The sequence below is a fragment of the Pteronotus mesoamericanus genome, unplaced genomic scaffold (assembly GCF_021234165.1).
Source record: "Pteronotus mesoamericanus isolate MK-2021 breed Mesoamerican mustached bat unplaced genomic scaffold, CSHL_Meso_final scaffold_85, whole genome shotgun sequence".
NCBI lineage: Eukaryota > Metazoa > Chordata > Mammalia > Chiroptera > Mormoopidae > Pteronotus > Pteronotus mesoamericanus.
The window spans coordinates 75,630,145-75,700,303 of NW_026555329.1; the positions used below are offsets into that span (position 1 = coordinate 75,630,145).

General features: G+C 48.6%; 3 protein-coding genes across 3 annotated transcripts; 1 reads left to right on the forward strand and 2 right to left on the reverse strand.

Annotated features, from left to right (window-relative positions):
- Positions 1–4,390: 4,390 nt before the first annotated feature.
- Positions 4,391–25,947, reverse strand: TRPV5 (transient receptor potential cation channel subfamily V member 5). The gene is made up of 15 exons (XM_054564231.1): positions 25,820–25,947; positions 23,580–23,677; positions 23,346–23,468; positions 22,825–22,962; positions 22,446–22,544; positions 22,139–22,314; positions 21,599–21,745; positions 19,503–19,718; positions 10,723–10,809; positions 10,556–10,632; positions 10,173–10,338; positions 9,909–9,975; positions 8,417–8,685; positions 5,425–5,531; positions 4,391–4,691 (listed from the first exon to the last, which is right to left on the reverse strand). The coding sequence occupies exons 1-15, from the start codon at positions 25,945–25,947 to the stop codon at positions 4,391–4,393; spliced, it is 2,199 nt and encodes a 732-aa protein (XP_054420206.1).
- A 4,039-nt stretch (positions 25,948–29,986) lies between these two features.
- Positions 29,987–30,950, forward strand: LLCFC1 (LLLL and CFNLAS motif containing 1). The gene is made up of 2 exons (XM_054564144.1): positions 29,987–30,193; positions 30,772–30,950. Exons 1-2 carry the CDS (start codon positions 30,040–30,042, stop codon positions 30,948–30,950), a joined length of 333 nt encoding a protein of 110 aa, XP_054420119.1. The 5' UTR covers positions 29,987–30,039.
- A 558-nt stretch (positions 30,951–31,508) lies between these two features.
- On the reverse strand, positions 31,509–47,987 carry KEL (Kell metallo-endopeptidase (Kell blood group)). Its single transcript, XM_054564605.1, has 18 exons — positions 47,921–47,987; positions 47,483–47,624; positions 47,017–47,193; positions 45,495–45,619; positions 45,034–45,180; positions 42,092–42,154; positions 41,810–41,998; positions 41,448–41,596; positions 40,220–40,349; positions 35,786–35,896; positions 34,614–34,712; positions 34,291–34,368; positions 33,763–33,863; positions 33,476–33,586; positions 33,267–33,334; positions 32,896–33,065; positions 32,458–32,553; positions 31,509–31,748 (listed from the first exon to the last, which is right to left on the reverse strand). The coding sequence occupies exons 1-18, from the start codon at positions 47,942–47,944 to the stop codon at positions 31,587–31,589; spliced, it is 2,142 nt and encodes a 713-aa protein (XP_054420580.1). The 5' UTR covers positions 47,945–47,987; the 3' UTR covers positions 31,509–31,586.
- Positions 47,988–70,159: the final 22,172 nt, after the last annotated feature.

Sequence of the window (70,159 nt, forward strand, 5' to 3'; positions counted from 1 at the left end):
GAAGCTCAGGGGCCACACACGCTCTGAGCGCCGCCCTGCAGCAGTGGCTACGCTGGCATCTTTGCCTTTCCCGTCCGGGCTGCTGAGGGCAGACTCAGAAGCCTGGAGACTGACTTGACTGCTTCTGCCGGGAAACACTGCGCACCAGTCGGTCTGGTGAGGTCCGTCCCGGAGCTGCGGCTGGGGCTCTTCCCTCCCTGTCTTCTTCCTCATGGTAGTCCACATCTCCTCAGCTTCTTCCTCCTCTTCCCCTTTTCTCTCTCTCTTCCTGGCTCTCTCTCACACACAGATTCATGCACACACACACAGGAAAACTTTCTCAATAATCACATTCGTATTGGCATTTGTCCTTTCCAAAGAGTTCCCTCCCCTATCGTCTGCTCATTTTTAATGATTACAACCCCAGTCAAAGGCAAGTATGTTTTACCCCACGGGGAGCTCTTAGAATTAAAACAGGTCAATTATTCACAGATTCTATTCATGGATATTTGTCACCCACTACCGTGTACAGAAAGTATGCCACGCACAGGCAGCACAATGATGAATGAGATGGACGTCTTTACTAAAGATGGACATTTAAACAACTGACTACAATAAAGTACAGGATGTATAATAAAAATAAAAAGATAGGTGGCCTGGGAACACAGAGCAGGTGGACTCTAGCCCAGCCTGTGTGTCTGGGACACCCTCCACACACACACACACACACACACACACACACACACACACGCACAGTCTGCATGATCATCGAGACCAATGGGATGACTACAGGTTACTAGGCTGGAAGGGCGTCACGGGTGCAGAAAGGTAGGAAGGTCCAGAAACTGTGATGGTCAAGGAGAAGGAGACGATAGTGTCATTGAGCAACTAATAAATACTTCAGCTTGGTGACAGTGCAAGATGGGAGAGGCGTGAGGAGGCTGGAGAGGTTGCAGGGGTCGGCTCATGACAGGGCTTTTAGGGGGCCGCCGTCTGAGGCAGAGGTTGCATCGTACAGAGGCCGTTTGGGCTGCAGTGCCCACGATGGGCTGGGGAAGACCGAGGCCGCAGGCGGAGAGCGCGCTTAGGGGCCTACTGCTGTAACGTAGGCGGGAGATAGCGGTGGCCCGCTTTGGCGTGCCGGCGGGGCTCAGAGAGGCAGAGTCAAAGGCAAGGGGTTGTTTTTACATTGTATGGGCATGGAACAACCTTTAAAATATATTAAATGAAAAAAGCAGGAACTGTTTTTCTAATATACTGTACTATTACGTGTGTTTTTAGGAAGAATGTATGCAAACATATGCTTGGATGTGCATGGAATAATTTTGGAAGGATAAATAACAAACTATATTATAAGGGAATGTCCCCAGGAAGAACGCCAGAAGGGCTAGGACAGGGGTAGGAAAGCACTTTTTTTTGCTCTCTGGACACCTTGTGTGCTCTTACAATTTTGTGATGTATTATTGATCACCATTAGTTACTTTTCAAAGGAGGTGTTTTAGGCGCTAGAACCCAGAGGACTGGAGATTTATTGGAGATGAGAGTTGAGACAGACGTGTAGATGAGGCCTAGGGTTCTGGCTTGGGCAACTTCGCCTATCATTTGCTTGGAAACAGTGGTAGAGGAGCAGGTTGGGTGAGGAAGAAAAGCTGTTCAGTTTGGGACATGTTGGGTTTGAGGCATCTGTAGAATATCCAAGTATAGCTGTCTGCTAGGCAGGCAGCCCAGCTGTTCACGCCTGGAGCTCAGGAGACAGGTCTAACCTGAAGACAAGGGGTCAGATGACCAACGTGTCCGTGCTGATACAGCCTTCAAAGTGGATGGGCCTGCCCTGGTGGTAAGGAAAGCAGAGCCTATGGACCCAAAACGTTGAAGGGATTGGCACAACAGAAGCAGAGTGGCAGAATGTGGCAGTGGGCCTGCCGAGAGGGGGTGGGTGGTTGACTATAATCCGAAAGATGCAACAGAGACTTCAAGCCAGACGGAGACTTTCAGTGGATTTAGCTACAGGTAGGCAGATAACCTTGATGAGGGCAATATCCATAGTATGGAGAGGTAAGGTCCCGTCACAATAGACTGAGGACCCCGTGTGAGGTCAGTGCACAATGGAGTCTTTCCTTAAGAAGTCTGGCCCTACAGAGGGACTGCAGAAGACAAGGCAGTCGTAGCTAAAAGGTGGAGGGTGAGGCAGAGGGTGTCTGCAATGCGTTGGAAGATGGAAAAGAATAGAGCATGGTTGTTTGCTGACTGGCACTAGCAGAGAGGGAGGGGGAGGAGACACAAATGAGAACACTAGAGAAGACAGTGGTAGACACCGATGATAGAAGAGAGAAAGAAAACTGGATCTGGAGACAGATGGGAGTTTAGCTGTCCACAGGAGAGGATGTGCTTCCACGCTCAAAGAAAGTAGGAGGGATCCCGGCGACTGAGCACTTTCAGAACCTGCGCCCGCTGGAACCTGTGTGTGGGAGTGTGTGCCTGCGCGCTCGCGGGACCCCCGCTGTCCCACACTCTTCTGTGCTTTGCGTGCGGAACCGACTGAACCTGGTTATGGGTTCACAAATCCCACATGTCTCTTTGCTCCTGTAGGCCGCAGTCCTCTTCAAGGTTATTAGGGCTTTTTGGTGAGGGCGATGATGGAGCTGGGGTGAGGAGGAAAGGGCTGGAGACAAGAAGGAGGCTGCTCCTGAGCTCTGTTATGGATGCCCCGGGTGCCTAGTTCCTAACTTCCTTCCTCCTGCCCCTCTTCTCTCATTGCCATTCACCCCACCGCTCAGCACGGGGGCAAATGGAGGTGGTGGTGGCAGCAGACATGGCTGGAAGCTACCTCTACACACAAGGACGATTAGCTGCTAACGAGCCACCTGAGAGACAGACCGGGGATGGTCCTATAAAAAAAAAATGATTAGAAAGGCATAATGTCCCACCCATACTTAAAAACACACCAGGATGCAAATGAGATGCAAACACTGTAGGCTCCAAGACTCAAAAAGCAAGGATAAGACAACACAGAAACAACAACAAAATATCAGCACAATTCAAACATGGGCAAAGGACTTCAATAGACAGTTCTAAAAAAAAAATGTTGTACAGATGGCCAATAAACACATACAAAGGTGTTCAGTATCATTAGGCATTAAGGAAATGCAAATCAAAACCACAATACAGTACCAGTTTACATCCGTTAGGATAGCTACTGATGAAATAACAACAAAAACAGAAAGTAACAGGTATTGGTGAAGGTTTGGAGGAAATGGAACGCTCATATATTGCTGAAGGAAATGTAAAATAGCACAGCTACAGTGGAAAAGGATATGGCAGTTTCTCAAAAAATAATAATAATAATAATTAAGCAAAGGTTACCATAAGATCCAGCAATTCCACTTATAGGTATTTATCCAAAGGAACCAAAAACAGGGACTTAGATATTTGTACACCAACATTTGTAACAGTATTACTCACAAGAGACAAAAGGTGGTAACAACTCAAATGTCCAACAATGGATAAACAAAATTCGTATATACATACAATTAATTATAATGAAAAGGAATGAAATTCTTATACATGCTACAACATGGATGAACCTTGAAAGCATTATGCTAAGTGAAATACTTCAGACTCAAGAGAATTAATACTGGATGATTCCACTTTTATGAGGTGCCTAGAGCAGTCAAATTTATAACAGAAAGTAGGATATTGGTGATCAGGGACTGTGGCGAGGAGAGTGGGGAGTTAATGTTTAATGAGCACAAGAGTTTCAACTTGAGATAATGAGAATGTCCTATAGATAAATACTATAGATAAATACTGGTGATAGTTGTACCACAATGTGAATGTGATTAATGCCATAGCATTGTATACCTAAAAATGATTACAATGGTAAATTGTATGTGTATATTACCACAATGACCTTTTAAGAAAATAAAACAAGGATAAAGAGCCACCTTTCCTGCAGTGTTTTAGTTGTGGTTTGGTTGCTAGGCAGGGAGAGAGTCCTCCAGGGCTATGGGAAAAAGGCAACAGCCACAACCTCAGCTCCGTGCCTGGCCCCGCCCACATGAAGCAGGTGGGGCCACACAAACTCTGCCACTGACTACTTCCTAGTACCTGCAGGGGGCAGACTTCGTGAGTCTAGCATCCCTACCTCACGTCTCTCTCTGATGGCCAAGTCCAACTTTGCGTGAAAAGAGACCTTCTTTTCCCAAGATGTGGGACTTCCAGAGGATGCATAGGCCCATAGCCCATCTCCAGAAATGCTTGGGTGAAAGCTGAGACGTGGCCTTCAAAAATTATTCTGTCCACACCCTCTCATGATTAACTGCATGGGAGTTAGATACTGACGTAGGAAAATGTCCCTCTGCCTGTCTCCCACCCGAGGACACCTGGAGCCATGCCAAGAGTAACAGGGGTCCTACTCATAGATAACTATTTCCTCTCCATCCCCCTCTCCAGGGTCCAGTCCAAGATTCAAGTGTCCCAAGGTGTTGCGACGAAGGACTTCCCAGCCCCGGTGGCTGCTGCTGCTGTGGGATGTGGTCCGGGACAGAGAAGGCGTTGGCAGGGTCATGGAGGCTCTGGCTAGAGTCTCACTTTCAAACACGGAGGGATGTTTCTCGGAAAGATGCTCTTGTTCATCCTCCTTGTCTAAGGACTTGAAAGCTTCCACATAGCGGAGCACGCGCAAAGGATTTTGGTCATGGAGACTCTCGATTCTGGGGCGGGAGGAGGGGAAAGCACTCCGTTGAGGTGGGGAGACATGCGCCCCGGGGAAAAACTGAGGCAAATGGGCCGCAGGTAGGAAATTGGATCAAGAGGGAGGGGGAAGGTAGGGAGCTGAGTTGATATAAGAAGAGCATCCAGGGTCAAGTGAAGGAAAGAGCAGTGGAATGGAGGACCAGCTAGGGTAGAGACCAAAGGGGCCTTGCCCATGGGAGTTGAGTGTGAGTATGAAGGTGGAGGAACGTGGAGGCATGTGAAAGAGAAACAAAGCTAATTAAGAGATAACAATGTCACTGACAAGGTGCACTCAGGACACAGATAAGAGGAGAGCCAGGTTGGAGCTAAGAATAGAGTATGAAGGAGGGTAGCCTCAAGGCAAGGATATGCTAGGAATGGGGGTCAGCTGGGAGCAAGGCTAGAACAAGATGGGTAGCCCGTGCCCTCATGCGAGCACAGACACATATATAACACAGAGCCTTTCACATGTTACTGCCCTGATGTACACACAGCCCAGGATCTGCTATTGTCATTCTTTCTATCCCCCCTCGGCGCCAGCCTCCCCCCTCAAACTGGCTCACAGGCTCCCTTTATGGAGTGATGACTTCCCCTGCGGGTCAAATCTGGGATCTTGAGAACGGAGAGGGGGGTGACAAATGTGGAACTAGCCGCCCTTGCTCCCACGGCATCCCACACCTTTTCAGCTCATGCATCTACATCGTCACTCACCGCAGGAACCAGCGGTCTCCCAGACCGTACTTGCACCCGCAGATGCCAGAGCGAGGCCACAGGAAGCGAGGCATCTTTCTCTCCAGCATCACCGTGGTGGCCACGACCTGGAGGGAGGAGGGAGGAGGGAGGTGGAGGAACAGCTCAGAAAGACCCATGTGCTTCAGAGGACACTGGAGGCCACAGAGAAGGGAAACTGTGGACTAAGGATACCAGATGACGGGGCTCATAGGCCTTTATCGTTTCCCTCATCTGTGCCAGGCACCTGGCTATCAGCTTTACTCATCATTCATCATAAAAGGAGAGAGGATATTTTATAAGTGCTTTAAATAAAACAGCGACCCCTATATTACTATTCAGATTTGTGAAAAATGAGTCACTCCAAAGTAGTCTCATTGGCTTTTTCATAGGAAAGTCATAGACCAATTATCTTGATTTAAATAAAATGATTAAATGGAATCTCAATGATCTGGAGGATGAAGTAATGTTGTTGGTGTTCAGGGAATTTGTAGCCAATTAAATACTCACATCCTAAGGAGGAAAAGAATGGGTTAATGACGGTAAACTTGGCAGGGAAATTCTAGTGGCGTGTCACATGTTCTGTACTTTGTCCGGCCCTCATTAATTACTTAGACAAAACGTAGAAGAAAAACTTAATCAAATACGCCAGTGACTCAAAATGGGGGGAGGAGGATATGTAATTTGCAAGGTGACAGCAGCAATATAAAAATGACCTCACCAGACTGGGATGCTGGGCAAAAATTAATAACATAAAATTTAAGGAAACCAAACGTGAGGTTCTTCATTTAACGTTTCAGACTCAAGTCTGAACACGGTGAAGGAGCTTAGCTTAATAAGTTGTGTAACAGAGATGTGGGGCTCTAGTTGATCATAAGCTTAAGAAGGGCCAATTGTATATTTACCGAAAGACCTAACTCAATTTTAGGTGCTATTTATAGTGCAGTGTCCGAAACACGGAAGGGTGGGCCCGCTCTTCACACCGCATTCCTCTAATCATATCAGGACCATTCTAGTTTTGAAAGGACCATGACGTATTAGGGCATGAACAGAGGGTGCATTCAGGATGGACTGGGGCCAGGAAGCTTTATTAATTGAAGGAAGTGCTAATCCTTTAAAAAGCCCAATTCTCCACGCTCTGTTCTTGCACTCTGTCTTCCCAGTGCTCCACACTTCTCTCGACCTTCTCTTTGTTTCTTAGGTGCACCAAGTCCCCTCCAACCTCAGAAATCTCAATCCCTCTCTTCCCTTTCCCTGGGTAGCTCTTCTCCCTCTTTATCATAAAAAGGACATTTATCGTTTCCCCTTGGGCCATCTTTCAGCCCATCTTTCATTTAGAGAGTCACCGCCCCCTACCCTCAGTCCTCCAGGTCGAGTAGACTTGTCTGCTCGCAGCTCTGGTTACTTAGTCCATCTGCCCCCAGACTCCTCTTCCACCACCTGCACCATCATCAAGCCCTTGGCCTTCACCTTCAATTTAAGAATGTGCCTATGACTCAGACTTGGGGCGAGGATATGGGACTTAGGCTGGGTTCTCTAGGGGAAGATGCCCCTTTAAAAGCATGTGCTTCGCAGTGTCAGGAGGTACACAGGGTACATACAACATGCGTGGGGCCCTTGGCATCGTGCTAAGAGCAGCACACCTGCTCTTCACTTCGGGGGTTCAGAGCTCCCCTGAGCTGTCTCACCGCCAGGACATGGCAGGAGAGGCTGCCTCAGAAAAGCTGGACAAGAGAGCAGCACAGGGCAGCGGATACAGCGTGTGAAATGGGGGCCTGGGCTCCAGCCAGGCATGCTCAAAGCTCGTTCAATTCTTAAAACTTTCCACGTATGAGGACCAACAGAGACTCCTCCCACCGCCTTTTCTAAGTCGAGTTGAGCTTGATTTTCTGTTTTGTAGCCAACAGTCCCGACGGATGCAAACCCTAACCTCCGCCCCTCTCCCTCATCTTAACTGGCTAATTCTCACCCACATTTAGGACTCATTTTAAATGTCACTGCCTCAGGAAAGCATTTGCTGAGTGTCCTGTCAGACTCCTCTGTTGTGCCCTGTTCTTAACATCTTCTACTTCTCTATGACACTTCTGCAATGATTGTACAGCTTTCTGAGAAGTCATTTGTTTACTGTCTGTCCTCCCAGCCAGACTGTATGCTCTGTGAGGGCACAGGCTGCACTGGTGTGTCCGCGCTTGTGCCTCCCAGCTCCTGGACGCTTCCCAGCTCACAGCAGCCTCTAAATAATTATTGCTACAAGAACAAGAAGTCTGAGGGATTAAACAATGGCTGTATGCAAATATTTGAATGGTGTTCATTTAGCAGAGTGTGTTCTCCATGATACAAGAAAAAAGACTGGGGCCAAAGAATGAAATTATAGAAAGATAATTTCAGCTCAATATAACATGGGCTTTTCCAATAACCAAAAAAAAAAAAAAAAAAAATTAAAATGTGAAATAAGCTCTCCTCCTCCCAAATCCACATGATAATAAGGTCCTGATCAGCATTTAAAAAGATATTGGGTGACCCTCTGACCAATAAATGACTATACATGAGGTAGAGAGTCAGCCAGAGGGCACTAAGGACATTGCCAACTAGACAATTTTATTAGCTTATGATAGAAAAAACCAGATCACATAGAAAGAGGGACTTACAGAAGCCAGTAGAAGATAAGGTCCAAATGAAGAACTAGAATGTATAAGAACAAAACAGTGTCCAGTTCTCACTGGACTGAACAATGACTGCTGGATCTACTCCTGCCCTGTGACCAATACCCTCCAACCTTGGGTGTTGATCCTACCCATTGCTACCATTCTACCCTCCTTTGTCCCCTCCCTCTAGCCAAATGTACCTCTATTAAGGCGACGGGCCCGCTGGGTTTTCTTTGACTCTCCTAAGAGTCATCCACCATAATATCATCACACTCTGGTTTTTCTCTTCATACCCTGCACCTAAGTAAGACTGACACTAGTAAACTCACCTGGGCTCTCCAGAGCTCATCCCGCTCTTGGGCCACCCGCCAGTGAGTGTCACCCATCATGGCGATGAGGAGGTTGAGCATGAGCAGGGTGGCGATGATGGCGAAGGCAGCATAGGTGATGCTGTACACGAAGGGCAGGTCCACGTCGTAGTTGGCAGGGCCATCAATGATAGTGAGGAAAAGCTCAAAGGTGCTGAACAGTGACGTGGGGTAGTCATGGAATTCCCCCAGCTCTTTTGGGTCCTCCGTCTGGAAGATGATATAGAAGGCTGCTCCATCCAAGAAAGGGGAATAGAGATGAAGAAAAAAGAGAGTTATCCCAATAAGCATTTGTTCTACCTCTAACATGTATCTCCATACACTTACGTGCACACACACAAACTTACACATCCATAAATGTAGATATGTGAATGTATACACATAAGTCACATTTTATCTGCAGACCTGGCTAATCCTGAGATGTCTTATCACTCTGGATAATGTTAATACTCAGTCACTGAGCAAAAATTATACATATATATAATTTTTTACAGTCTTCCCCTTTTATAGCTCGGCTGTTGGCGCAGTTGTTTTGGTCTACTGTTCTGTGAGATCCCCATTCAACAGGGAATCCCTAGGACAGGAAGAGTGGCCTTTATACTGAGTCCTGGTCTTTTAGAGTTAGGGGTCTTCAAATATCATCGAATACACCCCCTTTTCTTATGAATGTACAGTTGCAGACACTGAAGATTAGGGTTGCTGCCCTTTGCTCTTCCTCTTTCTGCCTTTCCCTAAAATTTTCCTTCTAGTCATTTGCCTTCCCTGTCCTACCCCCATCCCTCCCTCTGTCCCCTCCACTCCAACACCCTTCTCCCCATTTCCTCGTTGTGCTCTTCTCTCTCCCCTGGCTTTCTCCCACTGCGCCTCTGCCTTCGGTGAGCCCTCGCTTGCCTCTCTCTTCCCAGTGTCTCTTCACAACTCTCCATCTGCTTTCCTCTCTGTCTTCAAGGTCTCCAAACATTTTTTTTTGTTTTTTTTTGCTACCTTCTTTTGAAAATTCTTTCCCTTTTTCTTTTAATTTTGAACACACATAGCAAAAAAGCACGGTATGTGCTATTGAATGTTTTATGTTTCTTCTTCTAGAGTGTACAGAGAGAAGGCTTAAACACTGCTCTGTCTCTGTTTGCCTACCTCACCTTCTGAAATCCACAAGTGGCCATTCGTTCCTGGCTAATGTCCCTCTCGCTCCAAAGCCCTTTTTCTATGTGTCCTTTAGAGAGCTTGCAGGACGGTTAGGCAACACGAATGCCTTTGACTCAGGAATTCAGACCACGTGGGTCTACCTTCTAGGCCAATCCCAGTGACCCTGACTCTGTGGATGTCAACGTGCTTTCTGACTCACTTTCCATGGCCGGGGTCGGGGGAGCAAATGAGAACGGAGAGCAAGAGTGAGAGTGAACGATCCGGAGGATTGGATCCCAGGATCTAGCAGGGGAGGGAGCAGTGCTCCTACCTGAAGCAAACCCCAGAATAACCACCGCCATCAGCCAGCAGAAACGCAGTAGATCTCCGAAAATCATCTACAGGAAGCAGAGGGGGTGTGGGGGGTGATCCTTTGCTTGTCTGTCTCTCAGCAACTATTGTTAAGAGATCAAGAGGCCCCCATAGGTCCACCAGACCCACTCTGAGCAGCATTTTCCTTTTTGTCCCCCTCCCTTCCTCTGCCTGGGGAAGTCCTATAGCTGAAGCCAGAGGAAACTCAGGGGACAGCGCTGACCTTCTGGATCATGATGCTGAAGGGGCCCAGCATCTGGAATCCTCGGGCGAAGTACATGACGCTGCACCAGCCCAGCACCAGGGCGAAGGCCATGGGCACCACCTCCCCGTGGGTGCTGGTGAGCCTCATCACCATGGTGACCAGCACTAGAGATGCAGAGGTGATGCTGGGGGGAGAGCAGGGCACAGGGAATGAGAGGAGGGCTGGAAATAGTCTGGGTCCCCTCCAGCACAGCCATCACCTGGGGGACACCCACACACTCAGGCTTAGTTTTTATATCTCAAACACACACACAGGGAGGGTCAGCTGAGGGCCAGGTCCCAGAGAGACCTGGAACAAGGCTGGTGAGGGAAGGCGTGGGGCTGGAGGGAAGGGACACTCACATGATGACATGGAATGGCCCCCCAAGGACGGTCTGTCCAAAATAGCGAGAGGCGCCAACCCTGAAGATGTCCGGGATCTAGAAAGGGTAGAACAAAAGGCCATGGAGAAGGCAGTTCGGCCTGGGGCCTCGGTGGGTGGGCTCAGCCTGGACCCCCCCGCACCTCACCTCGAGGAACAGCATGATCACAGCCCCGGTGATGGTCACCAGCTCCCCGACCAGCCGGATCTTATCCTGCTCAGTGACATAGGCCTCCTACGAGGGGAAGCTCCGGGTGAGAAATGCTTTCGGATGGAGTAAGACTCAAATCCTTTTGGGTAAGTGATTTAAACTAAGTCAAGTCTATGCAAGAGGAAGAAAAGCTCAGCTTACCCCCACCACCAACCCTTGATGGTATTTGTCCTTGTGGCCAACTCTGTGACCAGGACATCAGTCTGCGTATCCAAGGCTTAATACATGCTGCTTATGCCAATAACTTGAGCTATCTCCTCACAAGTCACCTTTCATATACACGCTGTTAGCAGTAACTTACGATATATGTACAGAGATCACATTTCAGAGCGTTGGGTTAAGAAAGTTACTGTAACAGGAAGAGGTATTAGTGGCTTGGAAGGGTTTCATCCATGTGGACAGTCCAGCTTTTCCAATCTCATTGTGGTTGCTGGCAGACAAAATAGACAGCAAACATATCACAGAATTCAGTTTCCCGTATGGGGCCAGAACCCACGAGCCCCGGCAAAACTCTAAATCAATCTCCAAACATCCCTGAGCTTCAGGTTTCTCATCTGTAAAATGGAAACTCTGATGTTTCCCTCCCCAGGGTTATTCTGCAGTTGAAATTAGATGATGTATTTGGATGTACTTTATAAACCATGAAGTATAATAGATATATTTATTGTGGCTTTGTTATAACTTGGCAACAGAAAAGGGCAGACACGGTGCTAGAGACATTCTATGGATTTTAGTTCTGAGGAAGGGCCTCCGCCTTATCCTGAGCAGTAGGTGTAGAAAGTATAGCCCTAAGGTCAAGTGGAGAGAAGAGCACGCACCTTCTGGGCATGTTATTGTGCCTCACAGTGCAAGGCTTGGCAACATGATACAGAGGCACCGATAGAAATCTACAATGATGACCCTTAACCTTTTTGAAGTTCTGAGCCCACCTGAGAATATCATAAAGACTACAGCCCCTCCTTCCAGAAAACTGTTCACATGGATGTAATCCCCACATAAAATTGTACAAATAATTTTAGCACATCCAAGTACCCTGCAGGCTTTTGGGAACTTGTGCTCCATGGTCCCGTCTCTGAATAGTACACCCAAGATAGCAGGCGAGGGTCCCGGGGGCGAGTGGGAAAGTTGAAGATCTCAACTGGGGAGGATGTGATTGCTCCCGAGGCGCCAGGGATGCTGAGCATCCTTCCTCTGCTAATAAACTGGGACCTCGGAGCATCCCTACTCGCCGGTCCGTGGAGAGGCAGCTTGTGAAATGGGAAGAGATGCCCTATGGCAAGAGGTGATCTGTGGTATAAAGGAGGCACCCACCAAGGACCCCGTGGCTGCTCAGAATGTGTAGGTCAGCTCGGAAGCAGCCAGGGAGACAGCCCTTAAGAGTAGGGCCAGCGGGCGGTAGAAATGTTTTGCGTCCATCAGGCGGGGCCAGGGAAGACCGGGAGAGGGCCTGGCATCTGTGTACCCGGGGAGCAGTGTGATCTTACAACTCGGGACTAGGCTCAGTTACGTTTTTGCCGTTTAAACAATTGGCGATCTGTAAACATCTCTGGTATATATCTCTGTTGAGAAACTGGTTTATTTTATTTTATCACGTCGCGGGGAGATTTCCCTTTTCCCTTGCTTCCAGGGAAGCTGAGAGTTCTTTTTTCATCCCCAGTGCTAGCTGCTACCATATTTTGCTGTGTATAATGTGCACCGTTTGCCCACATTTTTGAGGGAAAAATAAGGATGCGCATTTTACATGGGTAGTGCCTGAAATACCTTGTATCTGTTCTTGTGTTTTGTAATTATTTGTTACATAAAATTTCTTGTCCCATAATATGTTTAAAACATGATAAAATTCCTTTATAATACAAAAAAACAAGTATCTAAATATAAATAAATAAATAAATGAATGAATGAATGAATGAATAAATGAATGTATTAAAAATTAAAATGAAAGATTTTTTCCCCCTGAAAGTTAGGGCCAAAAATGTGGGTGTGCACGACACGTGGTAATATGTGGTACTTTGAATAGTTTCTCCTCTGTCCTGAAATTCCGTTCACGGGTCTCGTTCTTATTCTTAGTGCCGCCACGGCCTCTGCCTCCAATTGAAAACAGGCCCACTCCTTTTGAGATGAGGTAGTACGCAGTGGGATAAATAAGTATGTTAACTATAGAAACAAAATAACATTAAATATAGAAATAAATAACTGCATCTATGCCATGTATGTGTCCGCACAAAGTTTTTGAATTCATTTTAAAACTTTGTCCCTTGCTTGAGAATGTCTAGAAGACTGCCACCCATCTTCCCTCGGCTCAGCTAAGAGGAAAAGGAACCAAGTGTGCAGAGGTCGGCCAGGCAAGTGGTGGGGGATCCAAGTGTCCTTAAGGGAGACTGAGGTGGGAGAGTGGAATCAGCTCTTCCCTTGGGAGAAGAAAAGGTGAAACCCCAACAAAAGGACAATGTTGGGGACAGTCTCCATCACCGCAACCTCCTTCTGGGGTTTCCCCTCACCAGGACCCTTAGTTTGTTCAACAGATTCCTCTACAGCTAGGAGGTCCCCTGCACGAGATCACCGGTGAGTAGCAGGTATCCAGAGACCTCAAGCTTTGCTTCAGCTCCCCCTGGAATCCACTTGCCCTAAAAAAAAGTTTCCTCCACCCTCCCCCCCGCCCCGCACCAAAGGTCCTCTCCCTTAAACCAGGTGGTAGGGCGCCACAGCCTCCTCCTTCGACCACATTTTCCCAGCTCACCCTTACTTAATCCTCAAGACTTTGGCCCCAGCTCTCCTCCAGGGTCACGTGTCTCTTCTGTGGATTCGTGGTGCCACACTCTGCCCATGGTCCTCACCCAGCACCCTGGAATCATCTGGGTGCTCCTGATCTCACCAGTAATCTCAGAGCTCCCCGAGAGCAGGGACACCTAACTCTGACTTCTTATCCGCAAAGCACAACATAGTAGGTATCCCAACAATAAGAAAGGAAAGGAGGAAGGAAGGACAGGAGAGGCCAAGCCGGCAGGTGCAAGCTGAGCATGATCTGAGAGGGGCAGAAGAACGGTCAAGGGGCAGCACTCAGAAAGTGGGGATGGGGAAAAGGGCGACACCTCGTTGGGCATTTCTGGGATTTTCAGATTCCTAGCTCAAGGCTGCCTAAGCAGGCTTGACTAATGTTACGCTGAGAAAATATTCCACCCCACCTCTTTAAAAACAAATGCCTTCCAGCAATGACCAGAAGTCTTCACATCATCGCATGGCTTGAAATTTCAGGAGCTGCCCACAGCTAAATCCCCCGCAGAGGCTGCCTTCAGTGAGAATCGGCCCAGTGAGATCGCTTTTACTTATCAGCCATCTGGGCTCATGCCTTGAAGCAAATGCCCAGCCGGGGTGGGCATAGCACAACCACATACCACTGCAGGGAAGGGGGGGCAGCGTGGGAAACCTGGGCGGAAGCTGGGAGGGCACCAAAAAATGATCAAACCCCCGTCCAAGACCCACTTTTCCTCCCCAAGATCCCAGTCTTGCAAAGGCATGAAGCTCCCAGGAAGAGTCTTACTGGCTTGTAATGCAAAGTTATTACTCTGATCCTCTACCGTGCAGGGGTTTCTAGCCAGGCTGCCCATCAGAAACAACTGAGAAAGTTTTGTCACAACACCCATGCCTCGGCCAACCCTGGAGGCCCTCATTCAATTAGTTTAGATCAGAGACCTGGCATTATTTTTTAGTTGTAGGTGTTTCTGCTATGTACCCCACGTTGAAGACCACTGGGCCCAAAAGAGAGGAAAATGTCCTCCTTTCCATCTGAAGCTACATTCCAAGGATTTATTTCATGTCTTGTGCTCTGCATTTTCTCAGGAGGATTAACCTGGGAGATTTCTACTCTCTGCAGAGCAGTTCTGACCACAGAAGGGGGATTTATGCTGTAGGCCTAGAGGTTAACCACATCAAAAACTGTCCTTATCATCAAATCTACAAAGTAGCTCAGGCAGCTGGGGTTGGGAGGCTCTTCCGTATGTGACTCCCTGCCCCTGCACCCCAGTGTCCCTCCTCCTGCTGGGGGAAGATTAGGCGTGGCCACATAAATGTAAGTGTGGCAGCCCAGGCTCAGGGCAAAGCCTGGAGACATGTTTCTCATGCAGTAGCTCCCTCAGGAAGAGGGCTGAAATCCAGGGCGTTCCTTTGGAGGGAGAGCTGGCCTGGCTTCATTCTAAGGGGGCAGGTTCTGAGCGAAGCAGACCAGAACCCCAGGCCCAGCACTGCCCTCCCCAGCTGAGTGTTTTTGCCAAAGTATTTACCCCTTCTTGACTTCAGAGAGTCACTGTCTTTAAAATGGTGATAATGATTGTATTTACTTATTAGGATATCTAGGAGGATCAAATGCTATAAAAGTGCTTTGTCATCCAAAATGGGGTCTAGTAAATCACAGCATTGCCCAACAGTGAGTCAGAAATGCAGAACCACCTCGGGTCCCACCCCAGCCTTGCTTCCAGAACCTTCGTGTTCCCAGGATCTCCAGAGCGCCACACAAGCACGCAGTAGGTGTCCCTTTTACCTAGCGGGCTCCCTGCTTCTCCTCATCTCCTTCCCCGTCTTTGATTGGCTCTGACTGTTCACAGGAAGTGGTTAGGACCCCTAAGTAAAGTAGCGTAGAGTTGGCGATCAGTGGCATTTTCCAGTCGCTGGGGCGCTCGGGGTGGCTGAGAGCTTATGGGAAACGATGATGTGTAGACACAACCATCCCCTGACCGTGGCAGGCAGGGAATGATTTAAAATTAATGGAGCCCTGGCCGGGTGGCTCAGTTGGTTGGAGTGCCATCCCGTACACCAAAAGTTTGCAGGTTCAATTCCCGATCAGGGAGCATAATACCTAGGTTACGGGTGTGATCCCCGGTCGGAGTGCGTATGGGAAACAATCGATCAACATTTCTCTCTCACATTGACATTTCCTCTCTCTCCTCTCTCTCCTTTCTCTCACAAATCAATAAACATATCCTTAGGTGAGGATTAAAAAATAAACAAAGCAAATGGAAAACTACCCGCCACATCATTCCAGCCACGGTCCTCCGCTTACTCTCTGCATCCCATTCATGGCAGAGCAGCAATGATTTTACCATCCCTAAGCCCCCTGGCGCCAACCCTTTCTCTTGATTTCCCACTCACAGCCCAAGGACAACCGACCAACCATTGTCTGTTGCTGGCTGACTCCTAACCACCTTTTAACTGACCTCCCTACACTCGCCCTGGCCCCCTCAGATCTGTTCACCCTGAAAACAGAGACATTTTTCTAAAATAAAATCTTGTCAAGGCCCTCTCTTGTTTAAGCGCTTTCCGTCACCTCCTCAGCATGGCCTGCGAGGCCCTGAACGATTTGGGAAGGACCTGCCTGGAGAGCCTCATCCGGAGGCCCGTGCCCCAGCCGGTGGTGCTCCAGCCGGCCTTTCAGTGCTAGAGCTCATTTTTTACCTTTAACTCAGGTCTCAGCTCGGTTATCTTCGTCAGGGAAGGCGTCTCCGGCCTTCTGCAGTGCCCAAGGCCCTGATATAAGCTATCTTCATGCCCTGTTCTTTTTCCTTAGCAAAGGAAAAAATAAGGCAAATTGTAACAATCACTCATTATCATGAAATATCTATTTGTTTACTTCATGTAACCCAGTCTGCAAACTCTCAAAGGGCAGAGAGAGGCCACATGTGTTCTGCTCAGAACACCGAATATCTAACCCCCTAGAATAATATTCAGGCTCCATGAGGCTCTTGGGGATTATTTGTTTAATGAATGAATTAGTGAAATTTGTGGGGTGGGGGAAGGGCAAAGAAGAGATTCAGAAAATTGTCGAGACAAAAAGGAAATTTAATGATGGGAAATCTTCGAGAGACTGAAAGGAAACCTAGTGGTGAGTGATCAACACTCTTGCGGACCAGCACATGGAGAATCTAATGATCAGAGTGATTGACTTAAGAGTGGAAAGGGAGCTGAATCGATCGCAAAGGTGGAAGCTGCTAGTTCTCAGCCTTAGCCAAATATCAGGATCGCTGGAAGAGTTTCTTAAAAATGCCAATGCCAGGGCCTCAGCTTCAGGCACCCTGATTTATCAGGGGGGACATAGCTTACAACTAGTGTCTTTACCAGCTTCCCATGTTTCTAATGTACAGCCTTGGTCAATAACCACTGACCTAGCCAGAGGCAGGGTCTGCTAGGACTAACACCCAAGCCGCCTGACTCCCAGACTTTAAACTCTTTACTCAGCTGGAAGCCTAAGAGAACCAGCACCACAGTGGCCGTGGTTCTGCCTGAACCAAATAGACATGAGATGGAGATAGGAAATTAACTCCAGTTAATTGACAGAGTTCTTGGGAAACTCTAGAAAAGCATAGCTGTTATGGCTAAACAATGAGGCACCTTAGGATGAAGACACCCATTAAGATGTTTTTCTTCCAAAATAGGTAGAGATGAACTCTATCCTCATATACATCTGCGTTTGCATAGTTTGTAGTTTTTTCTTTCATTTCTCCTGTCCTGGGATGGTGCTCTGGGCTTTACTCATGGAGCTTAGTGATGGCTTCCGATCCCATGAGATCCACAGAGGAAACCCTCCAGTGACTGAGAGCCCCATGCATCCAGATTGAGTCATTTAATTGAGTGTTAAAGTATTCATTTATCTAAGAAAATGCTCCGTGGGCTAACTAATCTGTCAACAGTTGCATTAATCAAGTCAATACATTTTTGGGGGAGCATTTTCAAGTAATAAAAAAGCGGGGGGGGGGGGGGAAGAGAGAGAACTTCCTATTAGTTAACTAATCTGGTGCATCATGACAGTGGAATCGTTCAGATCGTGGTGGCAAGCGTGGGAGCCCCCGACCTAATCCAAACGGAGTGACTACTCAGTAAGAGGAACACAAATAGCCCACAAACTCCGGACCAAGTCTGAAGGGGCAATGCCAGAGACTAGGAACCTCTCACTGGTGTGCTTTGCTATCATGGCAGCGTCTGTAACCTTCTCAGTCCCCCTTTCCCACCAAGACAAGACTATTGGAAAGTCAAAAATCTTCTTTGTGGGCCAAAGTGGCTTTTCCTTAAGTAGGAAACAAAGGATAAAAGTGCTAAAGAGGAAAAGGGAGGAATAGGGGAGGGGAAAAAATAAAAAGGATGGGTCGGTGCAGTCAGCTATCATTATGCTTCGCCTAGTCCTGAGGGAAGGGGAGGGGTTTTAATATCCAACTCAGACTATCTGGGTCAAAGGAACGTGTTTGTGCATAATTAGTCCTGCCCCAAAGAGAAGGAGTCACACAGGGAGGAGACTCAGAGATAAATAATTGCTCAGCATCACCCAACTCTTGGGCCGAACGTTATCTACATTCCAGATCCAGAAAACCCCAAGTAAGCTTGACACAAGGGACGTTGGGAAAGAGCGCATCTGCGAAAATCAGGCCAGGGACGTTGGAAAGTCCCGCCATCCTCAATTCGTGCTGGTTTTGTCCCTTTTCCTATTTCTAGTCGCTCGCCCATCCCACGTGGCCATCTTCTAAATGTCCTTGTATCCCCTGTGTGGTCGCCACACCAGGGACAACACTCATGCCCAGTTTGAGGTGCATGGAACACAACCTCCACTGAGCACCCTGCCCGCCTCTAACAAGTCAGCAAATCCTTTTCTGTGGGAGACCGTAGCTCTGGACACACGATCACCTGTCAATGGATTGAGAGGCTGTTGTAGAAGCAGGAGAGAGGGAGTGTCTTGGCCTGCTTCGGGTTGAGTGACCCACTTGGCCCTGCTCCTTCTGACTTTGGTCCACCTTCGTTCCCTGAGCAGCAGGCGGTTTGTGTTCTCTATCTGACCCCACTCCAGGCTGAGCTGCGCCCATGGCTGGCCCATCCTGCACAGAGCATAAATCTCTAATCACTTAGCTCCTACTTGCCCGGCTAAATCCATCTTCCTGTGCCTTTCCCTTTCTGTCCATGTGCCTGCACCCCCTTTCAGCTCTTTTCAGGACAAAAGAAAAATCGTACCGTGGATAATCAACCAGCCCTATGTAGCTATGCTTGTCAAAGGTCTATACTCAGAAGTCCTCCTCAGAATCTACTCATTCTGTTACATGCAAAAGAGGGTCTGCTTCCTTCTTCAGCAGTTCTTACATTTCCTCCACACCTCTGCTAGCACCCTCACCACCCACGTCTCTGAAGGACACCCCAGGAAGCAAGCCCACCAGAGTTAAAAGGACCTCAGAGATCATTTGCCTCGGCCTGCCATGCAACCCAGGCACCCTCCTGCCGTGTGCCGGACAGCTGACACAGGCTTGCCGACGTACACGTATCAATAATACACAGAAGAGAACGCAAGCCAGATGGGCTTTGCTGCTCTCAGAGACCAGAAACGGACTCAGATGTGGACTTGCAGCATGATTTCCCTCCCTTTAAAACAATAAGGTTTCCCTATTCAAGCTCACATTACAAAAAACTGGTTCTCTCTATACATTGAAAGGAATTTCATCAATGTACACTGTTCCTACACCGAACACCCTTTCAAAGTTAACGAGAGAAGCCACAGCTCCCGGGACAAGTGTGCTTTTACCCATAAACCTCTTCTCTGGTGCCCAGATCTCATGTCCAGTTTCTTTGGGTGGTTAGGAGCTGGCAGCTGTTTCAGCCCAGGGAGGGGTGTCTTCCCTGGGTAGTGCCACTTTGGTCTCCAGCACCATGACCCCCCGTTTCCATTCCCTTTCATCACCTCTGCGAAGAGTCACCTGTAGTGGCTTCTGCTCCAGGATGGTGATATCCCGGTCGGACATAGTGCGATTGCCATGGCGGAACTTGAGGGGACGGTAGACGCAGCACGTGGTGAAGCAGACCATATAGAGCACGTACAAGACACCCAGAATACAGAAGTAGGGCCGCCCATATCTCTTCCACTTGAGGCTCACCAGCTGCTTCACGGGGGTCTGTTCTAGGATCTGGCGAGCCTGCCATGGAAGGAGAATGTTGCTTGAGGAAGCCAACATAGTACGTTGTGCTGGGTTTCCCACTGGCTCCCAGACGGGCAGGGCGGTCACCAGCAATAGCATTATTCATTCAGTGAGTCAGTCATCTTTTTTTTCCAGACAACTGGCTAGTTTCTACTATACGCCAGGCCTGGTGCTATTGCTACAGGTAAAGTATTACAGAAGTGAACAAAAGACCCTATAGCATCATAGCATCATGGAGGCTTTGAAAGATGAGCAGCAGATAGTTGAGTGAAAGCAGAGTTGGGAAGATCATTCCATGAAGAAAGTAGCAGTTGCCAAGGCAGGAAGGCATGAGAAACCATTTGCAGGTGCGATGTGGTTGGGGATAAGATACACCCTGTTTGGAGTGATGGACAGGAGTTACAGTGAATGAATTAGACAATGGCCAGATCATCCTACATCATGAATGCTAAGGTGGGGAGTTTGATTTTTTTTTTCTGAACATAGTGGGAAGTAATTCAGGGTTCCAGTAAGAAAGTAGCCAGATTCGCTCTAGAAGTCTCGTGGTCTGGAGAAGAGCAATAGAGGACTCAGGTAGTGGGAGGGGGCAATGATCTAAGCCAGGTGTGTTGGTGCTCTGATGTAACTAGACAGTGAAAGGTCAAAGGTACGAATGAGAGAGGGTGATGGACACCTGAGAAAGTAGAAAAAGGAAATTCAAAGCAACAGTTGGAGAGATTAACCACTGGCAGGAAGAGTGTCTTTTCCATTGAACCTAGAGAAGAGAGACAGTGCCCAGTTTCCAGGTATGGTTGGCAGGACACTAAAGAGGCTCCAGCTATGACGTAGGAGTCTGGGTCTTCTGATGGAATGAAGGGAAAAAGCAGTGAGGGGTATAAAAGGAGCTAGAAAGGAATTTCGAAGGGAGAGAAAACTAGCTGATCAAGATAAGAACAAAACCTATAGGAGAACATTGAGAGCCAGCTGAAACCAGAGACCAAGGATTTGTGGGAAAACAATCTAGCACAGGCACTGGGGCTCTCATTCCTAAGGAATCCTGTTCAAAGTTCATCTGTTTCCAGGTATGTTTTCTAAGGAAGCGCATAGTTTGTTAGCCACTCATCTTTCCTTCCGTTCATTACTACTTACCGTCACCTGAGTTTATGGCCCTAGACGGGTTCCTAGAGAGTTGTCAACAAGCATATAAACAACACAGCTCTATTTTGCCACTATCTTGGAGCTTCCTGGAAGCTCGAGACATTTTCTCTCTTCTACTTCTCTTCAGCACATTTTCCCTTCCCTCGTGTCACTCAACTCAGTCCTGTCTGGATGGTTACTGCTCTTCTCTCTCTGGAGAGATTTTTTCTCATATTCCTGGTGGGTGCCAACTCCTCCTCGAAGCCCCAGCTCAAGTACTCCTGGGACATCGTCTCTGGCCCATCCGGCCTCCATTTTGCTGCCAGCATGCACAGCACAGAGCCTCGGGATGGTATATGTTGTACTCCACGGCAACCCTCAGGGAAGCTGACCAACAGGAACTGTGTTTTGTTTATTTCTGTATTCTCAGTTCCTTGTACAGCAAGTGGGGCACAGAAGGTGCTCAGTATTATGAATGCATGAATGAATGAATGAATGATAGGAAGCAGCCTCTGTTTGGAGAGTTTCTCATCTGAAATGTCAAAGCGAGAAAGGTAAGGGAAAGAGACTAGAGCTAAGCAGAGGGAGAGTGCAGTCAGGAAAAGGTATTGATTGGTTGATTGGACTTTTTTTCCAAAGGCCCCAGGAGTCTCATAGCCACCTGTTGTCAGGTGAGGGAATGTCTGGAGCCCAGGATCTTAGCCAATGGATGGGCTCTGCACGAACACATGGCAGTCCCAGATCCACCATGGCACCCATACCTCCCGCTTCTTGGAAGAGACCACGAGCTCCAGAAAGGACACCTTCTCTCCCCAGCAGTCGATCTCTGTGAGGTCATAGAGAGTGGAAGTCAGTGGCCCGCAGGTCCACTGGATGTGCTTCCGCTTCTGCATGAGGTGTTGGAACATCTGTGAGAACACAGCAGGAAGCCGGAGGGTCAGTGTGCGAGAAGCCGGTCCAGGGACAAAAGTCGTTGAAGAGCCAAGTGCCCACGCCTTGGGACTGACGGACAGTCAGCAGTTGGCAAACCTTTGATTACATGAACCTATGTGTTGTTTTGGGGTTATCTCTCTTTCCCTTAAACCATATAAAGGTCTGAAAGAAGAGAACGGGCAAAGAGAGCGGAACTTGGTGTTCCCTGCAGATCTTCTGAAAGACACGTCTCAGGTCCTACTGAGCCAGGGATTCCCAAGGCTGAGGCTTTTAGAGACAGAGCTGGAGGTAAAGGACCACCACCCTTTTGGGGAGTTTGGGTAAAAAACCATGAGAATAACATCTGGGTTTGGGGGCGTGCTCCTCACCACAGTGTTGCCCTCCACTCCCGCCAGCTTGAAGGGGGTGAGGCCCTGGTGATTGGGCACGAGGTCCAGGGACTGCAGGTGGCCTCCGCGCCCATCGTAGGACAGCAGCAGGTTGTACATCTGGCAGGCAAAGGTCTTGTTGGGCTGGAAGACGAGGATGTGCAACACTGTGTTTCCTGGGGGAGGACACGGGTGTCACGTGGCCACTGGACCCACGTCCCTGATGGTCCCCGCGCCCGCCCCGGGGTGGGCGTGACGGTTGTCCCAGCCCCTCCGCTCCCCTTCGCTCCCTGCTCCCCGTGCTTACCCAGGGAGTCCTGGGCCCGGATGTTCGCTCCATGTTCGATGAGCAGACGCACGATCTCCTCGCTGCCCATGCAGGCGGCGAAGGACAGAGGGTGCTCCCCTGGGGACACACAGGCCTCCGGGGCGTGAGTGCAGGCTCGGGGGTGAATTCTCCCCACATCTCAGGGCTGGGCTTGGGGACGCTTGTCGGCAGAACCCGAGGCAGGGATGGTGCGGGGGCCCTGGGGGACCTGGCTCTGGCCCTAAGCCCTCTAAGGGCCCCCCTCCCCACGGCCCCCCACGCCCAGCCTCCCCAGGCACGGGGCCCTCCTCAGCCCACCCTTCCCTGGCTCTTGCCTACCACTCGCCTCCCTGCCCCCAGCCCTGGCCCTGGCTCTCACCGAAGTAGATGTGGTTGTGCGGGCTGTGGCGGAAAGCTGCACCTGTAGCTCTGGCGGAGACGCTGGCCCCGTGGGCGAGCAGGGCCCTCACCAAGTTCACGTTCTGGTTCAGGATGGCCACGTGCAGTGCAGTCTGACCTGGTTCAGAGGGAGCCCTCAGTCATGGGGTCTGTGCCCAATTCCTTCAGAGGTGCACCACCAACCTGACTTGCAGGATATCCCTGAATAGATTTCTGCCCTTGGCTGAGCAGAGTGGCCTGGCACCAGGGGCAGTAAGTCCCTCCGGCTGTCCACACCGTGGCTGGAGGGGTGGGGGGCATAACCGTAATCACTCCAGTGCTGCTGTAAAAGACACAGAGCCCTGTCCATCCAGGCACATGAAAGGGGTTGAAGGGAAATAACAAATGACTCAAGGAAGCTGTGAAAGCCAAGACCAGAACCTTTGTATTCTCCCCAACCCAGGGGCCCTTACGTGCAGACCCTCCTCTCCCCGTCCCCACTGAACTGGTGTGGCTGCTCACCTACAAAGGGCTCGCACAGGATGGGCTCTAAGGCCAGGTCCGGGGCAGCCTCCATCAGCACCATGGCCGCCTCCAGATTGTCATAGAGGGCCGCCACATGCAGCGCTGTCTCCCCCATGGCTCCTGGAACACAGCAGGACAGGGATGTCAAGCCCTCTCCTGGGCCCCTCTGCAGAAACCCTGGGAGTCATGCACCTTGGGGCCTGTCTCCATCCCATGGAACCCTGAGCCCACCTCTTTGTCGCAAGTCGCAGGTTCTGTCCAGCAGAAGTCTCTTCAGGGCACACAGGTCATTGTCTTTGGCTGCCTGAAGCAGCGGCGATTCTCGAATCCTGGGAGAAGAGGAACACAGCTCAGGCCAGGGCAGAGCTACAGGCGCGGGGGGAAGGCCAAGGGCGGAGGCCTCACGCCGCACGCGGCCTTCCCGTGCCGGGGCTGTGGGGCTCACGGAGTGGGAGGCTCTCAGCGGGCTGCCGCGCCGGGAGGAGGCGGGCCTGGGCTACCTACCGACTGGGCGGGCAGCCCTGGTGGTCTAAAGAGGAAGCCATCAAGTTTGGCTAAATTGGTCTAAGCCATGTAAACGTTGTAGGAACCTGGGTGGCTGGGGCCGGTCAGGAAGGTGGAATTTCTGCCCCCGGTTGACACCCTGACCTGCTGAACTGGCTCTGTCTCACCAAGGGGAGCTTGAGAGATCGGGACTGGGCAGGGGTGGGGAGATGGGTCAGGTGTTGCGGCTGTGGGTGTCTGTCCGTTGCTCAAGTGCTGATTACCCCTCTGGGCTGTTTAGATACGCATCCCTCCTCGGGGGCAGGGAGAGCTTGGGGTGGGCTATAGAGGGTCTCTTCCTTCTGGGTTTCGCCCTCACGTGGAAGGGACTGAACGCCCAGGCTGTCACTGAGAGGTAGCCCAGTCTGGAGCTCCTCGGATACCACAGCTCGGGGTGAGCGGGGACACCTCCCCGGTTCGTCTGTCCTCCCCATGCCTGGGTGAGCCAGACACAAGAGAAGCTGAGCCAACTCTGCTGCGCAAGGAAGTCTTAGGTGACCACGGGGTCCGGCAGGTTGCGGGTCACGAGGGGGAGACAAACTGATGGGTGACCATGGTGTCCCCCAGCCCCAAATTCCTCTTCTGTAGCCAACACGGGAAAAGTGTTTTATTTAAATCAGTCTTTTAAAACCTCCAGGCGGAGCCCATGTCTGCCCCCATTTAGGGAAGCGCTCTCAGGAGGAACCAGCAGAGTGAGGGACGGCCCCTGCCCTGTCTCACTGGGACCCTCAGGCCTAGTGCACCCAGCTCAGGGGGACCAGGGCAGGGCTTCCAGAGCTCAGCCCTGTGTGGAGGGCACTGCGCACAGCCCGGTCGCTGGGCCTCCTGCCCGATGCCCCCTGCAGCGGGGAGGCTAGACCCCAGCACTGTGTCAGGGACCATCCTAGTGCCCTGCACAGCAGGGAGGGCGAGAGGAGGGGCGGGGGAGGCCCAAGGCTCCATCACAGGGCCTGGGGTGGGTGTCGGTGAGCAAGCCGGGGGCCTTTCCGGGACGAGGGCTCAGGCCGTACTCCATTCACAAGGGCCAGTGCAGAATGAAAGTGCCGGAACCCCTCGTTTAAAACAGCACTGAGAATTTCAAGGTAAAGGCAGAAGCGCGTTAAATGGCACGCAGGGCTGTTCCGAGGCCCAGAGGCCCTGCCCTGCTCAGCTCACTCCCTGGCTCTTCGATGGGAGATGAGGCCCCCAAACGCCACGGGGCAGAGGCCACCCCACAGGATGGGTCCCTGTCCTGCCTGCGCCCAGGGCCTGGACCCCAGGGCTAAGGAGCCTGGAAATGACCTGCCCCCAGGTGAATCAGCTCCACCTGAACGGAGCATCCCAGGAGCAGACACGGGCGCTACCGCTGGCTGAGTCCCCAGTCCCCGCACACAGCACCGCACAGCGGCAGGCAGTGGGCTCAATAAAAGGGCCAAGGAACTGAACCGGGGACTTTCCAGTGTCACCTGGGTTTCCCTCCTCAGCTGGTCTGTTCCAGGCAAACAAAGCTCTCCTTTTCCCCACCAATCAGTTTCCTTTGAAACGAATGCTAATTCCTCCTTCTTTCCTCAACCAGCATGGCCTCTAAAACCCAAGGGTCTCACCTGTTCCCCCGCAAGCTGCTCCCCACCAGCCTGCCCCTGCCTGCACCCCCTTCCCCCCACAGACAGTGGCTTCCTCTATCTGGTCCCCCATCCTCCCGTCCCACCTGGCAGGCAGGCGGGTGGGATCCTTGCCTACAAATCCACAGAATCCACATTCAAGGTCTGCACGCCACCCCTCACCACCCCCACCAAGAGGGGCGACGGGGGTTTCGTGACGGTAACGGGTGGACCGGGGGGAAAGGGCACATCCAAGCGCCTGGCACCGACTTCTGGGGATGGGCCCGAGTGGGCGGGGAGGCGTGTGGATCAGCGAGAGGTAGGGTGCCGCATGCCCAGATAGCCTACCTCTTCTGTTGCAGCAGGTGGGCCTCGTCCAGTCGCTGATCCCCGTCTCTCTCCCAGAACAGCCAAGAGGTGAGCAGTTCCTGGAGGTGGGCCCAGGACCCTCTCACCTTGGGTGGAGGAACCCCCATGTCCTCTTCCTCTCAGGCTCTGGCAGGTGATGGGCGTGGTAAAGCACCGGTCCAGAACTCAGCAGGTACTGAGGCAGTGGCAGTGTTTGCTTGGGGTTAAGAGTGAAACTGAGTGTATCCCTGGGTGAGCTGTGTGTGCAGCGTGCGGCTGTGGGGGTGTGTGTGATTGCATGCACGTGCACGGCAACTGGCTGCCCTGCCTGGAGAGAGCAGCTTTACCTGGAGGGGGGAGGAGCTCTTTCCAGAGCAAACCTCTGCAACACGGAGGCTGCCCTAGAGCCAGGAGGAAAGAGGGGAGGGAACTTTGTTCCTGGGAGTGGGCTGGGGCTGAGAACTGGACAGGTAAGGGGTGGGGCGGAGCGATCTGGACAGGGAGCCAGGTGAGAGACCTTGGAAGCTGGGTCCCGCGAACTAGGCGGGCAGGGATGCCGGTGAGTAGGAAGCCAAGTCCTCCAGCTTGGCCACCAGCCCGGCTTGAATCCTGGCTCTCTCAGCTTTAGCACATCAGTTAGGTGAGCTTCCTGTGCCTCAGTTTGCTCATCTGTTCTCTCATGGAAGCGACTGTGAAGCATGATCCCAAGAGCTCAAGGATGTTGGTTCTCCTTCCACAGATGAGCACCCGAGGCGGCTTCTGTGAGCTGTGGTCATGCTCATCCTCAGCCCTGCAGACCTGCCTCACAGAAGGAGTCTGGGCCACCCCTCCTCCGGGAGAAGCCCACGGTGACTCCTCTTCCCTTCCAGCTTCCTGGAGCCTCTTCAGGGAAGACCTGCAGGGGACCCCGCAGTTTCACAGAGGCTGGACAGCTCGAAGTGAGGGCAGGTGGAAGAAGCAGCCCCACATTTCTGTCCCTCCCAGGAATGAGGCAGCAGGAGGGATGGGTAAAACCTCGAGAGCGTTCTGTTATGATACCACAGTCCTTTGTCTCCTCTCGATTGTTTTCAAAGCGTTTTATACCTATGACTGAACTGTGGCCATTCAGTAGCCCTAGTAGGTAGCTGGGACTAGGGGGCATTCTTTCTTTCACAAAGGAGAAGACCAAGCCCAGACAGGGACTGTGATTACCCACAGCCAGCAGCAGCACCAGAGCTGGCTTTCAAGTGGAAACTTAGCTCGGGATCACACGCCAGGCCTTGCTGTTTCTTGGGAAGCTTCTGCCTATACAGATGCGAGGGACTTGGGTGGAGATAGGAGGGTGGGGGACCCTCCTCTGTGGGGGTCCCAGGAACAGGGGAATGCCCCCCTCTGTTGCTGTAAGGAGAGCCTTTTTTTTCTAGCAGCTGAAGGATGGACAAAATAACCTTTAGAGAAGGACAAGAGCTGAAAGGGAAATAAATAAGGCAAGGAAGGGTAGATGCCCAATGCCCGACACAAGGAGAAAGCACGCTCTCACCCCAGGGAGGGGGAGATGCGGGCTGGGGGAAGGGGAGGGAGTCACCTTGTGGGACATTTTTCTGCTTTGCTGGGGGTTAAGCAGTGTGAGGCGGTAATAGGCTCTGAAGCCTTGGGATTTCCAGCCTAAGGAGATGGAGGGAGCGATAAGGTTGAGGTGGGGGTTACAGATGAGCTGATAAGCAGGGGCAGGCACAGCTAAGGAGCACCCTGCCCATAAAGCTAATCTTGGAGGGGGTGGAGCGGGGCAGCCCGGTCAGAGCCGCACAGAGCAGGTGGACAGCGTCCTTGGGTCCCAAAGGGGTGTGGGGTCTTCACCCTCACGTGTGTCCTTCTGTGCTTGCACGTGCTCTCCAGCGGGAGGGGCAGGTACAAGCAGCTCAAAGGGGACCCGGTTGTCCCGCCTGTCCCAGGGGTAGATGGGAGATTTAGAAACTGTGTCCTAATCTTTAAGGAGCTCTCTCTCCTCCCGTCTGGCTCTCCCCTGCCACTCCTTCACCTCTGTCGTATTCTGCGCCACTACCCTACCTGTCCCTCGTCTTCTCACATTCTCCTGCACACATGCTCAGCCTTCTGTGGAAAAGGACCCCGCCCCCCAGCCTCTATGCCTCAGTAGCAGCTTCCTGGCCCCACGATAATGCCTCAAAGTCCAGTGTGACTCAGTAATGTCTCCCAGGCGCCAGCTAGTCAGGAGCAATATGAGGCCCCAGAGTCCCTCGGTAGCAAAGCAGCCAGCCTCTTATTCTGGTGCAATAAGGAGGAGGAACACGCATGATACCTGGGTGTTAATTTATAGGAAATACGCTCCCACCCACGTGCCCACAACCACGTAAGGGGAGGATTTGAATGCTGTACTTGAAAACATTGATAGTGATGTTTGCTGGATGGTGGAACTATTAGTCTTTTTGTTTTTCATTCTTCTTAGGCACTTCTGTAATACAAAAAATTAAAAGGGTTCTTGGTTCCTTCAGGATACGTCCTTTGCAGCACGGGGCATTGGGCAGGCGGGTGGTGGGAAATAGAAGGGCCGGTGGTCCGTAGGACCGGTTCTTTCCACTCCCTCCCGCCCCCACGGGAGGCTCCCCGCCCCCAGCCGCAGCCCCATTTAGGCTCACCGAGCTAGAGATGGCTTCTCTTTCAGCCAGGAACCAAGGGGCTCCTCCCCCCAAATAGCCAGGAGGACATTAAGGATTTTTTTTTCCACCCAAGCATCATTCCCTGGGCCTGCAGGTCAATGAGTTCAAAGTAGGGGTGAGCAGGGTCACCTGCTTCCTTGAATCTTTCCTCCCTGCCCCCCGTGAGTGACCTCCTGTACCACCCCTCCCCACCCATCACCCTGTCACCTGGCTTGAATCACCAGGAAGAATATGAACTAGGCAACACGGGTTACCATCTGTGGGAAGAAATTGCCACGTGCCATCCCCTCTCCCAGAAAGGGTACTTGTTTCTGCGCGCGTCCCTGCCCCTCCGTTTGGCGGTTCCCTCGGGCTGGAATGCTGCGAGCTCGTTGGGACCGATCGAGTGTGTCTAAAATCTCCTCGCACCCTACCTCGTCCCTGTGCCCCTCCTGTGTCTCACGGCCTGGATCTGCTCCTGGTTTTCAGGGCAGGCCTCCATCCTGCCTCCCCAGGCCTACCCCGCCCCATCCTTAACCATCATCTCTGTCCCAAGACGCGGAGGGCAATGAGCCACAGCCAGCGACTGCCAGCAGCTGTGCACTCACTGGTTTCACGGGCAGGGTGGGCAGCGGGCCACTGGGGCCGGTTTCTCGAGATCTGTTACAGGCGGCTCCTTGCCTCTCTGCCACAGTGCATCTTCTCAGAAGACTCTGCCTCCTTCTACCAGGCAAGAAGTTTAGTGAATGAGCCTCTGCCAATGTTTTCTCTGAGTCTGAGAGTACAAGACGATGTAAAATGAGAGAAGAGGCTGTTCCAGTGTATCAGCACAAGAGGACAAAGGCTAGGGTGGAGGAGGAAGGAGAGCATGGGTTCTACTTGGGTCCAGGGCACCCTGCTCTCTGTCTCTGTCTCTCTCCTGATTACACAGTGGGTGGGCCCTTCTCCCACCCTCCTCCTCAGCCCCGCCCCCCCCCTTGTTCCATGGGCCTGAGTTCCATGCACAGCCCAGGACTGGACAGTCCTCATTTCTCTGTGTTGTCTGGGCTTCCTCCTAAGCGAGCCACTTTCCTTCAAGAAAGGCTGCATGGGAGAGTGGGAAGCTGTGGCGTTTGGAATCCACAGAGCTCATCAACAGTCCCGTGCTGCTCCTTGCTGTCTGTGCAATCATGAATGGCTGAGTCATTTGTTTTGTGAACCTCAGCAGCCTCGTCTGTCTAATGGGTGTGATGACACTATTCCTCTGCGAGCTGGCTGCTAGGAGGATGTAATGGACGTGAAAGCAGTTCATGAACTCTGAAGTCATTGGTGTTGCTCTCTCCACAGTGACCCACTGTGATCATCCTCGAAGGCTCTGTTGTCCCCTGCTGGCTACTCTCCACTCTCTCGCCCAGCAATGGAACTCTCTAGGGAGCTGGAATGAATCAGCTCCCAGTTGTGATGTCACAGAGCTTATGAGGTCAAAGTCCTATGGAAGGGAAGGGAAGAAAACAGTGCTGGGAAGGGGTAAGGGCGGGGACAGGGACAGGGGAGGGAGGTGGCGGGAACCTGCTGGGCACTGGGGGGCGGGAAGGCCGCAGGCGGTGGATGGGCAGGCCCATGACTTCCCCGGGCGCCCAGCTCCTCAGGGCAGCCTTTCTGGCAGCCCTCCTGCTGCTGCTGCAGGTGAGGGGGGCGAAGCCTCAAGGAGGGATTCCAGGCCCCAGCGAGAGGAGGCAGACCGAGCAAATACCTTCTGCAGGTACGCAGAAAAGGGGCACTCCCTTTGGAGGCCAGGGACCGGAGCTGTTTGCAGTCCGTCTCAGATTACTTATCAGGCCAGAGTGAAATCTGAGAGAGGTTCGGGTTGTGGGAGAACACCCCGGACCCCTGTGAATGTGGTGTGAGGGTGTCATGGGACAGGCCCTCGAACAAGGCCCCATTCAGGGGTACACCACAGGCCGGTGGAAATTGCAGGGGACTGTCATGCATATGAGCACAGATGCTTTTGTCTGGGAACAGGGTCTCTGGTTTTCATCTTTCTCTAAGATGGTCCCTCACTCCCAAATGATGTACCACCTTGGAGGAGGCAGTGTGAGTTGGAAATGGGATGTGCGTGCTCTTGAGTTGGAGCTGAGGTTGCACACAGACCAGAAGGGACCTCCAGATGCAGCATCGCCTCTTCGGGCAAGGACGAGGATATGGGCAACCGAGTTAAAAGCCCCAGGCCCTAACTATTCCTGTCTTCTAACTTCTTCCCCTTTGTGGTGCAGGACGGGGACAGGGGTCGGGGCAGGCTGGGATCAGTGTTTCAGCCTCTTCCCCTTGCTCCCGTCCCAGATCTGAACCAAGAGCAGTTCAAAGAGTACTTTGTGGCCTCCTCAGTGGGTGAGAGGTGGCAGAAGGTGGATATGGCCCAGCAAGAGGACGACAAGACAGCCGAGGATGCTGCTGTTCGTGAACACCTATTCGACCTGGCCTTGTGCTTTAATCTGGCCAGCATCATGGTTTTTTTATGAGGGACATTGAGGATGGGATGGTTTTCTGGGCCCTGGACGAGGACCTGGATAGCTACCTCAGTTTCATGATAGCTTACTGACCTTCTGTTCCCTGGGCTCTGGGCCACTACTCCCCAGAGAGATGTGCACACAGCTTCCTTCCCTGAGCTCCCCTGCTTTGAGCTCCATCTTTCAGGGCCGAAGACACCAGACCCGCGCCCTCCTCTCTCCCATGCCTCTCCTGGCTTTGTGCAGCACAGCAGAGTAGGGGAGGAAGCAACTACAATAAAAGTGATAGCAATAAAACCCTGAAAAACAATTGGGAGCAGATTTCCGAAACTTAATCAAAGCCTTCCTGTCTCTAATTAGTCTGTGCAATCACCCAACTTCTGGCCCACTGACCTTTAGACCTACCAGTTCACCCATCATGGGTTCTTTCCTTTTCTCGTGCCTGTGGAATTCTGCTTGGAAGTTTCTCCTCTTACCTTTTCTGACTTTTGAGCACAGAGCATAGCAGGCAAGAGTCATTAAGAGACAGGCAGAAACCAACTGCCGGATTTTATTTTTGGAGAGGGGGAGAGGAGACATCGCCCTGATTCCATGAACGGGGCAGGGAGGCATTGATACATCTGTACTGAGGTCTCTTTGGGAGCCCGGTTACCAGAGTTGGCAGCGGCGGGAGGGCTTCAGGGGGGCACCGTGTGGACAGTGGAAATGTCTGGCGAAGGCTGGGGTGTGGCTGAGGGGCCCGTGGACCCGAAGGGTGGGTGGACTGTGAGTGTCCTGGGAATCCTGTGTGCTGAGCTCCCTACACATCACCTGGGAAGGAAGAAAGGTCCACAGTGGGGAAGGAGAATAACGGGGAAGATAAGGGTCAGTACGCAAGACCTGGCGACGAGGTGGTGGCTAGGGAGAGCAGACAAAGACAGGAGCAGGGATGGGAATGACCAAGGGCCACATGGAGAGAAGAGTATTTGCCAGCTGTAGGTGACTTAGCCTGGCACTAGGCGTTCAGGGCAGGACCTGGGCTGTGGCATCAGACCATTTCTCAGTGACTGAGGGGTGGGTCTATTGGAAGGATTCTGTGGGAGGGTATTTAAGCATACTGAGGGCCTGGGGGCAGCATCTGTTGAGAGAGCACATGGTACTTAGGGGGTCACACTAGGTGCGGACCACACCTGGGGGGGGAGGTCTTTGAGGAGAAATGCAGTCTACAGACAGTCTGTTATGGCTCATTTCTAAGGGGTTTGTATTTCCAGAGAAGAAATGTGAGGGGGGAAAAAGTTGAGCTCATCTCAGGAAGGGATTTGGAAGTAGAGTGTTTGTTGTTGTTGTTTGAAGGGGATGCTAAAGTTGGTAGAAGAATTTGTAACAATATGAAAGGATGGGCCCAAGGGGCCACGTGTAAAAGGATGACAATGAGGCATGTGGGGGAAGGTGCCTTAGGAGGAAGGGACGCTTTAAGCCTTACCAAGCGGGTATTCATTGGACACAGAGCAGGCTGTGTTGGGAGAAGGCGGCTGCCTACCTGGGCATAGCTTCGGAAGAAGAGCTGCTGAGGCGTGAGGTCCAGGTTGGGCAGGGTGGTCTCCCCATGGCGCCATACTAGCCTCTTGTTGTATGCCTGGATTTGGGGGTGGGAAAGGGAGTGAGCCTTAGGCTCCAGACCTGTGGCCCTTGAGAAGTCCGATGCCCTGTACGCAATACCCAGAACCCGTTCATGGCTCCCTTCCCCACATTTTGCATTGACACACTGGTCTGAGTCAGGAGAAAATGTACTTGTCAGGAAATCTACAGATACCCTAGAAAAGAGGGCTCTGTTAGATAAGGGGGGTCCCCAGGTTCAGTGGGGATGTGAAGGGCAGAAAGCTTGGCAACCAGGTATGCGTGAGTAGAAGGAAAAGCCAGGGGCAGGGTGTCTGCTCTGATGGAAAAAGGAGACCCTGCCCCTTGGGATCTGAGTCACCTGCAGGGCGAGGGCCAGCGCCCCCACATCGGCTGCATCCTCCAGGAGCGCCTGGGAGCCGTTGAAGGAAGTCCCGCCATGCAAGGGAGAGGCCGCGTAGTGGCTCTCCAGGCACAGCAGCTCCCCCTGGAGGGCCTGCGTGTCACAGGCCGGGCAGCCCCCGGGGAGTACTGTTGGAAATGGGGCCAGGAATGAAAAGGCGAGGCGTGGCGCAGGGGTGAGGACCTGGGGGCACCGCAGACCAGGCAGGCTCCGGGAGCCTTCAAAGGCTCAGGATTGCCCCACCTGGAGCCCTCGCACGCCCTCCCTTTCTCCTCCCCCAGCCCTGGGTTCCCAAAGGCCACGCCTCCCAGTGGCCCACTGTTACCCACAGAGCTGGTCGAAGATGTGCAGCAGCTCACGGGCCATGATACTGCCGGCAGCACCAAAGTTCACGGCCCTAAGGGGACAGGACACGCCTTACCCCAGGAACCCTTCGACAACTTTAACCCCAACCCTCCAACTGCAAGTCCCACCCATCATAACACCTGCCCATCTCTCTCAGGGAGCTTCCTCCCCACCCTCATGGAATGGCCTGTACCTGGGGTAGGCAGGGTGAAAGAGTGGTGGTTGGAGGAGTCCAGCTGGGAAGACCACCACGTGGTCAGATATCGAATAGTAGGCCTTGACCCCCCAGGGGGACACCTGCCACCTGTAGGAAGAGCACATATGAACACCAGCTCCATTATTTATTGCTCAGCCCCAGACTTAGGCAGTCACGCCCGCTACTGTCACTGTTCCCGTCTCCCTGAGCCCTGGCTCACTCTCTAGCTAATCATGGGTGGGCTTCTCTGGAATGCAGTGTCTGTGTCTCCTCTGCTCTCATACCTGTGGTGGGGGAAAGGCTCCAGGGAGCTCTGGGTAATTCTAGCTCGGCGGGACCGGACGCCACTCAGGAAGGACTGCAGGAAGTTGGGTCCGAGGTGCACCTGGGAGGAGGCAAGGGGTGACAAGGGCGCATGCACACCGACAGCCTGCTGGCTCCGTGTGAACCCAGACAGATACACCCTGGCACGTGGACGTCCCCAGTACAGTGGAAACCATCACACCTCCACACCACAAGTGGGCCAGACAGGCCTCACGGTCAGCACACAGATGAACGCGCTCAGGCAGGTCATAAGAATGCATGTGTGTACGTGTAGGCACTCACACTTCGTGACCTGAAAAGGTTCCGTTCTTCTGCTGGCAAGACCTACAGTGTGGCTATTCACCTGTAAAGCCCAGCCAGCACGGGGCCAGGAAGGGGCTCGTTCGGATCACCCAGGGAAAACGGATTGTCTGCCACTCCAGGACGTTGGCTGGGGGTGGGTGAGGAAGTTGAGGACAAAGGCAGAGCTGTCGAGGGCAGGGACCCACCTCACTGTATTCCTGTCTGGCGAGTGCTGGCTTCATGGCCCATTCCGGGGCCCCCATCTCTACCCTCAGCTGGGTGACCTGGGGAGAGACGCGAGGTAGAAAGAACTTAGCTACCCCAAGTCTGTCAGAGGGCATTTCTCCTGCTCACTGCCCGGACCCCGCCTTTTATGTTGTCGCTAGGGCATGCGTGGCGCACGTTGGTGTTCACACTTGCCGTGTACCCTTGCGCCTTTTGCGCTCTCCTCCAGCCGCTGGGATCTCTCCATCCAATACTCAATTCCACCTCCTACACATCCCCACCCTGCCTCTTTTTCCTGGCTCACCCTGTCCTGGGCCTTTTTGCGGGTCTCCTCATCCATCCAGGGAAGGCTTTGGAGGCGTGTGACAAGGGCATCCTTGATGGCAGTGAACAAGTCCATGGCCTGTGGGTGAGAGGGGGCAGGGACAGGATGAGGGTCAGCCTCGGCCTCGGGTCCCGCCCACTGAGCCTCTGGGAAGGGACCGTGGCCCTGAGGAGCTGCCACAGAAGGGGGACAATCTCAGAAAGAGAGAGTAGAAAGTGGTTTTCCTAGGTGGCCAGAACCTCGGGGTTCTGTGGGGACAGAAAGGGAAGGTGGGAGCCAGTCACTCCTGAAAGTCAACAGGGGAGACAATTTCCATGGGGAGATCTCAGCTCGCTGAGGGAGGGTGACCTGGTCCTCACTCTTGGCCAGGTAATCCACTCAGAAAGCGGAGGGAGGATGAGGACCCCCGTTCCATCTCTGCTCTCAGGACCCTTGTCCCCACACCCTCTTCCTTAAGACATGCTTTTCCTCTCTCCGTCTTACTGGGTGCTTCAGCGTCCCAACAAGCTGAAGTCTCCCTGGCTTCACAACCTGACTGTAGAGTTACTGCTTCCCCAGCCATCTAGCATCGTGTACATATCTTTTCTTGGTGGAGGAAAGTCGTGACAATATCAGGAGCCAGAGTCCAAGTTCTGACTCCGCTGTCTGGTAGCCTGGGCCAGTTACTTAGACTCTCTGTGCTTCAGTCCTCTCTTCTATAAAATTAGGGTGATGCTAGGAATTAAAGTAGTGCAAGCAATGTGCTTACAAGTGTACCAGGCACATGGAAAGCATTCAAAAAGTATTCAGCAGTTATTTATTTTCACTTCTTAAGATCATATCTTCCCATCCTCATGTCATTTCATGCATTGTTAAAAGATCATAAACAGGGAGTAGCCTCCCAGGTCATAGAGTTCAGTTTCTCATTTTATGGTTGAGCAAACACAAGGGCAGGAAAGCTGGGTGGCCTGTCCAAGCTAGTGCTTGCTGTGTACCCTGTGTGCCCCAGACCTAAACTGTGCAGACTCTGGGGACATATCATGTCCTTCTTTGGGTTCTCTCTGCATGACTGCCTGACTTCTTCAATACAGAACCATCAAGAAGGGCAAAGTCAACAGAATTAGGAGATGATGGGTTGGTTGGGGAGGGTGCGGGGAAGAGCCCTCACATACAGCACTTTGGGTGCTTGGGCTGAAGGCCTCACGGACAAACAGGGCAGTCAGGACAGGCTCGAAGAAGGCTCCGGTGTCCTCCACGCACTGCATCCATCGAGGGCGGGCAGGCTACGGAGACAAAGCCGGAGTGAGTGGTTTCCGTCAAGGGTCTTTCATGTCTGTTTCCCCAGGTCTGTCTTGCCTAGTTCTCCCCCACCCCCTCCCTCCCCAGCAATTGCTCTCTGTTCTGGGCACTCTGGGTTTGTCTCACTTGACTCGGTTGTCCCTTTGGGGGGCACACATGGGTTCACTGCTGCTCAGCAAGAAAGAGGCTTAGTTTTGCAGGGTTAGTCTCCTGAGCCCAGGTTGGGCAAATCATCCTTGTTTATTGTGTACTGACTTTGAAAGTAAGGCATCTGGGAGGCTTCCTTATGGAGAATGGAAACGCTCCTGGGAAGGAGAGGAGTAGGTGTCAAACTCCTCAGGTCTCTTGGCCACCCCATCCCTACCTGCCACAGGCACCCCACCGGGGGCCCAGCCATGACTCCCCTTCCCATGCTCCTTTGCTTAAAATGCAAATTAGAGAGAGTCCTTCCTCCCTCCCTTCCACCTCCCTCCCCCACTCTCCAAATGATTATCATGGGTCATATGTCTTATAAAGAAGAAAATTATCAGAGTGAAGTTGGGGTGCAGATGCCATCCTGCACTTTGGTAGGAGAAGGGGACTAAAGAAGTGAATTGAGAGAGCCAAGGAACCGCGGCCAGGGCCCGAAGGAACGAGACATCTTCAACCTCAAAAGCGGGGAGACGGTTGGACAAAAACCCAAGAGGCTTCGGGCAGCTGGGTGTTTTTTCATAGCAGGGCAGAAAGAATCAGAAAAAGAGGGATACTGGAGAGGTTTCGGTGGTGGGCTTGGCTGGCTTTGAAGAGTTGGCCAAGAGGCGGGCGCAGAGATGACGAGAGCCAGTTGAGAAAGGCATCCAGGGGCCAGGCTGGGGATAAGAGAGCTGGCCTAGGGGAGGCTGAGCCGGGACTTAGGAAAACCAGCTAATATGCTAATTTGGGTTAAGTGGGATGAAGTCACAAGACTTCATTCCTGTAACTTATTTACTCCCCTTAGATCTCCTCTCAGGAGAGGTGGTTAGGCCAGCACTAAGCTCTCCATTCCTAAGACTGAAGAGAGAGTTCATGGGGCCCCCACAAAAGAGGGCAGAAGGAGAAGGCTGGTAACGTCCCCATAAAGCCTCGCGCCTGCCTGTTAGGATGTCTATCATTTTGCACGTGGCTCCAGATCTGATTGTCCGCACTGTGTGTTCCTGCCCCCTCACCATGAGACCTGTTAAAGACCTTGTGAGGAGAAGGGACGGAGACACTTTCTCTAGTGTATTAGTTCCAACTCTGAAACACAAACGTGATAAAAGAACACAAGCTGAAAGGAAACCTGGGCCTGATAGCAACAACCAGGTCAGGGACAGGCTCTGCTGGCCACCTGCAGGGTCCTTCCCCCACAGGCCTCCCTGACAAGCTTGGCTTTGGGGCAACACCTGGTGCGGCAGCAAACAGCATCTGCCCTTTCTACACCTCCAGGTTCTTGAGTTGTCCCCCCCCACCCCTTCCGCTGGTGCCTGCCCCTTTCTCCAGCTGTCTTCACCTGCTCCACACCTGTCCCCATAGCCTGGGCCACGGCAGGCCTTGAGCTGGTTGCTGGGGAGCATAGATGCTACATCAGACTCGCCCCTGTGCCACTCTGGGAATCATTAAACTATTTTGTAACACTTGGAAAATTATGTGTAATGACTGAGGGCCAACCTAGGATCACTGGGGACAAATAAGGTCAAAGTAATAGCAATCTCTCTGGTTAATGGGTTCACCACACTAGGACATACCACCAACCAGGAGTCACAAACTCAAATAGGGGCCATGAGGTGACATAACTGGGAGAAGCTGACCAACATCAGAAGCACAGGACGTGGAGGGACGAGGAAGTCGGGAGTGAGCTTGCCAGGCCAAACTGAGTTGCAGCAAGTTTTTGCCCTAGAGGAGGCTGGCCCAGCAATACCCAAAGGTCACAACACATTTACAACAACAAAAGACTGAAAATCCAATCATTGGTGTGCTAGCTCCTAGTTTTTTAATCTTGATGATTAATTAAAAGTTTATAAAAAGCTTTCAAGGCCAACAAAACACAGCAATAGGTCAGGCTCATCCTCAAGGACCACCTGAATACTACCTACGCCCAGATAATGCAACATTTACCAAATGTTGATTTTTAACTTAAACCTCAGTATTTCAGACACACCAGCTATAAAAGTGAGACAAATACCTGTGCCAACTTCCTTACAGAGCTGCTTAAAAGGTAAGATAAAACAATATATTGAAAATACTCTGTAAATTCTACACTATTGCCCCACTGACACGATTTTGATTTCAAGAAGATATTTGATAAAACCACAAATTAAATCCCCATGAAATAGATGGAGAAATCTATGTTGGATGATGGTATAATTTGAGTGGATTCTCAGCTGGCTGAACCATAACAAAACATCAAAAATGGAATACTCCAAGATTGCATTAACTTCCCTGAGCAGGACTACAGAAAACTGTAAGATGCCCCCACCTAACACTTCCTCTCTCCTTTTCCTGTTTTATTTCCCCATAATATTAGGATCACAGAAGATACTTTATTTAGTTAGTTTGTTTTCTTTCTTCTTCCACTAGAATATAAGTGTCTGAGGGTAGAGATTGTTGCCTATTTTGTTCACTGCAGTCTATAGTGCCTAAAGAAGTGTCTAGTGTCTAGTAGGTGCTCAATAAATACATGCTGCATACATGAATGGATAACTCTATGGCCAGGCCTTCAATAGCCTGACCCAACACTCTTCCCTCTTCAGGATCTTATCAGTAGTCTACATGAAGATACACTGTAAAACTGCAAATGACCCAAGGTGGAAAAGAAAAGGTAATATAATGGATGATTGAAAAAAAATTAAAATTACCTGAAATATTTGGGACATTGGGATGAATATAAATAATTCACATTTCACAGGTACAAATGTGAAGCCCTACTTTATTTCCCCAAACTCAGCTTTTCAAATTTAATAAGACCTGCCTTAATAACCATTTCTATTGGCTATATATTCAAAATTCATCAGCAAAATATGGTCATGTAATGAGACCTAGCAGTCTCTTTGAATGAGGCCCCTATAAGTAGAAAGCATTCAGAAGAATATGGTTAGAAATCAGTACTTAATAACCATTGCATAAAACCATAAATTCTGGTCAAATTAAGGCCAAAACCTTGGTGGTGTCCCTGACTCCATTCTCCCTCTCGCAGCACACATCTGTCAGGTAACCCTGTCGCTCACTTTCAAAAGTATATTGTTTTAAAACATAAAAGCGATAAACCCTACAGTCCCCCTTTTCATGCAGAGAAAAGACGAAATCCCTGCAGGGACCTACCAGGCCCTGTATGCTCCCCCATTCCCTCTTTGAACTCTTCCTTGCTATCCTATTTGCACTCTCTGTTCCAGTGGCACCGGCTCCCTTCACCATGGAAAATTGTGAAGATTGAACCAGTCCATCTATCTAAAGAAAAATGTCTAGCACATAATACATTCTCAGTAAGTAATGAATAAACGTCAGTCCCTGTGCATACCTCGCCCCTCTCTGAACTCCACAGATGTTTCAGGTTGCCAAAGCAGTGAGCTTCTCCAAGGCAGAGAAATGGTTCATAAATTATTAAGAAAAAACAAACAAAAACAGTGATTTTCAAGACTAAACTGAGGGCCAAGGTCTTCACTGCAGTTGGGTGTCTCTAACGTTCTCCTCCTCCTCCACTTGCATTTGGATGTGTCCGACCCAGGACTTCAATGCTCTGGGTAGAGGAGTGTCTCCATGTCTTATCTACCACAGTAGACTTTAGTTGGTGGAGTGCATTTGCTACACAGCTCCCTCCTCAGGTGTACTGAGATCTGCACCATGAACCCCATTGTGTAGCCCAACAGATGCCTCCGAATGTCAGAGATGGATTCTCAGTGAAGAATTCGAGCACCAAACACTGGAATCATCCAGACAGAGGGAAAAGCCCCTGCTTGCTACATCTGTCTCTTATCCTGCCCAGAAATCACAGAGCTCAGGAGAGCCAGGTAAATAGTTTAAGGATCAAGACAAAGGAAAAGTAGCTCTGGATAATTTTAGAGTCCTATATTTAAACTTCCATACTCAGCAAAAGGCCATAGATATAGCCAGGTGTGTGCCTAAAAGATCTGGTGCCTGGCACCTCTGCTCTCAAGGTAAGCATTGCATGCCCCTCCCGTCTGCTTCCAAGGAAAGCTGAGACACTGAGATGCATCTACGCTCATGCCCCCTTCCTGAGAGCGACAGGCCAAATCATACCCCTCACGACCTCCTTCGGCCCCCAACCTGGGACAACTCCTCCCCTCCCTCCTCACCACAGGCGGCTGTCCTGTCAGCTCCCGCAGTTTCTGGTTCAGCAATCTGCGTGCCTCCTGGAATTTACTGTCTAGCGCTGGAGAAAGGGTCCCCACCAGCCCGAAGATCATGTGGCTCTGCAGAAAGTCGCTGTGGAGGAAAAAGGGACCCACAGTTGCACCTCAGCACCCTGGGATCCCTAAAGCAAAGCCTCCCCTTGCATAAGTCCCTGCGGGCTCTGGCGAGAAGCCCCTTCTCCTCTGTATGTATAAGAGAATAGCTGTTTGATTGAAAAAGTGAAGGAGAGCTTTTTCAGCGGTGTGGGATGGAGACCGATGACAGAAAGAGCTAGGTGAAGAGTCAGACTTCTCAAGTCCCAGGGAGAGAAGGATCTGGGCTAGATGAAGGCTGGACTTCAGAGTTCGCAAGACTGATTCACCTACTTCCACAACCAAGGAACCTCAGCGCATGTTGAGATGTGTCTCCCAAGCACAGCAGAGCTGAGCTCGGGGACCTTTCTCTGCCCTGCTGGCAATTCGATCAGCAGGTTTGATTTGTGCCCTTATGTCAACCTGCTCACGGCCACATGAACACTTGTCTGCTTCCCCTGAGAAGTATCTCTAGATGCTGCCACCACTGAGTTACAATGAAGAAGGGCCCAAGCCCCTGGATGGAAGCCCTTGCGGTGGTGGCCACACAGGTGTCAGGGACGGCGGAGAGCCCCACACAGCGCCTCCCACTCATGTGCCCACCTTCCTTGACTTCCTGTCCTTTCCCACAAGGTCTCCGGTACCCTCTCAACACAGCTGAGAAGTGGCCTCTCCCTCAGGTCCTCCCCCCGGAGCACGCTGGCCTTCACCTCCTCTGTCTACTCATCTCATTGCCTCCTCCGCCGCCCACATGCATCAGCAGCTGACAAGACATACCTGGCCAAGCTGTCCCCGTGACTGGCCCTCCAGCATCTCCTATAGCTCAGAGGCTCTTCACGAGCTGGGTTATACTCCCAGCAAATCCTGTGTCTTGCCAGATACCTGTATCCCTCATTCCATGCATGTTTTCCCTTCCTCACACCCCCAAGCCTCCCAGCCTTTCCCCATTCCCTCTTGGGCTGTCCACCCCACCCCTTCTCTGCTCTATGTGTCCCTGAGTCCCTCCTACCTTCCTGGGAGGCCCTCGCCAGCCCGCACTCCCCAGAGTCATCTGTACCCCTGAGACCTCCGTACCTCCCCAACCCCACCCGGCACCAACCTGTGGCTCAACAGTTGTTTTTCCACCAGTTGTGACATGTTTTTCAAATAATCCAGGTCATGGACCACAATGGTCTGGGAGGGGCTCAGGGACATCTGTGAGAATGTTGCTTGCAGGCAGGACAACCAGTCGATGGCAGGGGCCATTTCCTTAGAAGAGGGACACAAAGGCTACGGGGAACAGGAAAGGAGGAGGGGGGAAAGGAGGAGGGTTTCCCTACCTTCTGGGTTTGAGGGGGAGTGAGGAAGGGGTTGTTAGGGAGAGAAAGGAATTAAGGGAATGAGGAGAAAGAAGACAAGGTCAAGAAACTTTGGGAGAGAGACCCTCACACCTGTGTTCCTCCAGTCCCCGGTTCAAGTCACCTGCAGCTGGTCTATAGTGACAATCTGGAAGAGCTTTTCCTGTGCCCGCTGCTGGCCCAGGGGCCTCAGAAACTGGAACAGCTGGGAGGTAATGGAGATGGACAAGCCGGCGTGCTCTTGCACCTGGCCCGAGTCTCCTCCCAGCAAGGTCCCCAGCTGGTTCAGGTACGTCAGGTACTCCCGCACGATCTGGGGGAGGGGTGACGTCAGTCACAGCCACCAGGGGCCCCCGCCTTTCTCCTAGCACCAGAGGTCAGGCCCTTTGCCCACCATTCATCCTACCTGAGCATAGATCTTCTGTTCCTGCTTTTGCTTGAGGGGAACGTCAAACTCTGGCTGGTCTATCTGGACACAAGAGAGACTGGAGAGAAGTGGGTAATGTGGAGGAAGGAGAGGACAGGCGTGGGGATGTGGGGCCTGGGCCCTGCGAGGTGGCCTCAGGAGGTGGAATAAGGAGGGCACAGAGAAGGAGCAAGAGTCCAAAGAAAGGAAAGGACTGGGGGCAAGGGGCATGGAAGGAAAGAGTCCAGACAAGGAACTGTGAAGAGAACGTGGGCGTTTCAACCGGTTCAGGGGGTGCTCGGCGAGAGAAGCATAGTGATCCATGTCCTGAAGGGAACCATTTCTGTGCTAGGGCCGGCTCGAGGCATAGGGGTGAGATACCCCTCTGGATGCAAAATTGAAGAGGTGCTAGAAACTCCGTATCAAAATAACTAATATCCTAACTGATATTTTTAAAAATCAGAATGAATTCTAAACATTCATGCTGAACAAAACAACAAAGCTTTGTTCACCATGTATTTTTTCCCCAAAACCCTCAGTGTATTTTTGATCTGCTCTTTTGAAAAATTGTAGATGTTTTCAAAGACATCTACAGTAGAGTTTGAATCCATTTTGAAAAAAAATTACCTTTTTCCCAAAAATCCACAATGAATGAAAATTTGATATTTTGGTCATCCTGAATTTTTGCATTGACTTTGATTTTTAAAAACTGTTCATCACAATGGGATTTATCTTGACTACCGCGCTTTGGGTGCCCTCCTGAGTTTGGCGGCCCAGCAGCTCGCTCCCCGGCCTGGCCCCTCCTTAGTGCTGGCACTGCCATGTCCTTGACTCCTTTCTGAAGCTTGTTTCTCCCACACTTTTCCTTTTCCCACTTCAGTCTCGTCTCCCACCTCGAGCTCCAGGCATGTCCCTACCTTGAAAAAACTTTCGCCTGACTCCTTTATCGCGTGTCATGTCCAGACTAAAGAACTAAGTCATCTGTACTCCTGCTTCATCTTCCTCACCCTCCTCGGAACCTGGGTAGGACTCGTGACCATTTCCATAACCGTTCCTGATATTATCTCTAGGAGGTTTCCAGGGTTGTCTTCTCATTCCTTATTCTCTGACCTCAGAAGCCTTAGAATCCGAGATGAGCCATCCCTCCAGAAATTGACTGCTCCCCTGTCCTTTGAGGCTCACCCGTGCTGGTCTGACGCCCCCCTCGCTGCCTATTCTCGCTCTTCTCTGCCCCCACCCCCTCACTGGGCTGTGCCCTCTGCAATCCATTCTCTCTGCCCATCTTCTCCCCAGAGGCCATGTGGTCTCAAGTTGATAGTAACCACCCTTCTCCCGTTCACACCAAGGCAAAACTTGGGTGAGGGATCATTTTCCGATTCCTCTGCCTCCTTTGTGTATATTTGATCTGTCACCAAGTCCTCTGGACCATGACCTCAAGGATAAAACCACCTAAACCTTTGTGCCATCCCTGGCCTTTCCCTTCCATTTCTACCACAAGCATCTTAGTTCAGAACCTCAAAATTGCTCAATTCCTCAGCGCCTCCAGGTTGACCTCCCAAACTGCTGACTCTACTTAAGCTCAGTGCACAAACATTGTATTTGAAAGCTTTTTTTTTTCCTATTACATCAACAGTTATCCCCTCTGTCTTCTTCTTAGGTATGGAATAATTAGCCCAACCTCATACCTTCAGCTTTCCTTTTACCTCCAACTGCATATCCCCTATACCCCCTGTTCACCAGACCTGCGTCCTCACTGACCCCACAGAGGAATCATAGCAGCCTAGGCTCTTCCCTTAGCTCAGGGCTTCCCCCACTGCCTTTTCCATTCCCTTTAGCTTCACCTTTACCTGTGTGAACCAACCACACTTCAGGGCTCAGCTCCCATTCTCCCCTCTCTGAGCCTTTCCTTAACCATTTCAGATCTTAACTGATGCCCAAAGGCCATTAAACTGCTGAGTGCCCCCTTTAGAAATTAAGTCTAGGGCACCTCATACTTCTTGTATATTTATCCCCTTACAAATTTGTGAATTTTTGAGAATGGGGTCATATACATAGCATCACATTGTCTATCATAATACCAATGCCTCCAATGTTTTTATTTATTGACTTGCTCAATCAACACCTGGTCTGGGCCTCTAGCTGCCTGGCCTTGTGCTGAGGAACAAAGGTGAATAAGGATTGGCCTTGTTTCTAAAAGGCTTACAGTCTTCAGTACAGCGTTAAATGCTGAGAGCATGGGAAAGGGAGGATGGAGGGGTTCCCAAAGTCTAGCCAAGGTGTCAGTGAAGACTTCTTGGAAGAGATAACAATGTAAGCCAAAACTTGAAAAATGTGTAAGTTTCCCAGGCTGAGTGTAGGAGATTAGGGAGTAGTGTTGCAGGCAAAGGCAGTCCTATATGCAAAGGACTGAGTTGTTTTTGAGAGTGAGCATGGACTGGAGTTTAAGGGGCAGAAGAGATGTGGCAGGAGATGAGTCTGGAGATAAGTCTGTAGGAATCAGACTGTGTAAAAAAACTTGCAAGTTTTTGCTAAAACAATTAAGAAATAGATCCTGATGACGTGGTGAGTCAGTGAAAGCATGAAAGCATTTACAGAGATAATAGCATAATTAGCTCTTGATTGAGAAAGTCTCTCAGAAGAGAATAAATAAGAAAAGTGTAATATGGGAGACAGGGAACTAGTTAAGAAGCTCAGGGGTATTCAGATAAACAAGGAAAACCAAAACTATTTCTGTCTTCCCACGACTGGCCTTGTTACTCCTTTCCCTGATCTTGTGTAGTATCCCTGACTCTCACATAAGTAATTTGCCCTAAAGATAGGTCTTTCCCCTACATTGCACATTTATCCTGTCTCCTCAACCTGCAAGCTTCCCCAAATAGATGATAGGCTAGAATTCCAGGCAGACCCAGGTCTCCCTGCATTTTTGCCAGGACATCCCTCACCTGGATGATTGGCGTGTGTGGAGGGGTGGGATGAGGTCCCAGATAAGCTCTGAAGAATGGGAAGTGATCATACTGACTCATCAGAAGTCTCAGAGTTCGGTTGAAGTCTAAGGAAGTCCAATTACCAGAGACTGGCCAGCCTCCAAGCTGGGAAGAAGAGAGAGAAGGCTTCAGCATATGGGCCTCCTCTCCGACACCTGTCCCCCATTCCTCAGATAGCTGCTCCTTCCTGACTTCTACTCTGAGTTTTTTGATCACTCCAGAGCATCACCTCTATCCTTCTTTCTCTGGCCTCACCCAAGGTCCTAATACTTCCACAGGGCATTGCCATATCTATCTCCCTCCTAGAACATGGAGATCCCTAGGAAAGAGACCCACCCTCTAGAAAATAAAACGGAAGCCCTGAGCATACATTGGTCCTACGTAACATGTGTTCAGAAAAGTCATGCCCCGTTTCTCACCTCCTCAATCACCTGTCTGAGGGGACCAGCCCCTGCGGCCTCAATGGCGTGTGTGTCCAGGCAGGAGTTGTAGAACTGGAAGGCTTTCTCCTCCCCAGACTCTGGGGGCCAGGACCTGGGGGCCTCTAGAAAAGAAGCATGGTGAAGTGCAGGAGTGGCGCCCCCGCAGAGACAAGCAGAGAAGGTGTGAAGCAGGGAACTTACAGGGAGAGAAGGAAAGCCGTGGGGGGCGGGGCAGGGAGGGAATGGAGAGGTGAGGAAATTTGGGAATATGGAGGACTGTCCAATTTGGACTCTGGATCCCCTAGATGGAAGAGTAAAGACAGGGAAAAGAAAGTGGAGAAGATAATGAGGAAAAGAAAGAGAGGGTGAGAAAGAAAATAAGGAGGAAAAGACAGGGACAAAAAGGAAGAGAGAGGAATAAGTGAGATATGGGTAAAGGAGGAAGGGTAGAAATGGAAGGGAGGATGGAGATGAACAGAGGAATTAGAGAACTTGGAGGGACTGAGGAAAGAAAAGTTCATAAGGAAAGGTTTCGCAAAGTGAGGAAACAGGACGGGCTGCCCTGGTCCAGAATCTCACTCTTTGGTTCCCCCTCAAAATAAACAAACACATGACAACAACCCAAACACACATGCATTGGAATAATCCACCCTCTACCATCCAGCACCTCTTCTTTGGTCCCCCTGATAGCTGTTCATTCCATGGTGGGCGACAGAATTTCTCCTAAACCTATTGTTTCTTTTCATCTCTGTGCCTTAACGGAAAGCATGGCCCCCACCAAGGATGAGACTGCTACTCTTCCTGCATCCCAAGGAGGGCAGAAGGAGGCATTTATTTCCCCAACCTCTAGGGGGCCTCAGTCCCCCCCCCCGCCATTGTTTTCCTCTCAGATCTTTTCTCCACCATCGCTGTGTACAGAAGTCTTCTTTACCCCCAGGGTTTTTAACTTGGCTCTGCTCTTTGAACCCATCTACACATTCCTGTAACACAGCCAGAGAAAGTTCGTTGTGGCCCTGCTCTCCCCGGTCTGCCACTTCCTTCTTTCCACCTTCTTCTCCCATCATCCTTCCCCATTACCCTGCTTCCTCAAGATCAAGAAGGGTTTGAAGGCTAGAGACTGAAAGTGATGGAGAGGGGAATTCACGTGCAAAAGCTCTGGAGGAGATGCTGGTGGGGGAGGTACCAGGCACAGGACAGACATGGAAAAACGTAAGGGAGACAGCAAAGAAGATGGATCTTGGTAACAGGGAGAACGTGGAGAGAGTGGAGTCATCAGGGATAAACGGGGAAGGAAAGAGGAGGATGGGGATGAAGCAAAGATGAAGAGAGGGACCAGAAGTGATGGATGAGAGGTGGTGCCCAAGGCAAAAGTCCAGCGAGAGAGCTGCAAACCTGGGAGCCCACTCGGGACGGTGCAGACCAGCCATCCCACAACCACACAGATGTGGGCATCGTGGCGGCTCCAGGCTCAGAGTCACCCATTTGCACAGAGAATCCTCACCCGGCATTCCGTACATACCCAGTATCCCCCGAAGTCGGCTCTTGTTCTCGTCAGCAAGGGCCTGAGAAGAATTACTGGTTCCTTTGGCCTCTGCACAGGCAAAGCTGAAGAAGTCGGTACAGGGGGGCACACTGGTGTTCCCGGAGGCCAGGTAATAATCCAGGAGATGCCAGCACGCGGTTCTCTCACAGGGGCCTGCAGGGAAAAGCTCAGAGCTGGGAAAGAAGAGCAAGGTGAGGGCTCCCCCGAGGGGCTGGGCAAAGGAACACCTGGTAAGGACCAGGGAGGGACCCTGGTGGGAAGGAAGTGATCTTGCTGGTTTCTCGGGTGGGAGTCAGGGGAAAGGACTCGGGAGGTGGTAGATGGGAGGGTCAGGATGAGTGGTAGATTAAGTCAGGGGGCACGGAGCCTTGGGGTGGTGGAGAGACGGGGCCCAAGACTGAGGGACGGCTGATGGGCTTCGGGGTTCCAGGGTCCTGCTTACGCGGCCCACAGCTCCGGAAGATGTAGAACAAAAGCACAGAAGAACCAAGGAGCAGGCTTAAAAGCAGGACCGCCGTTAGCAACCGCCTGGCCGAGGCCCACCATCTGCTCCGTTCAGTGGGCTGCCCCTCTTCCGGGGGTCTCTGTGTATGCGGGAAGCCAGGGGGTGAGAAACACAAGAGGGAGGGGGTTGGGAAGGAGAGGGTGAAAAGGGAAGCGGAGAGGGGAAAGGGGAGAGAATAAAGAAGTTAGTACCACAAGCCCCTTGTTCAGAGATCATGGTCCTCCCTCTCCCTCAGCGCAGCCCTCTGCGGACCCCCGGGAGACGTACAGACAGGAGACGCTGCCTGTCCTGCGCAAGGGCCAAGCAGGCCGTGAGGCGTGGGATGTTAGAGCTGGTAGGGGTCACAAATCTGCCCAGCACGAGGACGTCACTTACCTCCTGGCTCCAGAGAGTCCCCATTCTACTCTCCCAGCTGGGTCCCCGTGGTTCTCTCTGCACTTGTGCCCACCCTCCGGAGCTGAGAGAACAGGAGGAGAGAAGCCAGATCAGGAATGGGGGTGCATTAAACAGAGTTATATCAGCTCATTTTGGCACCTCCGCCCACACACGGCACCCCACACATATTTTCATCCCAGGGCGGTGTTCCCAGACAGGCTGCAGAATGAACCTGTGCCCTGCGTGAACCACGAAGCCCCTATCACCTCCTGCCCTTCCTTCCTTCTGCTCTCCAAGCCTCTCCACGCCCCCTCCGGTGGGGGGGCAGGGCCTTCTCGTACAGCAGCCACCCCCATTCCTCAGCCCAGGCCTCCGACTCAAAAAAGAAATGGATTTCTCTAGAGGACTTGCCTTCTGTCTGTCTGTCCGTCCGACTATCCTTTTCTCTGGCTCCCCAAATCCTTCCTGGTTTTGTTCTGGGTGCTGAGTCTGAAGACTGGGACCCAAGAAATGTCCTCCCTCCTCCTCCCACGCCAGTTTGTTGGTCCTGGAGAAGGGGCACTTCTGCCGCTCACCACCACCTCCCCCCCATCCCCAAACACACACCATTGGCCTCTGGGTGGAGCCTGGTTATCAGTCCGGAGACACCCTGGCCTCTCCTCCTTTATCTCAGCTTCCCAGGGGAGGCACAGCAGGGAGTCTTCACTCCCCAAGTGATCTTGCCTTTGGGAGGCATCTCTTGCCCTACTCCATGCCTTTGCCAGAGTCTCTTGTCTTTATAATGTTCAGACACAAGTCATGTGCTACTTCCTGATATGTCAAGTTCCCCAAATTAGTCTCTTGAACATCCTTATTTGCCTCAAAGTGAGTGGTAAACATTATTCACAGAGAGGGAAAGGAAAACCCCAGTAACCCCAGACTCTCTTTAAAAAGTCTCCATTCTCCAATGTCTCAGCAACTTCTTAGCCTTTTCTTGTATTCCACTGAGACATGAGACCCACCACAAGTGGAAAAAAAGGTTTGCCATCTCTTATCCTTTACTGTGTGGATGGTCTAATATCATTGTATTGCTCTTAGAAACTCTGAAACACATGCAAATGATGATACCTATCATTGGTTCTTGGCCTACAATATGCAAAACATACATTACTTCTTCAGTCCTACACTAATCTGTCAAAGGAGGTATGGTTATTTTGTTTTACAGATGAGGAAATTGGAGGTACAGATTAAGAGACCTTCCCAAGATTACATGACTAGCAACTGGTAGAACCCAGATTGATATCAACTCCAAGCTGTCTAGACCTAAAGGTCCTGCTCTGCACTAGACCACATGATTTTTATCTGTGAAATACAGAGTCTATTTACTGAATCTATGAGGTGAAGGATGGTAGAGCCAAGACAGGTGCAGAGGGCTGGAGGAGGTTGGAGCGCAGGAACAGTGCAGCCCATTGAGATGTGATGTCTGATTACCCTGTTGCTGGGAAGCAGAAAGGGACAGAAGACCGAAACAGGAAGGTCAACATCTGAAAATAAAGGAAAGAGGAAATTACCACCAAGGATGCAATATTTTCTAAGTAAGGTGCTGTGTGTGTGCGTGCGTGTTTAAATAGAGGTAAGGGAATTAAAGGATTGAATTTGGAGGGGGGAAGGGAAGAAGAGAAGAAATAAAAGGGACAGCTTCCCAGGTTCCTTATTTCAATTCAAAGGAAGCTTGCTCTATTGTGTGCAACACAAGCAATCAGTAGTAAGTATTATTGGTAGCAGGTGCTCTAGCTTAAGAATAAGGGCATCAGGCCAGGCAAAGGTGTGAATCTTCAGACTCCGTGGAGACCAGATAGAGCTAATAGCTATCTATGCAGACTTCCCCAGACTCTAATATTGGATATCATCTTACTGAGTCTAGTGTTCTTACCAACCTGATAGCTTCGTTTCATATCTAGTTCTTGAACTCAACGCATCTTGCTGATGACTTTGTCTAAACTCAGCCTTGATTTTTGAGTTTTTCTACTCATGGTACTGAAAGGATATCTACCTCCTGTAATCCCTGTGTAAAGCTCACCTGGGGTAGTGTTGGAGATTGAGAATAAATGTCTGTGGGTGTGGAGCTAGATTATAGGAACTTACCTGAGTCCTGAGTATGCCAGGAGTTGAAGATCCAAGGTGCGAATTTAAGGCAAAATCCTTAGAGTGTATATAAGCCTAAATCTGTGCAAGCAAGCTCAGGTGCAAGCTCTGAAGGACAAGTGTTAGGCCTAAAAGAGGGGACAGAGCCAACAGTCAGAAGCATAACCAGAAAGAAATTAAGTGGTCATGGTCAATGTTAAAATCACTAGTTTTAAATTTTTTTCTGCAAAACTAGGGTGGCATTATGACCATTTGCATGGGTGGAAATGCTGGTTTAAAGTTCACAGATAAGAAAATGCCACATTGCCATGAAGACTGAGATGCCATGCAATGCTTAAGGGCATATATAACAAGGGCCACCATTTATGTGGCATAAGTATTTGTAGGCATTCCTCACATAGAAGACTGACCCAGTTGGGTTCCTGACATTTCTTTTCTATATAGATTTCTGCTGGTCTCATATAAAGTGCAAATATTTCTGCTGCCACACAGGTGGACCAAGCCCCCTATCTGGAGAGGGTGTGAGGTTTTCAGCAAAGTGGCTGTGATGGTTTGGGTTTCTTATCTAACAACTATTCACTACTCTTCCCCTCCCACTAGGAATAAAACACTTCTCCTGGGCCACTGATGTTGGCGTTGGCCATGTGACTTACTTTGGCCAATGGAACATTACTAACCGTGATGAAAACGAAAACTGAGTGCAAATTACTTGCATGACTTGGCTGACTCTTGTACTAAGGCAATCCATACGGGAAAACATGGCTTGCTTAGCCCCGGCTCCTTCAACCTGAATCCCTGAACAAGCACATACAGCACATTTGTATAAACCTACGTCCTAGATTCAAGCCCATGCAAATGCAACCTGAAACACAATGGAATGCAGCCTATACCACCTGGACAGCAGTCAACATACAGATCTTTGGACATTAGAATGTCTACTTTTGTAACCACTGAGTTTTGAGCAATTTGTTACAAAGCATTATTATGGCAGTAGCTGACTAAGACAGCAGGCTTAACAAGGCCTTATAAAAATTCTTCCTGGGCATATATGCACTGAATTGACACCTGTGTGGACTAGAGTTTCCGGTGTTCAGTGTATTTCCTTGCACTTCTGTGAGATTTGGAAGAAGGGACTGGTAGCATGGAAACATACCAAGAAAAATAACAGACAAGGATCCCTCTTTTGAGATGTGTCAACGTAAACACATTCAGATTTCAGTCTTTGGGCATAACCTTCAAGTTTCTGCCATTTTCAAGTACCAACTCAACTATTATCTTGTAATGTTTGATGGACTTACTAATTTAATTAAACAGCAGTTGCATGGTGTTCTTCTAATCCTTTATCTATAAAGGAAGTGCACATGGTAATAAAAATATTAAAAGTAGTCCTTTACTTGTTACTTAAATTTTTTTCAAAAGCCATAAATTCTTTTTTCTCAAAGGTGATCCCCAACTCTTAAGAGTTGGCTTCCTTTGAAAAAGCAGTTAGAATGTCCCCAATCCTGCCCCAGTGACCTGCTTCTTCCTCCTCTTGTGAAACCCCTCAGCATTGCCTGGGACATCAAGGCTTATCCTGGGGTTTATTGCTGCTCAGGAGGTGGCTTCATAGCTGTTGTCACTGAAATCAAGTGGTCTTTGAAGGGAATTGGCAGCGATGTACATACCTGAGAGTGCCATGATATGTAGACAAATGTCCCAACCTTGATTTTAATACTTTAACCACTGCAGATGGTAGCTGATTAAATGGACAGACAATAAAGACCACTACCTTTAAAGGGTGAAATTGGATGTTAGAGAGGAGACTCATTGGCCCTGGCAGTCATAGAACAGTGGTCAAGCAGTGAAGGATAGTTAAAAGAGTTTAGATCAAAGAAGATTCTGACTAGGAAGAGACTTCTAAAAACAGAATTGTCATGACCAAGAGGCTCAATGGTTAAGAATTCCCAGCTCTGACAATTACTGACTTTATAACTTTGAACAAGTTTATTATACTTTCATCTTTTCTCATTTGTAAAATGGGGAAGATAATAGCTCTTAGAATTACTGTAAAGATTGAATTTGCTAAGCCGTTGGAGAAGGGGACACAGCTTTGGACACAAGATGCACATCTATGGATGTGCTCCGTCCACATACTCTCTGTGCTCTGTGGATCCCATGGAGCGAGTTGGCCATAAGCTGACTTGGAATGTACACGTTGCAAGGCTTCCTGCCAAAAGAGAGGCTGCACAGAAAGAAGAGGCTGGACACACACACACCCTTGTGAGAAAAAATAAAGGCAAAACTAAGAACAGTCTGCCAAAGGAAGGATAATCCAGTCTGGGGGACTTCGGTCAGATGTTTCTAGTGAGAATAACTCTGAAGAGCCCACAAGGGCATCCCATAAGAAAGACAACTTTGGACTTCGGTCTCATCCAGAGGGCTTCAACACCAGATTAAAAGTAAAACTTTTTCCATCCTTACTTCTCACCCTTCTCAAGCATCCAGCTGGAAGGAATCAAAACTGCAGTTGTGAGCTAGAAAGGAGATAGGTAGAGAAAGAGACAAGATTCTGACCACGACCTGCTTTTCCTACTGCAGGCTTCAGGTCCAAGATAAGTGCAAACATGGGAAGGAAAGACATTTTGAAAGAGACCATGGGCCAGAGTTTTGGTGGTAGACTGCCCTTTTTATTACCTGAAAATGAGTGAGGGACTTCTTACTATCCAAAGTCCATGGAGAAAGCTCCAGGACTTGCCCAAGATCTCGCTAAGAAGTGGTAAACAAGGTGATAGAACTGGTTTTGCAGAAGCAGCTGTAAGAAAAACTGAAGACAATTCTGCTTGCACCTGGCTGGATCTCATTCCATTATTACGGCCACATTCACTCCTTGATCAAGGGCAAGGAACTTCCTTGTTTCATCAAGTGGAAAATGAGAGGATAATACTTATGCATTATTTCAATTAAATCTATCTTATGAACACAAATGTCATAAAACATTTAGCACTGGGTGGTCCTAAGGAATGATCGGTAGGTCTTCTGCATTGTATAAAGGATTAATGAACAATTTTCGCATTTGGAGCAACAGAACACCAAACAATAGGGAAGTGGTGTGGTCTTCTGTGAAGCTTTTAAAAAACACACATGCACAAGAACAATGATTGGCTTGTTTGGAAGTGTACCAGTTATTTATTGCCCCATAATAAACAACCCCAACACGGGGGGCCTTAAAAAATAATTTTTTGGCTCTTCATTCTACAGCGTGGCAAATTACACTCCAGCTGTGCTCATTTACGTCTTTGGTTTCACATGGCAGGCCAGCTCAGGGCTGCCGAGCCCAGGAGGGCCTCGCGTTCTGGTGGCTGGCGGGAGCTGTTGGCCAGGGTGCCTGAGTTCCTCCAGGGAGCACCCCCAGAAGCTGAGGCAGGCTTGTTCCCTTGGCAACTGCATTTCAAAAGAGCAAGAGTGGAAGCTGCAAGGCTTGGAGACCAAGGTTTGAAATGTGTACGAAGCCACTTTGGCCCTGTTCTATCGGTCAATATAAGTCTCAAGGCCAGCCCAGGAATAGAAAAAGAAACTCCAATGCTTGAGGAGAGGAACTGTAAAGAATTTTCATGTCTGTTTAACATGCCAGGGGGAAAAGGAATGTCTTCCCTGAGAGGGAACATGTCATAAAACAATCACCGAACTAGGACTCAGAAAACCTGGTTTTCAATCCTACATTTTTCATAAACTAGCTGTGTGATTTTCACTAATTTTTCACATCTGTAAAATCTAGTACTCAAAGCCTGTGAATCTAGGTTTCTAACTCAGGCTCTCTTTCTTTTATGAGGGCCTTAGAAGTTTCTTTAAGTTTAAGGCCAGAATATGAGCATCAGCTTCTTAGAGATAACTGTAGAACAGGAAAGGAACAACCTAAGCCCCCCACCCCCACTCCTGAAAGTTCCAGTCAAGGGATGTCACGTAGTGTCAGGCAGTAGCTATTTAGAACCTTTCTTAAAAGGTGTCTGGTATGTTCCCATTGCCTCTCCATTTATTCTGCCCCTTCCTCCAGTCTGCTGCCTGGAAGCACACGCTTCATGGGCAATAAGGATGAGGTCCGCCTCAAGGGATGGCTGAGTGGTGAGCTGGAAGGAATCCAGTGTGTGGGGGGCTGCGGACTTGATGGAGCTGAGTGGCCCTACCAGCCCTGAACTGTGTCTCTACAGACTTTTTCTGAGAGAAAATTACTATTTCCTGTAGGCTATTGTAGTTTTTTTCCTATCTCTCAGAGTTGGTTCTAGTCGTATTAATGAACATATCATTATCTAAGACAATTGAGGTAAATATGTGCCCACCCAGAGCTGGTAGATACAGATCACCATGCTGTGAACTGCACAACTCTAAGGACAGCCAATTACGTGGACTAGGATGGGAATGATTTTCTATAGGTTGTGCCATATGGCAACCCTGCACTTAAGAACCAGCATGATGTGCAAAGAAGAAGGAGCTCTCATACTGCTATGCTGTTCTTCCAATGCTTGCTGGTTCACCAAGAGACCTGGATGTCATTGTTCAAACTGTTCAACTTGGCATCATTTTTATTAGAGCCTTTAACAGTTAGAATTCTCCCAGAAAAATGGAGATCCCTCTAGGCATTTCAAACAGAGGACATTTAATACATGTAACTGGGTACACAGATAATAGAAGAATTGAGAAGTCATACAGGCAGGGAAACGAAGAGACAACCCCCAAATCATCAACATTGAAAAACTACTACAGCCCTTAAGGCTACAGGAACAGAGGGGAGGGCCTTTACTGGAGCCAGGGCTGCCCAGCAGAAGACAGAATCATACTAGACATGTTCAGCAAGCTGGGACCGTAGGAGGAAGAGCTGCCCAGTGGGAGCTGTAGCCACCAAGGAGATAGAGCTGCTGCTGCAGGTGTCCTCTGAGGCACAGACGGAGAAGGAGAAACGCCCTGCACAATGGTGCCACCACCTTGGAAGAGAGTTTGGTGGTTTTTAACAAAACTAAACATCATGCTCCTTGGTATTTACCCAAAGGAGTTAAAAACATACGTCCACACAAAAACCTGCACACAGATGTTAATAACAGTTTTATTCATGCCCAAACATGAAAGCAACCAAGATGTCCTTTAGTAGGAGAGTGGATAAACTGCGGTAATGTCCATCCAGACGATGGAATATTCTCCAGTGCCATAAAGAACTGAGCAATCAAGCCATGAGAAGACATAGAGGAAACTTAAGTGAATGTTACTGAGTAAAAGAAGCCAATCTGAGCCCCGGCCAGGTAGCGAAGGTGGTTAGAGCATTGTCCTAATATGTCAAGGTTGCAGGTTCAATCCGGAGTCAGGGCACATACAAGAATCAACCAATAAATGCATAAGTAAGCGGAACAACAAATCAACCTCTCTCTCTCTCATGGTGGGGGAGTGGTATAGGGATTAATAAGTAGAGCACAGAGGAGTTTGAGGACAGTGAAACTATACTGTACAATGTTATGATGACGGATACATGCCATTATACCTTTGTGCAAACCCATAGAATGCATATAATAAGAATGAATCCTAATGTAAGCTACGACTTCGGGTGATGTTGGGGTGTCATTGTAGGCTCATTTACTGTAACAAATGTACCGCTCTGGTAGGGGGTGTGGAAAATGGAGGAGGCTAAATATGCATGTGTAGAGGTAGAGAGTACATGAGAAATCTCCATACTGTCATCTTAATTTTGCTGTGAGCCTAAAACTGCTCTAAAAAAAAAAATAAAGTCTTTTTAAAAACAGTCTGGTACTGGCATAGAGACAGCCATAGAGATCAACGGAACAGAATAGAGAGCCCAGAAATAAACACACACATATAGAGTCAACTGATCATAGACCAGGGAGCCAAGAATACACAATGTGGAAAGAATAGTCTCTTCAACAAATGGTGCTGGAAAATTAAATATCCGCATATGATAGAACAAAACTGAACCTTCATCTTATACCATAGACAAAATCAACTCAAAATAGATTTTTAAAAAAATGTAAGACCTGAAACTGTGAAACTCTCAGAAAAAAACATAGGCGAAAAGCTGCCTGACATTGGTATTGGCAATAATTTCTTGGCTGTTTTACCAAAAGCACAGGCAACAAAAGCAAAAATAAACAAGTGGGATTACGTCGAACTAAAATGCTTCTGCGCAGTAAGAGAAACAATCAAAGAAGTGAAAAGAAAACCTATAAAATGGGGGAGGATATTTGTAAACAATATGTCAAATAAGGGGTTAATGTCCAAAATATATAAGGAACACATACAACTTGACACCAAAAATAGTAAATAAGTAAGAAAAAATAATCTGATGTAAAAATGGGCAGAGGAGCTGAATGGACATTTTTCCTAAGACATACAAGAGGGCAACAAGTACATGAAAAAATGCCCTGCATCACTAATCCTCAGGGGAAAGCAAATCAAAACCACAATGAAGTATCTCCTCACGCAGGTTAGAAGGGCTACTGTCAAAGACAAAGGGCGAGCGCGGGTGAGGGTGTGGAGAAAAGGGACCGGTACGCACTGTTAATGGGAATGTAACGGGGCACAGCCACCATGGGAAACGGCACGATGCTCCTCAAAATTAAACCTAGAAGCACCCCATGATCCAGCAATCCCACTTCTGGGTGTATATCCAAAGGAAATGAAATCAGCATCTGGAAGGGACATCTGCACCTCAACATTCATTGTCATCCTTCACAACAGACGGTAAGACATGGCAACCGTGGGTGAATGAATAAAGAAAATGTGATATGAGCATAGAGCCATAAAAATGAACGTATTACGAATGATAAGTGAAATAAGACAAACAGAAAAATGCAAACATTGTATTATATCACTTACATGTGAACTCATAGAATCAGAGTGGAAAGCAGCGGTTGCCAGGGGCAGGGGTGGGGGAAGTAAGGAAATGTTGGCCGAAGGCTACAAACTTCCAATGGTGAGATGAAAAAATTGGGGGGATCTCATATACGGCATTGAGACGACCGTTAACAAGACTGTATCATATACTTGAATGTTGCCAGAAGGATAAACCTTAAATGTTCTCAGTACAAAAAAAAATTTTAAATGCTAGTTACATGAGGTAGTGGGTGTACTAGCTAACCTTACTGTGGTAACCATTTTGTTGTGATATATGTGTATCACAAAATCCCACTGTGCACCTTAAACTTACCCGCTATTCTCTCCCAGTGAAGCTGAGGACTTCATCCAATCTGCCGCCTGCCTGAATAGAGAGAGAAGGAGGAGGAAGGCGAATCCTCTGTCTCCGCATGAGTCGGGACATCCACCTTCGCCTGCCCAGGGGCCCTGGTGCTTTCGGATCTCAGGCCTGCAGACCAAAAGCACAATCCATAAAAGGAAGAATTAATAAGTTGGACGTCATCAGAATTAATAGTTTTTGCTGTGCAACAAACCACATTAAGAGGATGAAAAGACAAGACTACACTCTGGGGAAAAAAATATTTGCAAACCACACATCCAACAAAGAACTATGTCTAAAATACATGTTTAAGAAAACCTCTTAAAACTCAATATTAGGGAAAAAAAAAAACCCCAAAGAATCCAATTAGCAAGTGTACATTGGTTGTGGAGAAAAAGTTCTCCAAGGAGGACATAAAGATGACAAATCCATCTAACCCCAGATTCTCCTAAGCCTAGTTCCAGGTCTTCTTTACTTCCTAAATGAACAAAATGAGAGCTCCAGGTTTATCACATGACGACAAGAATATGTGGATTTTGCCTCTATCCCTGCTCCAGATCGCGTGTGGCTGTCATGGTAAAGAAGTCTCCAGGACAATTCTCTCTTGGGGACCCAGGACCTCCAAAGCATATCTGATTTTGAAAATGAAATTTTCCTACTTTGCTTCCCAGATTGTCCTCTACATTTTCTAAAGCCTGTGGTCTGTAAATATAGAACTGGCGGATGTAAGTTGATGTTAGTGCGGCAGTTTGAGTTTGGGTGCCAATGCTATGTTTGAAATGTGAAAGTGTAGCTAATGGGTTTGTACTATCGGTATTTCACAAACTGCTGGGCTACCTGAGCCTGGATTGCCTCCCACCCCCAGCGACGGTCAGAAGCACCACACCTTGTGGCTCTCCAACAAAGAAACAGTCCAGGGGCTGCTGGTGGTGCATGGTCGAAGCTCCGGGACATGCACCCTGTCCGGGCTACTACCCCCAAACTTTCTGAAACTCACTTAAAAGTGCGGTTCTTTCACTGAGGAAACCTGAGCACAGCCATGGACTGTGGAGACAACCCCCCAACTTCTCTTCCAACACTTCTAAACAGGAAGCCTGAATCCTTTCTTTGATTTCAGTTGCTCCCCTGTGACTAGAAGTGGATTAGAGCCAGCATGCTTTGTTTATACTTTGAGATTCACCTTGAGAAATAAAGACTCCATTCTAGCCCTGGCTGGTGTAGCTCAGTGGATTGAGTGCCGGCCTGTGAACCAAAGGGTTGCTGGTCTGATTCCCAGTTAGGGCACATGCCTGGATTTTGGGCCAGGTCCCCAGAAGGGGGCACACGAGAGGCGACCACACATTGATGTTTGGTTCCCTCTCTTTCTCCCTCCCTTCCCCTCTCTCAAAAAAAAAAAAAAAAAAAAAAAAAGAAAAGAAAAAATCCATTCCAGCTTCATCCCCAGAACTAGAAAGATCATCCAAGTAAAGTGAACTTCAACCCCCATTCACATATGTATGGATGGCAGGTAGCACTTCTGGGCCTTGTCTGTCTTTCTGACAGGGATTCATTGGCAGCACAGCTGTTCTCTGCTGAGGTCACAGCTTCTCAGTTGTGTGATAACGTGAATCCCCAGCATGTGTTGAAACAACAGTGTCCATTGTTCCTGCCTCTGACCATGACATATGGGGGCCTCCCATGGCTTCAGACAATTTGTGACCTTTTCCAGGCCTCCACCCCACCTTCTTGCCGAGGTATTTTTGGAGAAGAGGGGTGAATAGGGGTGGGGCAGGGCAAGGACTTAGGCAGTGTTTTGGCAGCCCATGCCAAACATTGGCAGACAATGAACTTGCAAATAACCACTGCAATCTTAGGTAGGATCTCTGCGGCAGGAAAAACAAAGCAGGGAAAGGGAGGAGGGAGAGATGGGGGCTGGGGGTAACGAACCACCGCTTTTCATAATGTGGTCTGGATTTGGGCAGGAGGAAAGGGGTTAGCCATGTACCCTGACACAAGACTTGGAACTTCTCTTTCTGTGCGGTGGGAAGTCACAGGACACTGTTGGAGGGATCGCCCAGTCTCCTGGAAAGGGTGTGTTAAATAGAAGCAGGAAATCTGATTAGGAGGCCATGAGAATCATCATGAAATCCAAGAGAAAATGAAGACCTGGATTAAAGTGACAGCAAGAGAGGTGGCAAGAAGCAACTGAAACAGAGATAGATCTATTCCAGGATAGTGCCTATAGGACTAGCTGACATGTTCCATGTGAGATGAAGTGAGAGAGAGAGATACAACAAGCCAGTGTCTAGGTTTGATACTTGAAGAGCTGGATGAATAGTGGTACCATTTCCTATGGGAAAGGAAATTGAGGAAGGAGTGGGCTGTGAGTGGGCACATGTTGAGGGCTCTGTTTAGGTGTTTAAAGGATGTTGACTAGACCATGAAGTAGAGATGTTGAGCAGGAAATTAAACAGAAACATCTAGAGCTCAAGGGAAAGGTCAAGAATAGAGAAAACAAATTGGGAGTGTGAATGAACGTCTTGATAGGTTGTCTTTAAAGTCAAGGGCCTCCCGAGATCCCCTAGGGCTAAATCTTAGAGGTCAGGTCCCCTCCACATTTGATGGCTAGAAAGAGAAGAGGCCAGCAAAGGAGGTTAACGTGGGGAATGTTAGGATTATTCATGGTGTGTACGTGTGTACGTTGATATTTTTAATTGTAGATATCACAGCTATCCAAGAGATATAATTGGGAGATGTATGGGTGTCCATACAGACATCTTTATACACTATTATTATAAACCTTCTTAATTACATTTATCCAAGATTTATCAATTTTCTTTTTCTTCTCTTCAAATAACCAGCTTTTAATTTTATGTAATTTATGCCACTTTCTATGTTACTTATGCTTTTATATTTTGCGGTCCTATTCTATTCTAGAATTTTACAGTGTAATAGTTTTAAATTAATATCTCTTTGTTAAATCTCTTCCTACAGACCTTTAAGTGAGTACATTTTCTTCTAAACACTCTTTGGTCACATCCCAACACTCTGATATGCAGAGCTGTGTTTACTATTACTTTAAAATGTGTTTTTCTTAAATTCTAAATTTCTTTCCTAAGCCAATTTTTACTATAAAAAATGTTTGTTATCTCCCTAAATCAAGGAATTTGTTAATATTTTTATTATTAATTTCTTCTTCAAGTCTATTATGGTTAGAGAAGGTGTTGGGAAGAATTCCTGCTATGAGGAAGTTTTCTCATCTAATTTCACAATAGTGTGTTAAACTGCCTGGATAATTGGGTTGTCCAGATCTTCAATTTCTTTTATTGAGTTGAGGTCCATCCCTGCTTTCCTCCTTCCGTGAGAATCGCCACTCTTTTTGAGATAATCCTGACCAAGAAATACACTGCGGGTCTTAGTTCTGTGAGCATGCACAGTGCGTGGTGAGTACTGTTGCTCCTTAAAGATTATTTTTGAGTGAGCCTCCCTGGGCCATCACTTTCCAACCGTGACCTCTCCATCAACTGATGTCACAGAACTTCTGTGTCCATTTCTGGGTGTGACCTCTGCCAGGACTGGATCCCGGCTCCAGCCCCACTTTGCTCTTGCCTGGGAAGCTTGATTCTGCTCCCTGAGCCCTTCATACTGATGAACGGATGAGCCAACAACTGTTACGCATCCCTGGTTGCGTATCACCTGGTGCTAATGCTTCCTGAACTTGAAGCCTTATTTGAGATTTTCTCAAAGTGCTGAATGCAGCCCAGAAGAAATCGATGTCTACCCCTGAGATCTGCCCACCTTGGAGAGCCACTGTGTTGTTAAGTCTAATTCTGACTTCCTTCTTCTGCCATATGTGAGCTGTTAAGGTTCTAGCACACCCGCTCCCTGCACTTGTCAAGGTAGTTCACACTCTGATCCTGTGAATGCTCACCTCACGCATATTCTTTTGTCACTTGCTCTGAGTTACCACAGAACAAGATGCCAAGACCAGATGAACATCACAACTGTTTATTAGGGAAATGCCTGGGAGAGAATACAGGGAGGGAACCGGAGAAGGCTGGGAGAGCCCTCGAGCACAATGCAAGCCTGACCCGGAGGGACAGGAGGAGCGAGGGCAGGTGGGTGGAAGCGTTTTAGACAACTGCAGAGTCAAGGAGGCTCGGGAAACCACCGGGGAATCCTCCAGCTGAAGCTTCAGTCAGAAGGATCCCTTGTCCCCAGGAATGGGTGTGCCGTAGGTCCCATGGGAGCAGCCTGTGGGTGGCACGGTCTCCCACGGTGACAGATTTCACAGCCCAGCAGCTGGGGCTCTCCACAGTCAGTCCATGAACTTGGAGGTCTGCAAGCAGAGCTCTGATGGCTTCCATACTTGGTTCCATTTTAAACGCGTTTTCATGAATATGGATTAGTGCTATGTTTGATTGAGTGTAACATTGTTCAAGTATTCTTTTCCATTGTGCCTTTCCATTGACTTATGGAGTGACCATTATGATTAATAATTCATGCACTGACATCTATTATAGTGAATATCATTTATACGTTTCCTATTACTTAGTAATAGTGTCTTAGTTCATCTTCTATTTTTAAGCTTTATAAATTGGCTATGCTTTTAAATACAGAATGAGACTTTTCTGGAGAGCTGTTTTACCTTTTGAGAAATAGTTGTGGCTGAAATCCACTCTACTGATTTGTTCTCCCTCCTATACTTGTTATTGAGTTTTGTTTTAACTATTATGCCTTTGTAGGTGTACAGTACACTGACATGCACTATATTATAAAATAGGTCGAAGAGAGCTTCATTTAACTCAATTCCACAAGATTCACAAAAACATTCTTATCTCTATATTAAACACCAAAAAACAGAAACATTGGACTCTTTCCTCTGACATGACGTTTTGCCCTAATGGTGCCATGTCTAAATGTATGTTTTATTTATTTTCTTTTTTGATCTCATTTATGGTTTTGTGTCAGCATTATATTGGTCCTGACAACCACCTAGTAGCTTTCAGTTTTCAATGAAATCTCTTCAACATCATTTTTCTACATTTTTAGCAGTGATCTGCTAAAAACAAATTTCAAATGTTATTTACAGATGAAATACGAGGACAGAAAATCTCTCTCTGGCCTTTGAACCTGTAAAAGATCATTCTACTTTCTTTCCTAAATGATCGATCACTCAAAATGATCCCTGGGGGAACAGTCTTCTTTAAGAACTTAAAAATAAGGCCCTGCTCCAGGAATTTATGATGTAGGTTCTACCAGCTGTAGTCATTCTCACCTGCCATCTGGGGAATACTAGCAGCTGCGTTTTGATCCATGTATCGTTGTTACACGGCCATTGCAGTGAAGGTGGATGCAAATAAACCTGTTAGCTCGCTCACCCTTTTTAGGCTGTTGTTAGCCAGTATGCTTCTGGTTGGGAAGGACGGAAACCCCGCCTGAACCAACTTAAGCCGCAGGGACAATTGCTTCCCTACAAAACGGCAAGACGGGGACTACCCGGGCTGTTTTGCTCTCCGCGTCTCATCACGGCTTCTCTCTAATACTGGCTCCATCGCCTCCTGCAGCCTGGCTTTCTCCATGTTGCGGGCGGCAGCTGACGCATGCTCGTTCCTTAATTCCCACCATCAGGAAGAAATGACTCTCTTTCTCCTCCACGCCGAGGAAGAGCTCTGATTGGTCTTGCCTAGGTCAGGTGCATATACGTCACCAGTTACAGCTGGGCCGGGAGGCGGTGTTCCTGGGGTGGGCCCCTCGTAGGTGGTTGCCTTCAGGCTGGTCGTTTGCGGGCCTTAGCACAGACTTGGAAAGCGACTTATAAATCCTTTCAGCCAAATGTTTGCAAAGGGGAAAGAAGCATTTTCCAGGAGAAAGGAGAGCTGTCCCAGAGAAGGGAGGGATGAGTTTTAGGCAGACAAAACAGTCTGTCTCTCTTCATTATATAACTTCCACTGATTTGAAACCCCCTATTGAGGAACTCTGTTTAAGCCCCAAGCAGATTATCACACACCATTTTCTACCTTCATCTACGGCTTCACTACTGCATCTAAATCCAATGGCGTTTTGGGTTTGATTTCCTAATCTATCCTATCGGGACTTTTGGGGGTTAACAACATTTAAACATTTCTAAACATTTCAAAACTAATTTTTAAAAAATCAAATAATATTGCTATGTGTAAAGTAAAATGTGAACGTTTCTAGCCTGTTATCCATTCCCTTTCCCCACCCCCCAATCAACTTGTAACAGTTTGGTGTGTATTTTTTTAAACATTTAAAAAAATTTTTTTTGTTTTTCAATTACATTTGACTTAGAATATTATTTTAGTTTCAGGTTTATGATGTTTATAACCCTTTTCCCTTCATATCTTAACCCACAGCTATAAATATACATGCACACACATTTTTTGAACAAAATATATAATGCTTTCCATGATGTTCTGCAATGTGGCTTTTTTATCATTTGAAAATACTCAATTGTACATCAGTACATATAGCATTTCCTCCATTATTTAATAACTACATAGTCTTCCATTGTGTGGATATAACAATTTATTTAATCAGTGCCTTTTTAACAGGCATATAAATTGCTTCTAATCATTTCATTGTTTCAAAGCCAAAGATACGTATGTTCCCAACAGGAGTAAACATATCCTTGTGTACGTATCGCTACGACTTGTGTGGGAACACCTGACAGACGGTTTCTAGGAATGGACTTCTGGGGCAAAGAGCAGGGCAGCAACATTCTCGATTACTCTGTGAGAGGTAATCACTGCACCACAGTCTCTTCTGTTCTAATCTCTTAGATTAATTAATGGCTGCTGTGATTCCTCTCATTTCTTCACTAGTAGATGTTTTTCATTCTTTATATTTAGATCATGATTTTCAGAGTCGTTCCATTACAGAGAAGTTAAAAATTTCTTCTGGGCTCTTACGTATTATAGAAAAGACTTATTGTGCTAGAATAGTTTTCTTGCCTCATTTTTGCATATCTACTGTCAGTGTTACATATTGATGTTTTCATTTGTTGAGTCTTTATGTGGAAATTTTATTGTGTTCATTAGAAAAATGAATCTCTGAGTAGTCATTTTGCTATTGTTTATTATGTCTCCAGTTACGCTTTTTAAAAAAATAGACTGCAAAAACACCACCTATCTGAAATAAATTCGATTTTCCAGAGAGCCTAAGTTTTATACTTTTTATCATCAAATGTTTTTGTATTTTATTTAAATATGAGGGATGAAAACCAGCCTCAACAGATTCTACTGCGCATAGCTGACTGCGATGTGGGTCCCTCAGGAGCAATCACAGGGCATCACAGTCTTACAGACATGATCTCTAGGGTTTGCTCCTCCACCAAAAAAGCCCACGCGGCGCCGCTGTTAGGTCCTCAGACGGGGGGTGGTTTTGCCGCAGCTCCCTCACTGCTCCGGCCTTTCATAGGCCCTGCCCCTTCCTGTCCACTTTCTGTGAGTAAATCATTCTGTTGAGCTTGATCTAATTATCTCCAATAAATAACTAAAATATAATAGATTAGAAGGAGTCTAAAAGACTTTCCGTGAGTCAAGTGTCTAACCTTTACTTTATCCATGGATTTTGGGACATCTATTTTGCCATTTCCTAATCTTGGCCAGATTCTGGAAAGGCGGCGGGGAGGGCGTCTATAGTTAAATTTGGGATGAATAAGATCTTACTCTGTATATTAATTAGTGTATCTAGAGAATTGGGGTTATAGAGCATCTCAAATAAAGAATGTTTTTCAAGTGCCAGAATATCAAAGGAACATAGACCCACACTGAAATATTCGTGTCAAAACACAATATATTCACATGATTCAAACTTCAAAAAATGCTTTGAAACATTTTTCTCCCCATCTGTCCCCCACCACCTGATTCCCCTCCCCCCTCAGGAAAACAATGTTATTAATGTTCTATTGTGTGTTTATAGAGGTATTTTAAGCATGTATAAATAAATGCACTCAAACACATTTTTTGTGTGTGCAATGGGTGGTATATTAAATACAAGTTCTGTACTGCCAAAATACCTTGACAAAGCCCTACATAAGAGTCCCTCTTTTTCCTTCTCCTTTTCCAAAGGCTCCAGATTATTCTACAATATGGGCGTGACATTGTTTATTTGACTGTTTCCCTCACTGATAAATATATGAATTGTTTTCAGTCTGCTGCTTTTATAGTCAATGATGCATTAAATAATCAAAGACATACATCATTTCCCTGCGTCGGATTATCCAAATGACAGTTCCTCAGAAGAAGACTCAATAGGTTAAAGGGTATAAACATTTGTAACTTTGAAAGATTTCCTAGAGTTGCCCATTAGGCAGGTTATTTCATTTTACCCTACCTATTTTCCCACAGTTTGTTATAAAACTTCTTTAGACTTGTCAATGTAATAAGTGGAAATGGTATTTCAATGTTGTTTTAATTTGCATTGATCTCTTTATAAGTGAAGATTAGGGTATCCTCATATGTTCTTATCTTTCACTCATTTCTTTCCTATTGGGTTGTTTACTTTTTCTTACTGATTTGTGGGAACTCTTTATATGTTCAGCAAATCAACCTTTGATAACATGAGTTGCACATATGTTCCTCAGTTTTTCATCTATTTGTTTTGGGTGGTATCCATACAGATTTTTTAAAAATCATAATAAAGTCAGTTTTATCAATCTTTTTTGACTTCTATGTTTATGTCAGACTTAGAAAGATCTTATTCATTCCTATATATATTCTTTTATTTCTTATGGTAACTTTATTGTTTATTTTTTACATTTAAGTCTTTCACTCGTTTGAAATTTATCCTGGGGTAATATAGGCAGTAATGGATTTAACTTAATTTTTTCTCCTAGATTGCTGCTGAGTTACCTCACCATTTATGAAATAATTCCCCCCATTTTTTTAACAAATGATAATACTCAGTGTTTTAATTATAGCTCTATAATCCATCTTACATGTGTAGTTCTTCCTCATTACTCTTCTTTTTCAGAATTGTTTTGGCTATTTTTGCTTGCTTACATTTGTACATAAAAATTTTAATCAGTTTGTCGAGCTAAAAAACTGTTGCTGTAACGTATGTATAATTTTAAGTGGATAAATTTGGGGAGAATGGCTACCTTGTATTATTGAGTCCACCTGTTCATTTGTTCATGCTCTTTTTGTGTGTTTCTCAGGAGCATTTTGAAGTTTTCTTTATGTGAATCTTGAACTGAAGTTCATTCCTAGTAATGTTTTTACTTCTGCGTTGTTGCTTTTGTAAACAGAATCCTTTTTCCTCCGTTATGCCTTCTAATTGTGTTTTTTAATTTTGTATATGTAACGGCTTTCAATTTCTGAATATAGATTCTGTACCCAGCCCTATTATTTAGTTATCTTACTGTTTTTACATATGTTTTCTTGAGTTCTCCAGATATACAATCAAATGATTTGAAATTAAGGTTAATTTTGTCTTCTCCTCCTTTCTAATATTTTACACCTGTACTTTTGTTCTCTTGTCTAATTGCATTGGCTCATGTGCCATAAGTTTTCATTAATTCCCTCGGACTTGGACGAGAAGTATAGACATTTTGACTGCAGGCCTGTCATTTCCTGACACACGCCCAGTGATCCACCCCTTCACTGGCAGCCTGGCAGCCGTGCTTGTGTGGGAGCAGGGCCGGGGAAAGACAGAGTCCGGGGAAGCCCTGCGTAAACTCTAGGCGCAGAGGCAGAAATCCCTTCCTCACCAACCACCTTGCCTCTAGAGGGGGCAAAGGTCGATACTAATGCCTTTGCTGACCTCTTCTGGTAAATACGAGATCAGCCAAATGACGGCAGATTTGTTTTTCCCAAGAAGTCCCTGGGTTTTCCTTGGCTCCTTGTCTGAAAAGATTTTTCAATATCGGGAAAGTTATTTTTAAGTTCCATACTTTTCTTTAAACTCTCTGCCTCTTTTTTTCCTTTTCATTCTTTTATAAAACTTCCAAATCTTTATCCCTCCCTGCTCCTTCCCTCAGAGTCTTGGCTATTTCCACATCCTTGTATCCACAGCCATCATCCTGACTGACTTTTCTGAGCTCCAAACTCACGCATTCCCGGCAAAAGGGCTTTAGGGAAGGTAAAGAAATGTCTACTTTTGCTGGAGCAGTTTCGACAGACTATGGGCAGGGTGAGGAAATGAATGGAAAGTATGGCAGTGGTAACCATGGGTGCGTACTTCTATTTCAGGAAACTTGGTGAGGAAGAATTGCCAAGATGGCAACTTGATGTTAAGCAAGAATTGGGAAAATTTACCCAGTCATTCAGTCATTCATTGACTGCTTAGCGTGTGCAGTGAACATGCAAACACCCCGTGACACCTCTAATGGCAGGGAGGGTAACTCATGGGCAGCCCCAGCTGCCAGACGCTGAAATCCACCCTTGTCTCATTGCGGCCATGCTTCCCACGGGCTGCTCCCAGCTGGTGACTGTGGGTGGCAGGACACAAAGGCAGGTCTGTTCCCCAGACATTCCGGGCAGCTCAATGGCAACTTGGGCTCCAGAACAACTCAGTGGCCTTGAGCTTTGTTAGGGCAGAGCTGCAGAAGGAGACCCTTTTCACCACAGACGTTTTCCCTAAAGCGCTTTCTGGACTGGTTGCTTGGGGTCTGCTTCTTGGAGGGCCCAGACTGGAAGAGCCTCAGGCACGTTTGAAGGATAAGAGCAGGTGTGGAAGAAGAACTCCTGTCCCATCCTCTCTCGTGCAGATTCCTTTCCAGACTTTCTAGTTTTTATCCCTCCGCCAGCCACATGACCTGCGGGCTCGGCACAGCTTTCCTCTCAATAGCTCCATTCTCCATTCTCCTGACACGAACCTTGATCTTCCCCCAGCTCTGAACTTCCCATTTAGCTTTCGGCTGAAGTAAACCAGAGGCAAAACAGATGGACTCCCGACGTGGACCGCTGTCATATCCTCCTGCTGTTTTGTTTCTATCATGGAAAACTTGCTCATTTCCTGATGGCCTATTTAATGACATATTGAAATGGACATTTTCATTGCCATGAGATTTCTAAGGCCAAAGCTCAGGAAATAGATGTTAAGGACCACAAATTCTAAAAGACGCGAGTCCAGAAGACTTACTAAAATTGAAATGATAGTCCATTGACCTTCATTTCACCACCTATCTAGGCTGTAAAGTCAAAACGACAGTTACTAGAGAAAAGAAATTCATAAGGGCAGAGTTCTGTAGCCCCCCACCCCCACGTTCTAGCAAGTAAAGGCATCTCCAAGACAAAACCCCCACAGAGATCAAGGATGCAGAAGTAGTCTCTTATCCCACTTCCAGGTTGGATTCAAAACCCCAAAGGCCCACCCTGGTGTCACTAGAACAGCGTGGTGACAGAATTCTAAGAAGAAATAAACACCTGTCTTCAGAGTTAGAGAGATAAGGGAGAGCTCTTGCCTCATCAAAGATGGGGCTGAGCCCCAGCTGGTGTGGCTCAGTGGATTGAGTGCTGGCCTGCGAACCAACGGGTCGCTGGTTCAATTCCCAGTCAAGGTACAGGCCTGGTTGCAGGCCAGGTCCCCAGAAGGGGGCGCGCAAGAGGCAACCACACATTGACATTAATGTTTCTCTCCTTCTCATTCTCCCTCCCTTCCCTTCTCTCTAAAAATACTTTTTTTTTCCAAGATGGGGATGAGAGCAAGGCTGCACTCCTATTGTGCAAAGTGGATACCATGGAAGGTACAAGCCATCTCAAAGATTCCTGGTCCAAGAGGCTCTCTTCTTGGATGAAGAGACTCTGGCCCTTCAAGAGGCTGCAAATTGAATGAATAAGCAGCGCAGGGATTGGAGGATGATTGCTAAGCAATGTGACCTGCACGTGTCCTTTTTGGATATCTAAAGAACCCACAAATGTGCCCAAACAGAAAGACACCATTTGGAGCCCAACCCCACAAAGGGCATTAATCAGCATCTTAGGAAAGGGGTAAGCAGCTCCAGACAATAGAAAGACAATAGCCCCTTCCCCCCAACCCCATCTTGCCTTTCCTAACACCAGAAGACTCAAGGCAGAGATGGGGGGTTGGAGCAAGGAGGAGTGAAAGAGCAAACCACTCCTGCTCTCCACCTGCAGGCTCCAGGATGCAGGTCAGACACGACGAGGAGAGAAGAAACTAACTCTTTAAATGAGATGCAGCATTGAAGTACTAATACCGACTGGTATTAATGGCTGATAATAGGTCTTCATGAATAATAGGAAGCTGTCTTCATAAGCAAAGCGACAGGGTCTGCCCTAAATGTCACACACAGGAAGGGAAGGGGACATCTGATGAAGCATATTGGGAGCAAAGGTGGATAACACCGCTGCCTATTTCTACCCCCATTATATTTAGCTCATTGAATAAATTGGTTATATACACTTTGAAAAGTCCTTACATTAAAAATCATGGATTTAAAAAAAAAAAAAAAGCCCAGCCTAACTGAGTTAATTAATGGACGCATTGCCAGGGCCTTTCAGGGGAACCCTATAACTTATTCATAGTCCATGTCATTCTCCCCCAGGGACGAGGATCTGCCAGTGCCTGGGCCTCCGCCAGCTTTGTGGGCAATCCGCTCTCACGGCGCCCACGCAGGGAGTAGGCGAAGGCCCTCTTCTCTTAATCTCAACAGGCGGCCTCGTGATTTGTTTTGGACCCTGCAAGACCAACCGCACTCACTCTGATCTGGCCAATGCTGTGAATAGGAAAAGCATACTATTCTACTTAATCATCACCTATAATTTTAAATATTAGCTAGTTACAAGAAATTAATGGTTGCTTGGCAACCAAAGAGCTGGGATTTTTGAAAGGAAGCCCTCCGTTCCCGTTCAGACCCGCACAGCAAGATTTGGTGAATTCTTTTTGATGGAATCAAACCCTGGGGCCGAAAGAGGGAAAAGCAAGGGAACACACGTTTTACA

Coding starts and splice junctions, on each gene's coding strand:
- TRPV5 (XM_054564231.1), bottom strand. CDS start 25,947: ATGGGGGTTCCTCCACCCAAGGTGAGAGGGTCCTGGGCCCACCTCCAG. Junction 23,678..25,819: donor CACCTGCTGCAACAGAAGAG/GTAGGCTATCTG, acceptor CTCTTCTCCCAG/GATTCGAGAATCGCCGCTGC. Junction 4,692..5,424: donor GGAGACCGCTGGTTCCTGCG/GTGAGTGACGAT, acceptor CTCCCGCCCCAG/AATCGAGAGTCTCCATGACC.
- LLCFC1 (XM_054564144.1), top strand. CDS start 30,040: ATGGGCAGGCCCATGACTTCCCCGGGCGCCCAGCTCCTCAGGGCAGCC. Junction 30,194..30,771: donor CGAGCAAATACCTTCTGCAG/GTACGCAGAAAA, acceptor CTCCCGTCCCAG/ATCTGAACCAAGAGCAGTTC.
- KEL (XM_054564605.1), bottom strand. CDS start 47,944: ATGGGGACTCTCTGGAGCCAGGAG. Junction 34,369..34,613: donor GCAAAAAGGCCCAGGACAGG/GTGAGCCAGGAA, acceptor GTCTCTCCCCAG/GTCACCCAGCTGAGGGTAGA. Junction 33,066..33,266: donor GCACATCTTCGACCAGCTCT/GTGGGTAACAGT, acceptor CATTTCCAACAG/TACTCCCCGGGGGCTGCCCG.